Below are 53,573 nucleotides of genomic sequence, written 5' to 3' on the forward strand. Positions count from 1 at the left end.
ATCCATATGTTTGTAGTAATTAAAATCAATCTTGTTTGCACCATGTTTAAAAACAACGCAACTACATTCTACATTCCACTTTTTTCTTTCTACTTACATAAATAGCCACTTTTGCTCGGCCTAAAACAAAATTATATAAAATATTTTCTCCATTACATACTTAAACCCAAAAAATAAATAGCACCATAGAAAAAGATTCATTACAACTCCTAAAATGCTACCTAAAAACAAAAGTAAAGGTACCAACCTAGCACAATTCGCAAATGCATGAAAAATAGTTTCTCTCTGCGTGCAAAAAGGAAATAGAGAGAGCGAGAGAGAGAGAGAGAGAGAGAGAGAGAGAGAGAGAGAGAGACATGCTCATAGACGGACGGTGACGACAGCGTTTGATGCAAGAGCGAAAGACGGTAGGCGGACCGTTCAGATAGGTCTGTTCGGGATAGGATACTAACTGCCACTTCACTTCACCTTGGCAAGAGCCAACACACCCGCCCGAAGCAGTAAAGTCAAGGTAAGTGCTGATCAAGACTGACTGCACTCTTTATGTAACCACATAAAAGCGATGGAATTAGCTCATGAATATTAGACGTTCTGAGATGCATGAAGAATCAATTCTATATTAAGATTTTTGTAAATTAATATTATATAATTTTCATATAAGCAAAACACAGAAAATGGAAGTCAAACTGTCTTTTAGTGCATTGATATTAGTGTTCCGTCCATTAAGGCATCGAATGCACATGCAACTGTATTTCTGGTACATGTTTTCAGATCGATATATATTGCCACGTACATGCAGTGTCGTTGTTTTTTTATTTATTTTTATATATTTTTTTATAAACCATAAGAAATAAAATCATAGATTAAAAAACAACCACGAGTGAATTTTAAATAGTGATAATAATGGTAAACACACACCGTTAGAAAGAAATGTGGCGCTGCTAAATTTGAGTCTGATGCTTTTATCAGAGTCGATGTGCAAACATTTAATTAACTAACAATTAAGTTCGTGTCTACTTCTTCCCAGAGGGAGATGGGAAGCGACACGTAAAGGCTCGTTTGACAAGAGTTCTTTGGAAATCCCAGCAGTGACGCCCAGCTGAGTCAAACACAAAACCGCTCTGGGGTAGAATATCTGCTTTAAATGAATGGCGCCTTTCATCAGCATCTCCACAAGCGGCTCGTCGTCAGGGATGCGGGACTCGCGAACAGCGGAGGATCAGCGCGCCTGAAGCGGGAATCACAGAGAGCTGTCCAGGGTCCTGAAGACGCGCTGCGCCATGGGTATACGCCACTTTCTGCTGCTGCTCATTTATCTGGACCCTCTCAACGTGTTTGGGACGCTGACTGCCAAACGACCCAAACCTCCTCCCAAAAGGAATCAGAAGACGAAGGAACTGAACGGCACCACCGTCGCGCCTTCCGCGTCCACGCAGCGGATCACGCAGGTCCGTCCGGCGGCCACGCACGACACCTGCCTGGGCTACTACGACGTGAGCGGCCAGTTCGACAAGGAGTTCGAGTGCAACAACACCGACCACCGCTACTGCTGTGGCTCGTGTTACTTGCGATTCTGTTGCCAGTTTAAAGGCAACCGGTTGGAGCAGAGAACATGCAAGAACTACCACAAGCCCGACTGGGTGAAAACTGTGCCCCCGTCTCCTGTTCCAACAGGTGACGCTTACGATCCGAGCATGGACCAAACGAACACCGCGGTCTACATCACCTGCGGTGTCATTGCTTTTATTATAGTCCTTGGGGTTTCCACTAAAGTCGCGTATGACAAAGCAACGCAACCACCTCAGGAAATGAACATTCACAGGTGAGCGCCACGCATTCATTCTCCTACAACTCTAGAGCTTCTAAACTCTCCCTAACGAGATCAAATTCTCATTTGCATATTATTAGCGCTTCGGAGTGATTGATAACGTTGCAAGTGGACTGGATAGAAGAGCTCTTACCATCTGCAGTATCTGCAGCTCTTTTGTTTCTCCATATGGAATATCTCACATGCTAACAGGGCTGTGATCAAAATTCCAAGCAGAGTTTTAATATGCGCTGGTAGCGCTATAGAGCCAAGCACACACCCTTCATTTTTTTGTGTTTGTGTGAGAGGGTTTATGCTTCATTACAGACATTACATTTTCCCCCTCATTTGGTGGCCACAAGAGATTCATCACAGTGTCTGCCTCTCTGGACACAGAACCACACACCATTCACGCAGGACACAACAATATTTCCAGTTTGTCTATTAAACTGGATTGGCAGCTCTGAGGCTGAGGGGTTCAGAACATTTTAATTGTGCTGTGAGAAAACACTTCACCCAATCACCAGTTTGGGATTTGGTTATGTTATATACAGATGTGCAATCAATTTCCCTAGGGGAGGGGAAAAAAAAACTGAAAAATGTTATAATATAGAATTGCTGCAGTCTTCTTGCAGCCTATATGAATGTGTCTGAGCTTCACGCTCAAATCCACTGGTACAGACTGCAAACTGTCTGCCCTTTTCCATTTTACATGAATGGGTGAATGTATAAAATAAAATATAATTTCCTTTAGTCAGACGTCTTGCTCAGGTGGTAGAAATGATGTCTGCTAGGACATTAAACTGGCCTGTATTATATAGTCTACGCACAAATAAACACCTAGAAGCAAACCATCAAACTGAGAATGCATGTAATAGGAAGGAGTGCTGTTGACTCTTCTGTCAGTTCAGCTACTGCAGGGTAACAAATGCAAAACTAATACAGTTTCTCTGGTAAGAGTAAATATTTACAGAGCTAACAGTGGCTTTCATAATGCAGCTCTGAATTCACATCCTCTGGGCTTCCCATATATACCAGGTGCAACTATGATTGAAATGTGGCTCACTGGTGATTAAACACTTATTAATAGATGTTCTTTCTTTATTTCTGTACAAATCTAATGGAATTAGAGTAGAGAGTAGCCGGAGGTGATCTTTCACCCAAACATTTTAAAGGTGTTGTTGTTGTTGACTTCATATCGTATAGTTCTCAATTTTTCTCCACAGAGCCCTAGCAGATATTCTTAGACAACAAGGACCCATTCCTTTATCTCAATACGACTGTGAGAACTTTGCGGCGATGAACAGCTCATCCAAAGATAACACTCCGCAGCGCGCGGGCTCCAAAAACCACTACACCCCAGTCCACAGCTCCAAATCCAATCACGGTAAGTGGCCTGACTGTGTTCAAATGTTTGTGGAAACACCAAACTGAATGAGTTACTTTCATGAAATATATGATTGATTTATGTGAGCTCTGTTACAAATTCTGGTCCTTTTAATGTATTCAAACCATCACAGGACCTCATAAGTGACCAATAAGGGAACAATCTTCATAGGAAGAAACTACACATGCCACAACTGATTGGTGTTAACATCTTTCTAAGCTAACAGCGTTACACTCTAAAACTCATAAAAACACATTGCACGAACAAATATTGGATAAAAAAGTTTTCAAATACAGTTTTTAATAGATATTTCTTTGGTTGTTTTTTTTTTTTTTTTTTTTGGTGTGATTATTTATTCATTTATTTTATGAAGCATTTGCCTCACCCACCCTCTTTTTTCCCCTCTAAGTTTGAATGCATGCATTCTTGGGTTACTGCCTTAGCATTTTGGAAAAACGAGCCATCAGAGTTGGCAGCATAATTAAAGCAGATACCTTTTGGAACAGCATTTGCAGCCACAGCCCTCCTGTGATGCCTTAAATGTTGTCATTGTAGGCTGCTCAGTAGGCTTTGGAACAGAGCACTGGACAACCTTCAGTCACAGTTGTGATATTGGCATACAGGAGAATACGTTTCGGGGGCTTGTTGTTGGATTGCGTATGTTGCGCTTGAGACCATGTGCTAGATGCCTGTCAGTCAGATGGTTTATATTTCATGCTGTTCTCATTGCAGCATGTGTTTCAGCCCTGTCACATATAATCTGCCATGTTAACCCTTGGTAAACGTCTGACTTCTACACGCCATATTTAAATGGGAGTCAACTATAGACAAGCCATAAAGATCCGCCTCCTCTCAGTTGTGTTTGGATTGAAGGCTGTGCTGTATTTCATTATGTTCAAGGTCAGGAGGGACTTCAGAGCATTGTTGGACGTTCTCATGAGTTATCATCGCACAAACGGCAGTTTTGACTTGAGGGAGATAAATGTCAGTCATATGGCAACAACAGCAAACCGAAGGCAGTTTATATTTAAGGCCTATCCCTCTAGAAGATCTACAGCTCTTGAAACCCCTTATAATGCGCTTTAAGCAAGATTTATGCTGCATGTTTTCCATATCCTCATTACAAAGTGACCTTGCAGTGCAGGATGACGTAAATGATGTCACTTGACTCCTGACCTGGGATCAGAGTCGATATGAGGCTGTAAAAAATGCACTGCAGCTCATTAGCTTAAGATCTTTAGGATTCTTTCTCCATTTGTTGCCTTTATAGAAATATTCCTGGTTCGATACAAGTTTAACAGCATTTGTGGCATGATGATGATTACCTCAAAACAAAATTGATTTCGACTGTCAACAAACAGATTTCACTGAAGAAATCTGGGCTGCATTGAGGCCAATTTAGGAGGATTTAAAAGCAAAACTGTGAATCTTATAATTATATAAAAGCACTTGCATCATTCTTCTGTTAAATTATCTGTATTATTTGCACTGTAATGTGGTTTAAACTCATGTTTAGGTTTAAACACTATGTTTTCAAGCAAGTGAAGTTGTATTTGCATTTGACTTTAGACAGGTAACTGATTTTTTATTTATTTTTTACTCTTTTCACACAAAATCATGGTAAAAGGTATATTGTGGTAATATCTGTTTACCTATAAGTATACCTATATCTCTTTATGTGTTATACTGTTTAAACTATTACAAACTATTAAAACTATGAAACAAAAAAATAATAAACAATTTAAACTATCTTAACAAAAAAAAAAAAAAAAAAAAAAAAAAAAAATATATATATATATATATATATATATACGCCTTATATATACACTAAGGCGAAGTGGAGTGCACGTTTGAATAGTCTTCTGTTTGATGTGGTCTTAAACATATTCTGCCTCTAAATGCAATTATTTAAAGAGAGAGAGAGAGATAGAGAGAGAGAGAGAGAGATAGAGAGAGAGAGAGAGAGACAGAAGCAGTAGTTGTAAGTTGGGAGGCCAACCCTTTAGCTCTGCCCCTGCCTTAAAGATTTTTAATAATGTAAAACTGGATATATATAATTTAACAAACATATCCATTTATTTAACAAACTGACCCATTCCGTTCTATTTTAAGTGCATCAGTGTAACCTAAAGCTTTGCATGTTCTGATTTTTATTAAAAAGTATTATTATTATAATTGTTGTATTAATATTTTTTATTTTTTTGGTAATCAATGTTATGCAACGAGTGCTGATGGTATTTGTATTTGTTGATGTATTTCTGCACACACTGCTGCAGCTGTGTGTTCATGTAGGACACTGTGAGCTGGGGCTATGCTGGGTGACTTTGTGTTGTCAGCCATGACACAGCCTAACAACATCTCGTTCCAAGGGAGTGGAGCCAGTATTTTCACTAGAGACCCCCAGTCCTGTCGATGTTAAGGGACAGCGACGGCCTCTACAGAAGCGTGTGTAATTGGCATACAAATTGGAGTGCAATGTACTGATAGCATCTACTGAATCAACTGAAAGAGAAAATGCATATTCACATGCCCTGATGCACAAGAGCGTTTTCTGGAGGGAAAGTAAAAATTATTGTTACAACATGATCTGAGGGAATAATCCGGGTTTCGACTGTGAATAATTAGTGTTTGCATCTCTCTTCATCGAATCATACAGGATATTATAAAATGGCAGCTGTGGGAAAGTGTAAAAATGCTTGGCATGGAGCAGGATGCACTGAATGTTTGCAGTCAGGCGATTAAAGAACGATTTGACATTGGGAAACATGCATGCATAAAATATTTGATTAGAAGTATACCCAAAGAACACCTAATAACAGAGCCTCATTTTTTTCCTGAGTTGCCGAAGGAAAGTAGCGCTGCGGCAGCTCAGTGAATGTGCTTCTGTGTGTGTTTGCTCAAATATTTCTTTAAGAGAACAGCATTGCATGTATAAAATGTGTCTAGCTTATTAAACTCTGATGTAATTAGGTGAATTAAGATGTGGAGCGCCAAAGGGCAATTTCATAATGATACGGCTCTACACAGTTTTGAACTTATTGCCTCCTCGTCTCTACACTTAGCAATTAATATCAAAGTTGGACGGGCCATAAAAACTTAGTGGAGTAGCATCTGTGATTACCTGCTTCCCACGTGAGCGCATGAAAGCTGGAGGCACTGACGTGTTTCTCCTCTGGCACATGTGCGTCAAGGACTCTCGCTAATGGTTTCCGGCTCTGAAGTCGTTATCATTTAGACGGCGTTGGATTCTTGCCCCTGTGGCAAGGTTGAGCACACTTTTAGGAATTTCCTTAGGGGGGCAATATAACAGCCTGTTAAATTCAGCTACATAGTCATGTAACGGCACAGCGTAATGAATTCTCTGCAAGACAGCTCACCTGTGCACGGGATGCTTTGGGCTTCTCGGGGTTTAGTGTGAAAGAAGTTTTTTGTGGCTTTATTGCATTCTCTACCCCCTGCCTCATGTTCATTTATTTGATTCAGAGGACTGTGTCAGATCTTTCCCTTACCTGAGTGCTATGCTGTTGTTTTTTTCTGTTTGTCCAACTGTTTCTAGTGATCCAAAGCCAAAGGCTGAACATGCAGGCTCTCAGTATGAGAATCTGTCCGTCTCTGAAGCCTCTGTAAACAACATTTATCATAACGTTTCCTGCTGCTCAACCTTTTGATTCTTCGGCCTTGCACATCCTGTTGTGCTTGTTATTTAGCTATTAAAAGCACACGTTCTTGATGGATTCAATAGCCATTAACCATATAACTTCTAGGCTTCTAAATGATCAACAGGATCTAAACGTTGTTAATCTTGTCATACACAAACTACTACATGTTTTCTGTCAACTGATTGATAGTTTGACTTTTAATCAAGTCAAATGTATTAGGTTTCAGTTGTACAAATGTCCACCTTCAGCTTGCACTCAACTTGTCTTTTGCTGTCAAATCTAGTAAACATAAGAATAACTTTGATATAGTTAATTATATTTCCAGATGAACAATCTAGATTGGAAATTATTTATTAGAATTATTTCGAAAAATTGAGTCTTTAATATGATTATCAGGATTTTGAGGAACACATGTTTCCAGAAGCTTCTCTTTCCTTGTTCACATATCACATTGGACGAATCATCTTCATAAGTCTCCAAAACCTCTTACATCTTTTGAGGAATGTTTATTTGTTCATCACTCAATCATCATTGGATTGCATTGCATTTAATGTTTTCATCATTTAATTATCATCTAACTGAGACATCTTATTGGAAATATGATGAGTGGTGAGTATCTGCTCTACTGTTATAAAGATCTCATTGATTTATATTACAACCATAAGAATTTCATTTTATAAATGCACCGAATGGCATATTGTTGCTTGGTTTGAGTCTCACAATAAAATTGAGCTGTTTTTTTATACCGAGTATATCAGAGCCATAAAAGCCTGATGGAGCAAATATGATACAAAAACACTAAAGGATATGCAAACCTTTTTTAAGATTTGTTTTTCAATTTTGTGTAATGGTTCAATAATGTTCTATTTATAAAACAATTTCAGACTATTATCTATTGTTTCAGTCTTTATATGACTGAACATGCATTAATAAAAGTATACAATAGTATTATAATATCTCTTTTCAGAAATTTTTAACAAATAAATCTTCTTTTGTGTTTGGTCCCTCTTTATATTAGGTGGCCTTAAATATTATGTACTTATATGCAAATTAATGCACTTGGGTGCATACATGTTTTACACCACGTCCCTAACTTTACCCTTATCCCACCTCAACAGCAGCAAAAGAGTTTTGCAATACTGTGTGAACACAATAAAAGCATTGTACTTATCTGTGATGTAAGTACATAGAAGTTGTGGCCACGTAATATAAAGTGGGACCCTGTAATTTATAAGTGGATATTGTGTACAGTTTTAGGAATGAAAAACATTAGATTCTGTGTACACTAAAGCCCAGAAACACTTAGATTTGAGCGACCGCGACTGCACTGAACTCCCAGATGGTGCTCAAGGTTATTGTCCGACTTTTCTGACTCCTCCATGTACATGCTGGTATTTCATTGATAATTAGAATGTCAAGAATAAATATAACACCTCAGACGGAGCCAGCATCTAATATTCTCATGACAGAGCAGTGTGTTGTTGGGTGGACAAGGTGACTTTACCTATGAATTATGGAAAGTCATAAGTCTTGAAATGCACTGGGAATTATGCTTGTTATGCTGTTGACGGCTGTTTATCTGGAAGCAAAGTGTGAGAGTGATCTTCTATTAATGTTTTGGTGTCCATTTACAGGAGCACATTACTCGAAGGAAAGCACTCGAGGTGGCGGCCATGACCTTCACAACTTCATATCGTCAGGCTTTGTGACGCTTGGCCGGAGCCAAGTAAAAGGTAACAGGATTCTATATCGCCGCTTAATGACACCGAAATCATTCATCCATAACAAAGGTGTAAAAAAATGTCAATTTAACATTTATTTCTCAACATGTTGGCTAGGAATTCACAGCGCTGGTTGCTAGCACTGAATCCGGCTTGATCTGAGACCCTAGTTTTTAGGGTTTTTTGGTATATTCGTAATTTGAAGCACACTTCCACTCTTGCAAAGCAAAAAAAAAAAAAAAAATTCAGTTCATGACTCCTTTAACGTTGAGTAATTAGTTGTATGAGCTTTGCATGTTGCCAAGAAACAAACTGACTGGATCACAGTATGTGAGTGAAGCTACAGACATTTCCTCTTCTTGCTCAAAGCTTTCTGTAATCAGTTCACTCCACTCCGCGTTTTTAAATTTTCCACTCCGCACTTACTCTACAGAGACTGGTGAGAGAAACCCACTCTGTCCAGCTCTTCACTGAAGCCAAACGTTGCTTCGACTCTCCACATATTAGAGCTGCTTAATTTTCTGTTCGTTTTATGGGATCTGCAAGTTTTGCAACACTGTTATCAAAGTGTACATGTATAAAAACACTTTAAACCCTTATATGTTGTGATTTAATTTTTTTTTTCTAGCAATAATCTTTGGCAACACTTTAGTATAGGGACCAATTCTTACTAGTTGCTTGTTGGCTAATATTAACATATTGGCTGTTAATTAGTGTTTATAAAGAACATATGCTCCATGACCACATTCTACATCCCTAATCCTTCCCAATAGCTAAATTGGTTACACTTTATTTCGATAGTCCACTTTAGACATTCTACTGACTGTAAGTAACTTTGTAACTACATGTCGACTACATATCAACTAAATCTCAGAAATTTGCAACTACATGTTTACTAACTCTCAGAGTAGACTGTAGGTTTAGGGTTAGTGTTAGGGGTAGGTTTAGGCTTAGTATAAGTTGACAATAAGTTGACAAAGAAAGTGTTAAAAGATATTAAACAGACAGTCTACTAACACTCTACTAACTGCTAGCTGACATGTAGTTGCAAAGTTACTTACTGCTAGTAGAATGTCTAAAGTGGACTATCAAAATAAAGTGTTACCCCTAAATTTAACAACTACCTGTACCTTACTAACTATTAATAAGCAGCAAATTGGGAGTTTATTGAGGCAAAAGTCACAGCTAATGATTTGTTAATGGCGAGAATTGGACCTTAAAATAAAGTGTGACTAGAGATATTTTAAATAAAATATTTGATTATCAATTGAGTATAAACAAAGGCAGGTGGATTGACACAAACTATAAAAAAGTCTCATGTTAGCTCTCTATGTAGGAATTTACTACGATCCTATAAACAACATATTCTCCAAAAAGACTTAAAAAATAAATAAATATAAACTTAAACAGTTTTTTATTTTGTTTTAAAGATTTTTACACTAAATCCTTCTGTATCTGACGTACCTCTGTTAAAAAGTGTTTTTCGTTTTTCTTTATTTTTATGTCTGTTGTCATCTCCACATCTTTAGTGTAACATTAGTAATCTGCGTCAGAATGTTCTATAAGCAGAACATGGAGTGTTTGCACCAGCTGCGTGATTTTTAACACGTACATAAAACATTAAGCTTCATCTAATAGCCAGCGGTAAGTTGACTGACGTGGCAGAGCTTCTTCATCCCACATGCAGGGTCGCTCATTTGCAAATCTTCCACATGTGTCAATTCTCACTTGTGATGCAGCAATTAATATTCATGTGCTCTCTGCTGACTCAGACTGCTAACAATGAATCTACTCTGTGCAAAAGAATAGCATTTCTGTAACTCCTTTAAAGGACAAAGGAAAAGAGGTAAGAAATAAGAGGTAATGGCGTCTTTTGGTGTACGTGATCCTTATCACCATTGAAATGTTGAGCTTACATGAAAAATGTGTCATCGATTAGTATCTGACCAGTAAAATAAACACCATAGTATTCCACGGCCCAGGCCAAAATAACTATGAGAGGACTAGACAATCTCCATTAGGCCTGCATTTTTTTTTTCTCTTTCCAAATTTCATTTCCTCCGGTGAAATGCATTGACCTAAAATCCATTTATTTTTCCGTGTCTGTCTGCCTCCACCCTGCTCAAGACATTTGTTTTTTTGGGGGGGTTATGTGTCTTTAGTGCCCTTTTCACAATGGTCTATTCAGCCATCTAGTCTTGGTGGAAGGAATGGCTATTTTTGTTAGTCGTGAAATATGAGCAGAAAGGATATGGACGCTGCTGCGGGGTGAATGCTTTCCAGACTGCTGCGTTTGAACATGACAAAAACACCTTTCATTTCTTAGACGGGTGCTGCAATATGAACGGCCGTGATTGCAATAGTTTGTTATTGGTGTTTTTTTGGTTTTACTCATTTAAAGGGACCTTATTTACATGAATGTTTGATCTTTTTCTTGGGTAGTTAGAATTGGTAGTTCACCCAAAAATATGAAAATTCTGTCAGAAATCATACCCAGATGTCGTTCCAAAACTGTAAGATCTTCATTAATCTTTAGAAAACAAATATTGTGTAATGTTGAAATATATAAATGAACATTACACAACTAGCATTTCCCGTGTGTATATTGTTTATGTGCTCTGAAATAAACTAAATGATAAACTACATTATTAACATTACTTTAATGGTCACTGATACTAGTACTACAGTAGAACATTTAGATTATGTGAATGAAACTTCATAATGTTTCCCTTGATTATACATTTAGTCAGGATTTATAGTTTGGAAAAAGTCTAACTAGTAAAATGTTTACACGTTATGTGAAAACTAGTACAAGTATATAAATAAATAAAAAGAGACTTACTCTTATGTTTATGATCTCTGCTGGATAAAGCGCTTCTTTTTTTTCTGAGGAAATCTAAAACTCAAATCCTAAGGTAATCCTCGTCACATCTTCTTGGGGTGAATTATGTCTTATTTCTCACAGTAAAATAAAATAAAAATGATGAACAGTCTCGCTGCTTTGTTTTCTGTTGTATGGGCATTTACACGCAGCGAGCTTCACTTGTAACATTAGAATCTGAATAGAGCGTTCAGCGCGGGGGCGTGGTCGCATTAGAGATAATGAAGGGAGACGTAAAAAACGAACATTGCTTTGTTTTCATATGGATTACTTTATCACAGAATATTTGTTTTTCGGCAGCACTTGTTTACTTTAAAAGTAGATATGTCTTGTTTTCTATAGATATCTCTGTCATGTCTCTTCGTTGAGTATTCATTGACTTACATTTCATTTTAATGATGCGTTTCTAAATGAAGATCACCGCAGACCAAGGCTGCAGACAGCACACCTTGTTTGTTTTCTTAATTTTGTAAATGCACAAAGTTTTATTGTTATTATGCATGTATAAAAATAAAAGTTGACCCTTTACAGATTCGACTGATGTATTGCTCTGGTCTGTACGGTCAAAACTGAAAGCGTAATTTAAGTTATTTTCGGTGCTATCAGGAGAAAATGCCACAAAACGCAAATCGAAGATCCACGTTAATCGACTCCAAAGGGTTAAGATATTTTTTATGAAATCTGAGAGCTTTCTGACCCTGCATAGACAGCAATGTAACTACCAAGTTTGAGAAAGCTAGTAAGGACATTAAAATAATCCATGTGACATCAGTGGTGCAACCATAATGTTATGTAGCTTACTTTTTGTGCGCAATGAAAACTAAATAATAATTTCATTCAACAATTTCTTATCTGTCCTGTCAGTCTTTGATGCATTTACACAAAAGTACCATGAGGCATGCCACTGATGTCACATTGACTGTTTTATTGATGTCTTTATACCTTTCTGGACCTTGAATGTGGCAGTTGCACTGTGGTCTGTGCAGGTTCAGAAAGCTCTCGGATTTCATCAAAAATATCTTAATTTGTGTTCTGAAATTGAATGAAGGACTTACAGGTTTGGAATGACATGAGGGTGAGTAATTAAGGACATATTTTTTATTTTGGGTGAACTTTTCCCTTTCAGACTTTTTTGGCAAGACATATTTTCAATTTTCATTGAATTAACAATCAATACAGGTTGTGCACAGCAGTATAACTCGTTGAGCAGACTGTACATCATTTTCTGTGTGTTAAATTTTACATGCCTTCTAGCCTGAAGTCCATTGATGACAGTGATCACGTTTGATTCATTCCAGCCAGACCATTGCCTCATCAGAGCGAGGCCGAGAGCAGTGAACACATCTCTCCTCTTGATAATGATGCAGTAAGATCAATGGTTTTCTTTGATTCTCCCGCTGTCACGATCAGACCGAGACCAGCGGTGCTTATTGGATGGGCTCACGGCCCTCTCGATAACATAAGCAGACTTGTCATGGAATGTTATCCTCCTTGATAAATTGCTCTATTTTTGCTCCGGGCTTTCTCTCTCAGTCTTTTCCTCTGATTGTTGCCATGCTACCAATTCTCATCCTGTGTATCGTCCTCACCGCTTTTGCCTCATGTTCCAAAATAGTCCAGGTTTTGAGATTCACCATGGTGATTAAAAGGGTCACTGCAGAGGAAAACTCTCTAGCTGTGATAAAACCTGTGTGCGGGCAGACGCTGAGTGATCGTCCACCCAGGTTCATAATTATGAAGAGACTGCTCAAATAGCATGTTGGTCGCTGTAGGGTGAGTTACAGAGGTCACAACAAACATTGCTTCACATACATCTGATCAAGAAAATAACCTCTTGTTAAAAGTTCAGTCATGCTTGTGTGTCATCATGCCATGTATCTTAACCCAGCTCTCAAAGTCTCTGAGCTCTACAGTCAGTCAAAGAATGTGAACTTGAGTTATGAAATGAGATTTTTCAGTGTACTCATGTTCCAGTTGTGTAGGCTGTTTGTTTATTTCATGGAACACAAAAGGAGAAAAGGATTTTTAAGATCTTTTTAAAAAACAGCCACTTGTGCTCTATACTCTGAGTCCAAATTCCGATTTTTTCCTAAGGAAAAATATACTAAAATGTTGTGAAATATATATATATTTTTCATGCTAAGTATAGTACAAATACATTTACATATCTGTGGACTTAATAAAAATACCCTGCATTTGCTAAATTGGAGCAACTAATTTTGTCCTTAATGGACTTTGTTTGTGCTGAAGTTGTGCTGAAGTCCAACTAAAGATGTTCTGAAGTATATTTCATTGTGCTATTTCAGTTACACTTCAGTAGTACTCCAAATAAAGTTTAATTCAATTTTTTAAAATCACGAATCAGTGTTGCAAGTCTCGAGCGATGTCAGTAAACATAATAATAGATTTTAACTATACTAAATGTATTTTAAATATGTTCTTTTTTATTTTATTTTTATATTTTATTAGGGATGATGCTGTAGCTGTGTTTTAGAAACAGACCAAACTGTATGCCATTATTCACTGATAACCTTTCTCTTCAGTGACCTGCTAATGCAACCAGTGTCAGTGAGTTACAAGAGGATCAAATCAGTGATTAAATGTGATTGAATCAATTGATTTATTACACAAATTTAATTTTTTTTCCCCCACAAATCAGAGACTCCAAGATTTATTTGCAGTGTTTCTTGTGTTCACTTATATTTCTATTGGTGTTATGGACCACATGCAAGTTTTTGGTTGTTTTGTTCCACATAAATGAACTCAGTAAATAATGGCTGAATTTACAGAATTTTCAACAGTTCTCACTCTACAGTCAAAAAGTTTTACAGAGTTTGCTAAACAAACTGTGCAGTGCTAATGATTATTAAAATATGTATGTAACGGAGTAATATCCTGAGTGACCCAAAGTGGCTGTTCATTCACACATCTCATTCCTGGAGAGGTTTGCACAAACTGCTCTAAGAGGGAGGAAAGACAGCTGTATATGATTGGTTTTCAAGGCTCTGACCTTTGGTTCGGCTCGGCTTGAATATAGAGCAGTTTCCCTAAGAGATCCAGACAGTCCTTTCACATAAACTTGTTAATATGCTAGTCCTCATGTCATCTTTCAATAGAGCCTCCGTGAGTTGGGGAAAAAGAAAAAAATTGTTGCATACTGACCCAATAGCATTGGGAATTCAGCAATTTTCAATTGTACTGTAGGTTTGACATTTATCCAGTTTGTTTAGCAAAAATGATATAGGTATGAAAGCCTGTTTCCACCTCAGAGTAAAATTTTTAATATATTATTTTTATTATTTTTCTAATGTCCCTCTCTGAGTAAGATGGCATCACATTTTAACCATTCATAAATGTTTAAGCAATCTTCAATCTCAGTCCCTTCTCTCTCTGTTTTTAAAAACAATCTCTTGAAATATCCATTCCAATAATAAAAGTCAGTCGGACTGATATTAAAATGGTTAGAAATTCTCTTATTATTCTCGAGCTGAGAACTCATTGGCATTTCTCCCCTGATATGTTAAATATGGATCATTTGCATATCAGTTTTGAAATATATTTGTTTAGAAGAACAATCAGGCCGAACGCTTTGATTGACGCATTGAAGTGAGATGGAATTTTCAAACAGGCCATTTTATTACGATTTGAGCTCAGTCCAAAGACAGTGACTGGTTTAGTCTCATCTAGCTCCACCAGGATTGATCATTTCCTACAATCCTTGATTATTTGAATACACACTTCGGTTTGATTGACATGACGGCATAACAACCGGTGGGTGGAAGGATTGGAGTTTAAGTGATTTATCTGTGGCTGAAAAGTTATTAACACGCACCTCCGTGCTCATATAAGCTACATCAAATCAACCTGACGGGTGCCTGATTGCAGTTTATTATGTTATGGAAATTCAAACCAAGGCTGTGAATGACTCAGCACCACCCTAGTGGGTTTTATAGCCTCTGGACATAAATGTTTCCCCCCAAATGGAGTAGATTTGTAATGCATTTTCATTGTGTTTGGAAACTGATTGAGACTGTGCAAACACCACTGCAAACCTGAATGCAGATTGTTTTTTAACAGCAATGAGGAATGTGCAATTATGCAAACAGAAGTAAACACATTAACTGGGAAAATAAAAAGAAGAGAAACAAGATCCTGCTGATTGCTTAGATTCTATTTCTGAAGCTTTATGCTTGAAGGCACCGCATGAAACCACATGAAAGCTGATTGGTCCATTTCCTCGAAACAAACTTCTGATTGGCTGTGATCAAGTCAAAGGAGGTTTGCCTTCAGCGTGGACAGACATGTGATTTGTCGTATGGTGACTGGTTAGGGCACATTGTCAGCTTCTAACATATAAGTCTGAAAGCAATGATTAAAATCTGTGTCCAGGTGACCTGTCTGAGCTGTCAGAATCCTAAGCAGTGAATTCATTAGTGTGACAACAAACAGGAAGAGCCTCCCACTGTGTCCATAAACAGCAAAGTCTCTAAATGTCATCGCAGTCGTCTTCTGCTCTGCTGGTCCAGCTGTCTCACACCATATTCCCTGAGTGAAGCAGAATGTCCATAGAAAGTCAGTTTTTATATTCTTCCAGCTCGGTTTTGTTCCTCATAGAGTTTTTTTTCACAGAGAAGAGATTCCACAAACTGAGAGGTAAAAAAAAAAAGTTTATAGAATTTAACAAGCATATAAATAAGAGATTCTGAATGGATAGCTTTCATCACGTGCGCTTCGGTCTCTAGAAACTGAAATAGTGTAATTTGACAGGGCAAATATGATTTAAATACTTCAATATCCTATCCATTTGATCCATTTCTCTTTATTTTGAGATGTTTATGTTTTTGCAGCTTTTATCTTGATTTGTATTTGCTGATTTGCTGCCGAAGCTGGCATTGAAAGCTGAGCCTAGTGTCTCACAAGGGGAAAAAGATAAAAGTTTCCAATAAAAATTAAGGTTTATACGTTGCATGTCGTGGGACAGTGTGAGAATGGCTAGACTTTATTTGGAAGAAGAAAAAAAAAGTAGTAGAGGAGAATGGGGACATTCGTGCAAATCCATTTTCTTTTAAATGCTAAAGGACATTTATGCTAATTTACAGGTCTTTCAAGAGAGTTGAAGTGTCTTGAAAGGTTCGTTTATTATGCAAGAGAAACTCTTATCATGCACTTTTACACAAAGTTTGAGGTTAAACTGCATAAGAGATGATGTTTCTTTAAATATTTTTGTGTGGTTATTTTGTTCTTTTCCATCTTCTCTTGTTACATGAATGCTTTTTTTTTCATATAGATGTGAAATACTCATACCCAGATATGTAAGAGAAACCAAAAATAAATAAATCCTGCTAGACCCATATGAAATTTCAAGCATATTCCAGCTGTTAAAAAGAACAAAAACTCTTGCCTTTCCAAATAATTTAAGATTTAAAATTATATTTTTCACCAGTGTATTTCCCCACCTTAAACTTATAGGTTTTGTTCAGACTAGTGTTGCTTTCGTCAACGAAATTTATGACTAAATATCGTCGTCAATGAACCTTTATCAAGTGATGAAAATGAGACGAGATGCAATGTAAATGCTGGTCATGTGACGATGACTATAATTAAATGTATAATGCAATATTGTTGACAAATAAAAACAAGTATAATTGTGGTTTACAAAATAAAAAACATGCTAAAATGTCTTTTCATTTTCGCTGACCAAAAAAACAGATGAAACACAATGTTATAACGTTATTCCGTCTCGTTTAGTCATGTTATTATTATTTTGCATTATTTCTGTTTCGTGTGTCTCACACAACAAACAAAGTTAAGTGGGATTTATACTTTTGCCTGGCTCCGCTGACTGCGAGCGCACCTTCCAAAAATAACATAAAATAAAAATAGTTTTCCGTAAAAAAACATGATGGAGTTTGAACTTAACATTAAATTGCTTCTGATTCACACAAATGCCGGCACAGACTGTTTGGCTAGAATCACCCTGAACGGAACGTTACAAAAAATGCCTTCACTTCGCCACATGAAATGAGTTTGTGCGCACTCAAAGTGAACTTCCGCCAACACCCCGATGACATCATATTTTCTGCGCTTACCCAAGCGAACTTGCAGACGCGTCATGTATAAATAAGCCTTGACACAGAGAAAGGGACCGATGGCTGGCCAGCCGGGGTTCGTCTTTAAGAGAAAAAATTGCTGATTTTTTATTTACTCATTTTATTTTATTTATATAAATTAAAGAGAGTCTTCCGTGTCTGGAATGGAATGGAATCTTGAGTCTATAAGGTAACAATATAATATAATAATGGCACTTTTCCACTGCATGGTACAGCATGGTACGGTTCGGTACGGTTCACTTCTGGAGGGTTTTCCACTGGGTACAGTACCTGGTATCTGGTATTATTTTAGGACCACTTTGGTTGAGATTTCAAGCGAACAGTACTGTTTCCAAAACATGACGTGTAAACTCTGATTGACAGGAGAGTATCTTCACTACCTGCCTCACTGACCTTGGGACACAAAAACAAAAGAACCACTAGATTTAAATCAGCAAAGTCAGCGAAGGATCGAATGCAATGAGTTTTAAGCGAGCACACCTTTTTTAACAAACCCAAAAATGTCTGTTTCTTTGTCTGTTGAGAAAGTACAGGCGTTCCTCTCGTTGATAGCAGAGGAGCGGATCCAGCTATAGCTTAATGGGCGACGTGGAATAAAACACAAATTTAATGAGTAACGACAGTAGAGGCGGCGCAATAATAACGATATGTGAATAATCCCGCCCACTCTAAAGTGGTACTAAACTGCAGTGGAAATGCAAACCGAGCCGAGTCGAGTCATGTCGTACCGTACTGAGCTGTACCGAGACGTACCGAGACGAGTCATATCACACAGTGGAAAAGCGCCGTAATATAACCTTGTTTGAAATGGGTTTGGCCAAAAGAAAATTTTGGTTTTATCTATATTACTAGGTACTTGTACTATGTTGACTGGGTTAAATAGAATAGCATTACTAACAATAAACTAAAATACAATTTTCATTGACTAAAACTAGTCTAAATGTCATCAGTTTTCATCGACTAAAACTAAACTAGACTAAAAATAGTATGAACGTGAATAGGTGATTTGTTTAGGTTAGTTCGGATTAGGGTTGAGTAGGTTTGGCTTGGTTGGGTATTTTAGATTAGTGCTGGGTATATTTGGGTTGGGTTGATTTGGGTTGGGTTTGGTGGGCTCCTCACTTATCTACAGTATCAATCAGGACTCCAACAGTTTGTTATCAGAGCTTCTTACAGTAAGTGCTGATGTTTTATGCATCACTTGGAATGCAGAGAGTTTTTCATGCAAATGCTTTCATCTTCAAAATTTATTATGTTTGAGGAATCCGTACGTCATTTGGGAGAAAAAGAAACCATTTCAGAAGCAGCATGTTGGTATTGAGACGAAGCCACTTGGCATGTCATTGAACTCCAGCCAGATACTTCATAGAAGCAGATTATTCACACGTAATGAAATGAATATGTCACACTGTGCCTCACTGATTAATTTCTCTATTTTATAAGATGCTTCCTTGTACTCAGTAAACAGCATATAATGAAGCTGTTTGATTGTGTCTTCTTTATTGTTTATGCATGGTAGGATGCATAAGCCATTTACATTAGTGTTCCTAAAAGTGGCTTTTTGTCTCTTTTTATGTGGTATATCAAGTGGCGACCTCACACAGTAGCAAAATTGGCCTTAAAAATTGGTTGAAGTTAAACTGCTTCAACATATTATATGACATGACCTTGGCTGAATAGTAACATTTACAGTTTTGTACTGAACCATTACCAGTCCAAAACATTATGGATGTGTTTCTGAAAGCATTGAGTTTTGCGCTATATATGAATGTAGTGATGGCTTAAGCAGTTGCAGGCATTCAGTTGCGTGTCGTGCCTAACAGCGCTCCTTAGCCATGACCGTATTGACGACATTGCACAACCACAAGTGCCTTGGTGCTTAAATATGATATTCGTTGCTGATTCATGTACTGTAGCTGTAGGATCCTCAATGGCAGACTATAAAGCAACTTATGCTATTTGAAAAAGCAGTGCATTCAATATGACAGACAATAAAATATGGCTTTATCATTCGTCTCTTTTATTTTATTATGGTAATGTGCTAATACTGCCCTCACTTCCCCATGCTACAAATTGAATTATAAATTGTGTCAGTTCACATTGAAAGATTACTTTCTTTTTCTCTCTCCTTCTGACGTAAATAGCATTGATTGAAGTTGAAATGGACAGTAATCTGATTGTGGATGTATGTCGGATATGCTGGACTGCATAGCTGCTTCTCAGAGCATTAATCTCAGCACGAAACAGACACTGGCACGCTGCTAATCTCAGATGTGCATGAGGAGGAAAAATAATTTACAAACCCCCTACCAACAATGCTTCATGAATACATTAGCCGATGAAAGGCAAAGCAAACAAGGAGACATGAATTACAATACTGTTTGGAAATGGCAGGTTTTGTGTGTGAATGAATATGTTTGTGATCGCGCCAGGTCAGTCTTGTTTCCGAATCGTTGACTTTTATATAAAACACCACCACAAAGGACCTCACATAAAGAAACTCCTATACATGGATTAATGTGGATAACATACCATGAAAATTTCATGAGCTCCTTCCAGACTGAATAAGCAGCCACCACGCAAGGTGACCTATTTATGGTCGGAGACACTAACCTCTTCACAAAATTTCACACTTAATGGCTCAAAGAAGCGAGCATATCATATCTGGGAAGTGAAATAGACATAATATCCTTCCCAGCACACTTTCTTGACCTTATGAGCATAGTGCTTGACACCTGCAAGGCAAACGCTGGTTTTGGTTTGTAATCTATTATTCATATGGAAGCTGCAGGAATGAAGACTGTGGAAGGCAGAGCTCATCCCTCCCGATCCATTCTCACTCGCAGTGGAAAACCACATAAATGCAATGACAACAGAAAGTGCCTGGAATCAGAGTTAGACTAATCGCTCTCAGCTCAATTCTGTATGTTTTGGTGCTTGGGATCCAGTTAGCCCTTTCACAGATTTCTGTGGTCCCTGTAGTCACTGTAATAATGCTGGTTGTCTCTTTATAAGCCTATATCAGGGTAAATGACATGACACTACACCAACATGACACCGATGCAGAAAAGAAATACATGAATCAGAAATGACATCATATTCAGGAGTTATGTAGACTCTCATGAATGTGTGTCAAGACTAATGCAGAAGAATATAATATTCTATACACAGAAATGTTTTAATAATTGATGTGTAGTAAAATAAAATAAAAATCTGTCAATTATAGAAAATAATTAGTGAAAGTGAATTTGCTCACCTGTCACTTAAAAATGCATTGAGCATAATGTTAATGCAAAGAAGAACATGATGAATAGGAATACGCATTTGTCCACTGGCCCAAAGCTAAAACAGAAAAAGCAGTGATGTATTATTTTGGTGCTTCAAAAAACAGAATAAACAAATTATTTGTTGATTTCATTTGGGTGGCAGACAATTAATTAATTAATTCTATAGTTTATTTTAGTGCTTTCTGGCATGCTATAACACAAAAACATCACAGAATCAGTGGCAAATTCTAATGTACAGTATATGTGTCTGTATGAGTGTGTGTGAGAGAGAGCAGTAAAGTGTTTCCATGAGGCTTTTCCGTGCCAGCTGTGTGTGGATAATTGCCTCATTACGGTTTTCATTGGTGCCCATTTTGAAATTGCACAAAATGTGTGAAAGACCTGAGAAGGACATTGTGCTCCCTCAAAAAAAAAAAAAAAATCACTTTCATGCCTCCTCTTTGGTAAACAGGGCAGCTAGTTTTCAAATCGATGATTCTCATGTTGCACAGCTTTCTCTTCCGGTTAAGGCATTAATATAGGTGTTGCAGTAGATTTTGATAAGTTTTGTGAGTGTGACCTGTGAAATGGGCAGGTCTGTCACTCTGAACATCCCTGAAGTGCTCGTTGCATAACTCTCATGCTCTCTGAGCACTAATGAACACAGGCCTAGCAGGAGCTCATGAGTTCAGTCCGACTCCCACTGAGACTCTGAGTGCTGGATATGTAGGCTAATGGATGGAGGGTCCTTTATGTCATTCTCCAGCACAATGAATGCTTCAGACGGGACACTTACAATAGCCTAGATTTGGAGAAGTTGAGTGCAATTTGATGGATCAGCACAATCACTCCTCGGGGGAAGGGTTGAGAAAATCTGTTTTAATGGTTTTCACTTCTGATAATCTTATACGTGCAAACAATTATACACAAGTGGGTTACACTTTATTTCCATGATCTACTTTAGACTTTCCTCTAACTAGAAGTAACTTTGCATTTATATCTCAGCTTTCTCTGATTAGAGTATGAAAGGTACGGGTTGTAGGAACTGCCACTAGAGGGCGCACTACCAAAACAATAACAATCGCGTGGTTTGATGACGTTAAGGAGCATGAAATGATGGGATTTGTTGTCTTCTAACACAATAATTGGGCATACATAGCGATTTGCGTGAGTAGATTACATACAAAGTAAATACAAAGACGCGATCAGACTATGGATCAGACGCGCTTGCGGGGGGTCTACAGACGTGATGCCCCGCGTTTGGCGTGTATGCCCCATAATACTAATCTTGTTGATTGTTATAATAGCATAAGTTTTCTGTAAAGATTTGAATCAAAACAACTCACCTGTTGAGTAAAACACAAGCGAGATCGAAATCTCTTTCTAGTTGAAGTTTGTCGCAAAGCTTCTTCCGCATTTGTCCACGACACTGTTGTCATGTTGTTTCTACATCAGTAAAGGCGGTAACAAAGGGTAACGAACGTCATTGACTGCAGGTGACTGCACTGCCCCGTGTCACTGTTTAGAATGGGAATTTTCTCATGATTTACAAGTAGTTGAAAACATTAGAGATATTGTTAGTAATCAGCTGGACAAAATATATAACAGTAGCCTAGTGGTTTGGGATATTTTCCTGCAAATATCTTTTAATACACTGTTTAGGGTTCAGGTTATTAGAATAAGTTACATTAACTTTTATACATTTAGCAGACGTTTTTATCAAAAGTGACTTATAATTAGGGAATGCATCAGCCATTCATCTTAAAGAGGCAAATAGATACAGGAAGTGCTCTTTATACCAAGTTTCAAGCATTGTTCAAATAAGTACAAGCTAGACAGAAAAAGATGAAAGAAAAGATACATTGTTTGATTGACATGTACTTGCAAAATTCCTTATAGTGAGTCAAATATACATCAGAATAAACTGTTATCAGATATTAGACAATCTACTGATACTGAGAGAATGTCTAAAGTGGACTACTGAAATAAAAACATGTTCTCACTCCCGTCACATATTGATGCTTGGTCAGGACCACTTGATGTCACTTTTTGACACACAAGGTACCCCTTTAGCGTAATTTTGCAGGGTGCAGGATTGTCTTAATTGAATGTTTTGCATGCATTTGTAAAAAAACTGAAATAATCTTATATAAAATTTATACTTTCACTGCAGCATGTAACCCCACCCCTACCCTAAACCTACCCACTTGGCAACATTATTACCCAATATATAATTGAAATTCCCATTTTGCGTCGGCATATTGATGTCAAGGGTTTCTTATTTAAAGCAACGGAGGACCCTGCATGTCGAAAAATGAGGCTAAACCTATGACCTGTGCATTTAAAAGTGACACCAAGGGGTCCTGACCAGGCGTCAATAAGTGACAAATTGGGAGTGAGAATGTAGAAATAAAGGGCAACCTTTGAAAGTAAGTTTGATTTTATATGCTTCAATACAAAATTAAAATAACTTACATTTTCGACAAGTTAATTTGTACAAATTTCTCTACACCAGCAATAATATTTCCTAAACAAAGCTATGTGTTGTAAGTGAAACATGACTATCCCCGCTCCAAGTGATCAGTGCAGTCCAGTTCCAGGTTTTCATTATCATTTCATTTCATTCTCACATATTCTGTTTTAGATGTTTGGAAACACAGATAAGAAAAGTGCTTTTAATATTAAATGTAAGCAACCTGACAAAATATATTTGTATAATACAAAAGTGAACCATGAAAGCTCTCAGTTCAATTTGAATTCTCTCAGCAGAGCCATACAATATTTATCTAAAAAATGAAGATGTGCAATATTAACGCTGAGGTGATGGCACAGGATAAAAAACCTCAGAAAGCAGATCCGAGGTGACATCGGGAAGCGCACAGGGCAGTCAGTAATGGAGGATGAGAGAAAAGAGGAAATCCAGACAGACTTCACAGTATGACTGAGAAAGCTGGATGTATGTCATGTCTTCTCTCATGTCGTTGCAAACCTCTACGACATTCTTTTATCTTTCAAACAAATGAGGATATCTTGAATGGGCTTGGAGTAAATGATGACAGAATGATGAATTCTGATCTCACACAAGTACATTGATTTTTCTGATTATTAATGAATCACTTTTACATGCCTAAAATATCACAGAGGCATTATTACAGCACACATTTCTAATGCTGAACGTGTATTGCAATCTTCTGAACAAAATGGAGTGCAGACATCTCAGATCTGTCTGTGGGAGGATGTTTGATGTCAGATTGCGTCCCTCGAGTGCTCTCCTCCGCTCCTCTCTGAGTCGAGGTGACCTCAGGAGTCGAGAGCAGCAGAGAAACAGAGACAGATCTACATCGGAGCCACATCTACTCAATATCTGCCACAGCCACCGCTGAACACCTGACAAACAGATATGAAAATGCTTGCAAAGATAAAAACATATTAACTGATGTCAGGTACTGAGCATGTAAGGTGGATTGTATATGAATGGCTAATATAGACAAAGCAGATTCCATTTGCATCTTCCATCATTTGATGTGTTGTATTTATCCTTTTCTTACATCATGAAGAAGTTTTTTAGGCCTGCTTCCACCCTGTGTTTCCAGACTGTCCTCATTAGCAGATTAACGCATTCTGAGAAAAGCAAAATATACGATAATAAAAACTAGAATTTTGTATTTATTATCTCTTTATTATTAGATTTTACTTTGCATAATGGATTATTAAGTAATATTGAAGAGTAATATAGCACCGATAACTGAAAAGTGGCTATTTTTCTAAAATACCCACCCTAATTAAAATAGATATATAATATAAATACATTAGTAATGTTAAATTAAATATTGAACTGGTTTAAAACATACAGTTCATTTATAAATAATGGGTTTCAGAGATCAACACATCCACAGCAGTTCTTTGTATTCTCAGTAACTTTCTCTCATACCGGTATATTAAAACGTGTTTAATGCTTACTTAATGCATCACGTCTCAGGCAACTGATCGGCTTCCTGTGAGTGCTGCGCCGCTGCGCTATTATTAATATTGTGTCTGGCTCCTTTAAAATCCTCTGGAACGGATCCTGCCTCCCTCTGAGAGCGGTAACAGCACACCCAATGTGTGTAATCACAGGTACAGACATCAAAATGTTGTGAAACCATTTTTTTATCCTGCTTTTCACTTCACTAGAGACACAACTTTGAAGCAATGTGCCACAATAGTATAATAGTAAGGGGAATCGGTAAAACACAATTAAGGGGCTCATGATACATTTTCAGTGAGTCAGAAGAATATTAACCTATGGAAATGTAACCCATGCAATGTCAGTTTCATCATATGCACATTAGGCATAATGCATGGTTTGGTTTCAGGTCCTAACAGCTCATGCTAAGTTAGTGTGGATGCCGAACACGTATCTCGAACTCATCTCCTGGAGACGGAACAGTACAAGTGCAATTATCATTTAATGTAATTACATTAACCTTCTGATGAACGGCTCAAAGTGCGGAATCCTGCCGGCTAACGGTGCATTGAGATCTCTTTGTCAGCTCGCGAGAAAAATCCTATCTGCGCCGCGAGAGTTTCACCAAGCTAGATTTCTGTAAGAGATACAGCAGTGAAGGCAAGCATGAAAACATTTCATTAAAGCCGGTGAAGTCAGTCACGCATCAGTTATCAGGAGCCCAAGGGAGAGGTGAACGCTGGATGAGAGCTGGGGCCCGTTTGTCACTTCTGTTTGAGGCCAGAAGATCCACATTATTACGAAAGAAGTTTGTTCTGGAAATACATGCACTTGTGCTTTCAATTCCCTGTTTAGTATGAAGAATTTGTGTACGGCATAGCAAGAAATGTGTCAAATTTTACCCAATACATTAATAGAGTGCAGTAATAAGTGTGATATTTAATTGAGATCTATAGACTCTAGATGTAAAATTAATATTCATTTTAATGGAAGTCATACAGTACTGCACAATGAATCATATTTAAATCATAATCATGGTTTCTGCTTCTCCCGAATAATTAAGCATAATCATCTACAATATTTCCTTTATTGTTATTTATTTGTGGAAAAAAGTGTTCATGAATTGAAAACACAGTCAAACGTGTATGTTTCAGTTTAGCGATCTCTGCTGGGATGTTCTCCTCTAATAAAGGTCAATAAAATTACATCAAATTGTTTCGCAAATCACGTGCTGGGGAAAGTTACATTTAAAAGTAATGCATTACAATAAAAAAGTATGCATTATGTTACTTTCTTATCCAACCGGGGCTTCCTGGTTTGTTTTTAATATGAAAAAGTTCTGTTTTTGGCAAATGTTAAAGCCCCCTCACACCAAAAGTGAAATGAATAAGCCTCAGGCCGAAGGAAATGTAAATCCAAAAAGCTGAAACAAACCTTCAGTGCAGGAAAAATAAGACAGAGGAGAAGAAAGTACAACATTTTCTTCTCAATCACAAAAAAGAAAGAAAGAAACACAAATGTTATATTTATCTAAAATAATTTGTGCTTATTAGTATGGTTTAATTGGATCAACGAAGGTCAGCAGCAACGACGTTGGTAATGAAATGGGATTAAATACATAAAGGATTTTTCTGTTATTTGGCAGGAATACTGAATCTACTACTGTACATCTACAGTTTACACAGCGCACACAACTCAACATCTCTCAATGTGCTGTCAGTCAGTAAATGGGAAAACAAAGTAACTGGCATTACTTGCTTGAAAAAGTAACTCAGATATTTTCTGAGAAACGTAGTACTTTACTAGTTACTTCTGATTATGTAACTCATGTTCCTTGTAATGCGTAACCCCCAACACTGGTCTTCATTTGTGTTTATGTGAAAGTGCAATTCTGACAAAATTTGAAAAAAATATTGAAATGGCAATAATTGTAATTAATAATTAGGATTAAATTTTTGTGCAGCCCAAAGCTGGCAGGAGCTAAATGTATTTATGAAATGATGGCAATAGCATCATGCATTCTCTGCCAAAATGTCCAGTTAGACAAACATATTTTCTGAATATACAAGTTATTTATCTTTCATTTTTATTTTTACTCATTGTTTTAAATGGACTTTCTCTCCGCTTCTCACTGCTGGTTGGTTTATGTAAGATTTTTCTTGAGCAGCAATTTGAGTTTCTAGCATCTCTCCTCTCATCTTTAGCTTCACATTCGTGTGCTTGTCCAGATGTGTGTATTTATAATATATCAGTCTGTATCAGAATGTTATTATTCATCATGATCCACTCACTGAGTTAGATTGCGCCTTTCAAAACAAATTACCTCCAGTGTCTTGAAGATTCATTTCATAGATTTTCCCAGTTGCTCTTGGCCTTTGAGCTCATTATAATTACAATTTCGCTTTTCTCTCCCCCCGTCTCAATGTGTGAAGATAATGAAATTATGAAAGTATCCTGCCGTTCAGGTCTTTCCATGATATCTGCGGTGTAAACGTGCCACCCTCGCCAAAAACACTAATTGGCGAATCTCTGTCTGTGTGTTGACCTAGATGGCAAACCATTGGTTTCCATGGAGCCCGTATGGATGTTTTCAGCGACCATATTGATTGACATGCTTCCTGTCCATTACCAAGCATGAAAAAATAATGACTATCAGATCATTGCAATCGTGACACTGATCAATAAGAGGCATAGAGTCTTAAAATACATGCAAATTTGCTAAACAGTTGCAGGTTTTTGTGTTGAAAAGTGCTTCAGTGCATCTTACTCACCAACCACCCACTCAACTGTTTCACTTAAAAAGCCTTGTTCATAGCATTTGTTTACTCTATAATTCTTCATATGCGTATTCACTGGATATACAGTACACATTTTTCAATCTTCTGAGTTAAAGAAGCAAAGATATGCAGATATGAAATGCAGTCTTGACAAACTGTCTTCAAGTACATGGTGCAAGATTATATGTGAACGCACTGAATATAACCCTGATGATAACCATTATTAAGTCACATTTCTATAGTGCCTTATACAATACAGGTTGTTTCAAGGCAGCTTTACAGTGTTAAACAAGAAAAAACTCAATTCAATTCTTAAAAGCTCTGAAAAGACAATAGTCAACAGTCATTATTCAGCTGAAATCAGTTCATTGTTGATTGAGTTCAGTTGTTAATATACTAGAACAAAAGTAGTACACTTATTTTTTTCAATAATCCACTTCAGATATTCTTCTTACTGTAATTAAAATCTGCAACTACACATCAACTAACTCTCATTAGAGAATTAGTCTACTTTTAGGTTAGGGTTTGGGTTAGTAGAATAAGTTGACACGTACTGTAAAGTCAGTTGAGCGTCCATCAAAATAAAGTGTTAGCAGATATTAAGCAGACAATTTACTAATACTCTAAAAACTGATAGTTGACATGGAGTCAACAAAGTTACTTAGAGTTATTAGGATTTCTAAAGTTGACTGTCTTAATGAAGTGTTACCAAAATGTAATGCACAGCAGCAGTATTTGAATATGTCGAAGGTCACTGGTGGTCAGGAATTATATATTATTACAGCCGTATGTGATGGACTGGTTTATTTGATTCCATCACTAAAAGCTGTCGTTACAACACCAAGTCTAACCTGCATATATCCAGATGCACAGTATGTTCAATTTAGGGATTCAGCTGACTGGAGATCCCAGTGGTACTCTTCATCAGTCCCAGATCAGTCACTAAAAAGCATATTAGACATGCCATCTGGTACTGACGCTCATTTTGGGTAAGTTACACTTATTGACATTTACGTGCAGCAGATTTTGATCAGTTTTGCCGTGGCATTTGTGAACACAATGTCTGTCCCCCAGACACTCCAGTGTTGGGAGCATGTTTTGAGTGGCTTCAGAAAGCCTCTGTGTGACCATTGTAAGTGTGTTTTAGCCTTAGGGACTGATCGAGATGCAGGACAAATATCAGAGGTGGGGGCTGCATTATCTGCATGATGGATCTGAAGGACCTGCTGTGAGCGGTGCAGTGCTGAAGAACCAAATCAATGTTTGGAATTCAGAACGACTTGCCATTCATTCTTAAACACCTCCTTCTGTGCGACTCACATTCTTCATGAACAATACATTAGAGAAAGCCTGTTTATATATTTAACTTTATAAGTCCTGATTACAGTTAAAGAGTCCAAATATTGTGCAATTTATTTTTTAATTTCCCTCCCAGACTAGCTGATCTATTCATGGCTGCTTAAGTCGATAATTTAGCCTTTGCTCCATTGTTCTGCATTAGTTGTTTTTATTGTTTTCATTATCTAAATTATTGCTTTGACTTCCACTTCCTCTGCTGCTGTGAGCTTCCTGTCTCATGGTTTTGTCTGATTTCAGAGCAGCATTGTCTATTAGGCTCTTACATAATGGTTTGCACAAGCTGTGTGTGTGTGTGTGTGTGTGTGTGTGTGTGTGCAGACACTGTGTTGTTTACAGGAACGTAAGGGTGTGTATAAAAGTGTTCTTTCACATTTTCTGTTGTCTTAGCAGTTGATAATGTGCTAAAGCCTATTTCCCAGTGAAGCAGCAGTGCCACTGAACACTTCATTTCCCACAATGTGTAGACTTTAGTCCATTCCTTTTCCTGTAATTCCAATTCATACACCATTTCCACTTCCTGTGGCATTTCTTCAGTTCTATAAGGTTGCAAAATCACCCATATGTGTGCAACAAGCAAACAAAACCAAATATTTGACAAAGAAACTTTGAAGAAAGCTAATGAAAAAAGGTGCAGAGCAACAACAAAACTCAACTCACAGCAGTCATAAATGAAAATATGTAACCCTGCATTATAATATTTTTTCTCTTTTGTTCATGAAAAGTCCATCTGAGAAGGGAAAATCCCATCTTCTGGTTTTAATTTGATTTTCTCTTTTATTATGCAAACAAATTCTTATTCGTGAACTCATTCTTCTCAAGACACGACATGTCATGCCTACATTTTTTTATTTGAGCTCCAGACAGACCATAATTAATTTGACTTCTTTGGGTGCCGTTTGAATTTGGTACATAGGCCTACTCAATATCAAGTGAAGAAAGCAAGATCTTTGATAATGCCGGGGAAGTGATGCATGGGAATGTGTCTGGTGATTTTGCACTGTGACTATGAGAGTTTTGTTTAGCATTGCAACAGATCTCTGATCGGAGCAAAGGAGAGATGTTAAAACATTTTCCAAACCCTTCAGCAAAGACATGCATGCATTAGAGCGCCTTTTATTTGGGTGGCTCTCAGATTTCATTGAAATGCTCAAATCATAAATGATGATGTATTTGGAGAGGTCAGACTTGTGCTTGTTTATTTGGCACGATCAGGTTTTCTGATCTTGAACAGCAGTTTAGTGAAGTCCAGCAAGTATAAATCTTATATAAGACTTCCACGATCAGTAGTATCATTTCATCCCGTCTCCCATGGCATTTTTCCCTCTATGGTGAGCTTTTCAACCACCTTTGTATATTTGATCATGTAGCTCTGCTGATGTCACTGCACACCATATAAAATAATGGAATCAGATAGAATGACATGGTTATGTACTGTACATGGTAATTAAGCGCACTTTAGGGAATCATATTACCATGGTACATTTAAAAACATAATAACACACTTTTTTTTTTTAAAGATAGCTTCCATAGTTATTGTTATTTATGGTTTATTATTATTAGTAATAGTTTTAGTATTGTAATAATAATATTAATTAGTTTTTATTTTTCAAAACATTTTTTTTATCTTTCATATTTTTATTATTTTTATTATGAAATTTAAGGTCACATTTAGATTTTGGAACAAAATTCCCAGGAATTTGAACCTCTGTTAAAAAAAAAAAAAAGAAAAGCAAAAAGAAATCTTAATTTTGAAAGATTTCCCAGCCCTATTTTGTTCCATATTCATTGAAATTGTCTTCTGTAATCAAAGATTTTTATTCAGAACACACTGATTAATGATATCAGTTTTCCGCTATAGTCGCTGTAGCATGTCATGTGTCTTTCTTTCAGATGAGCTTCAGATTGTCACACTTTGCTGTCAGGATTTATATACATGCACATATTCATTACAGATGAAAACAGTTCTGCATACAAAATCGACATAGTTAATATATCAGATCTGCACAAACGTACCCAATTAAACCACTGGTGTTTATTATGCAGAAGGATTAGGCAAGATTCACGCTGTGCTTTCCTGACTACAATGAATCATCACAACCCTGAACCTATTGAAATTCCTGCAGGCCTGACCACTGACTCTCTCTGCTGTCTGGAAACAGCATCTAGTTCTCTATTGGAGCCGGATACTAGCTTATCTAACAAATAACTGAAAAGTCAATGAATGAACAGAAATGGCTAATGCTAATATCGCACGGACAAATATAAGAGATATACAGTAACTGGCATACAGTATGTACAGCTTCTCCTCGGTTATGCAGGATTTGATTTGTTAATATGTTAATGGAAGTGAGCCTCTGTGCTCGGGAACAAAAGGCCTCCTCTGAAGTGAACTGCTGCCCGGGATGTTTAATTAATGTGAGTTATTACTCCACCCGAGTGCTTTTCACAGCAAGTGTTGATTTTAGATGCTTACGATGGTGATGCAGAGACAAAGAAAGCTTGTAAATAACAAGCTGCATTTCTGTAACTGACTGCAGTGAGACTGGCATGGCATTGGTTACTGATGCGTTCGTTCACAACAGCGCAGTGCTGGGAATACACACACCAATGGTTATGCTGTGCCTCTGCTGTGTTTGCATTCTCAGAGCCAGTTATATCTTTAAATTATTTATTTGTGCAGGTTTTATTTCGATTTAATGGCCATAAAGTCCCTCTGTGTGGATAAAATATCAATGTTTTTGATATGTTGATGCATATTACTCTTCAGCACTTTTGCCCTTCAGGTTAAATGGGCATTTTACACCAATCTATTTTCTCGTGTGTTGGATTCTTGTGGATGTGGATTCTTACAGCCTTTCTCAGTATCCAGATTCAGAAATGATCAGAATCTGTGTCTGTAGTATTAGTGTGGTCATTCAAATACTGTAAAATAACCGGGTTTAAAATAGTGATTATCAGGCTTGGCAATGGCTTGGAAAATAATAACTCTGATGAAACTCTGTAATCAAGTTGTTTAGGAAGATTATTTAACTTTACCCGAGGGTACACTTAAATGTAAAAAAAAAAAAGAAAAAAAAAAAAAAAAAAAAAAGAGGAAAATGAAATTAAATAATAATAATAATAATAATAATAATAATAATAATAAAGTAAATACAATGAAAAGTAATGGAAAAAATGAAATGAAAATAATACTGTATATAACTGTATAGTATATATATATATATAGTTAGCATTCTCAAAGTATTCTCTACCCATTCAAATGATTAGCACTCAACAAACAAATTGTGGTAAATCATTATCCATTAAAGCCTATGAAATCATTGGCTGAGATGTGAGAATCCTTCTTCGTCCTATTTGACCTCACTGATTCCATTCGAAATACTCCAGCATGCTGTGACCTGTTCATATGAAAAGCAAACAACTCCTGCAGTGCTCTTGTAGAACTGTTTACTCTCGGTCACAATCTAAATGAAAATCTCTGTGAACATCGACTGCTGTCGTTGAGAAAGAATGAGTTCGCTGTTCAGTTGGAGTGACTCTGTTCTGTCAGCACCTCGGTGACATGTTTGTGGAGCTTGTCTCATTGGCGGTCTGACTGCAGCTGTTACTGACAGTGTCTTGAATCCAGTCTGTTACTGACAGCGTCTTAATCCAGATCCATTCAGACAGTGTATGTTACTAACAGCATCTGAATCCATTTCAGTATTTTTTTTTTTATATAAAGAGAGGGCAGCGGGATCGGCAAAGGACCTTGACATCGAGTATCAAATTTGGGTCGCCATGAGCACAGTTGCACTATGTGTCTGTTCACTAACCACAAGGCTGGAGGCACTGAATTAACAAGTCAGTTTCTCACAGTGTATGTTATTGACAACTTCTGAATCTAATCTGATACTAAGTGCGTCTGTATCCAGTCTGATACTAACAGTGTCTGAATCCAGTCCGTTACGGACAGCGTCTGAACCTGCTCTGTTTCTGACAGTGTCTGAATCCAATCTGTTACTGACAGCAACTGGTTCCAATCCATTACTGACAGTGTTTGAATCCAGTCTGATTCTAACAGTATCTGAATCCAGTCTGATACTGACAACGTTACTGACAGCATCCGAATTAAATCTGTTACTGACAGTGACTGAATCCTGTCCATTACTGATAGCGTCTGAATCCATTCTGTTACTGACAGCATCTGAATCCAATCCGATACTGACAACATCTGAATTCAATCCGTTACTGACAGCGTCTGAATCCTGTCCATTACTGATAGCGTCTGAATCCATTCTGTTACTGACAGCATCTGAATCCAATCCGATACTGACAACATCTGAATTCAATCCGTTACTGACAGCATCTGAATCCAATCCGATACTGACAACATCTGAATTCAATCCGTTACTGACATCGTCTGAATCCTCTCTGTTACTGACAGTGACTGAATCCAATCCGATACTGACCGCATCTGAATCCGTCCTGTTACTGACAGCGTCTGAATCCATTCTGTTACTGATAGCGTCTGAATTCAATCCGTTACTGACATCGTCTGAATCCTCTCTGTTACTGACAGTGACTGAATCCAATCCGATACTGACCGCATCTGAATCCGTCCTGTTACTGACAGCGTCTGAATCCATTCTGTTACTGATAGCGTCTGAATTCAATCTGTTACTGACAGCGTCTGAATCCAGTGTTATTGACAGCAACTGAATCCAATCCATTATTGACAGCATCTGACTCCAGTCCATACTGACAGTGTCTGAATCCTGTCTGTTACTGATGGCATCTAAATCCAGTCAGATACTGACAGAGTCTGAATCCTGTCCGTTACTGACGGCATCTAAATCCAGTCAGATACTGACAGAGTCTGAATCCTGTCCGTTACTGACGGCATCTAAATCCAGTCAGATACTGACAGAGTCTGAATCCTGTCCGTTACTGACGGCATCTAAATCCAGTCAGATACTGACAGAGTCTGAATTCAGTCTGCTATTTACAGCATCTGAATCCTGTCCAGTACTGACAGCATCTAGATCCAATCTGTTACTGACAGCATCTGAATCCTCTCTGTTACTGACAATGTCTGAATCCAGTCTGTACTGACAGCATCTAAATCCAGTCCAATAATGATACCATCTAAACCCAATCCGTTACTGACACCTTCTGAATCCAGTCCATACTGACAGCATTTCAATCCAATCCGTTTCTGACAGCCGTCCAGTCCATCATTCAATCCAGTCTGTTGGCTGTTGTGCCAGAGATGCAGTCTAGTCACTAATACACACTCATACAACTCATAAAAGATCAATTCATATTCATTGAACATACATTGGTCTTTACACTGTTATTGATCTGAATTGAACCAGCACTGAACTGTATCTGAATCTGTTCAGAACCAAAAATCTGTTAGAATCTGAACCGTCGCCATAGTTGAGTTTCTATAATTGATTCTACTATTTTCCTGGTATCACTGTAAAGCTGCTTTGACAGTATGTATTGTTTAAAATGTTATAGAAATAAAGGTGTTTAGACTTGATACACACATTTGAGTTTAGCTCACATTTCCCCCATTGTTTCCTGTTTTGCACCATTTATACAGCAATGAAATGCTGAAGTCATTAAGTATTCTTACACAAAAAATTGGCTTGAAAAATGGTTTGAAAATGGCTGTTTCCATTCTTTTTTTTTCCCCGTTCTTTTTTTAACTATAAGGTAGATTGAGATTGTGGTTTGGTGTTTATTGTACATGCTTTAAGACAGGTTACCAATTCTCCCCATTCCTTGTCCTTTTTATACAGCTACATCAATAAAAATGAACAAAAAGGCTCAAATATGATTTGTAAGCAATTAAAACAGCAGAATTTGTCATTATTAATTATTGTGCTAAGATCACATCAGATCAGAAGAGCTTTATTACCAAGTATGTTTACACACACAAGGAATTTGACTTGAGGACAGGAGCTTCCAGTGTAGAAGAAAGTACAACATAGTGCAGACATACATAGGAAAAACACAGTAGGGATGTAATATAACACTAATATATAAAAAAAGGAAGCAAAAAATAATAATGTAATGTATATACAGAAATAAGAAGTATAGGGGAAAAAAGGATAATTGTTTAGATAAATGTACAGGTCATTAATATGCAGATATGTATTTACAAAGTGCACAGTATGACAAAAAAAGAAAGACAAATAATATTTTTTTAATTTTTTTTATCTCTTTCTTTCCCCTCAGTGACAATTAATCCCATGAGTTGCTTTTGCATTATTCCCAATATTAACCTAGTATGTCATAAAGTCATAGTGCACAGTGGTCTTAGGTACCGAGGATGATTGGTAAAAAAAAGCAGATATGTAATCAATAATGATGGATCAAAGCACTACACCTCTACTAGCCTGCGGTCAGTTTTCTACTTCATAGCATCTTTTCATCTCCATCTCCTGGTGGTGCTTCTCTCTCATTATTAATCTCTAGAAGGGACGATGTTAGACGAGCTCAAAGCTCTGAAAGAACTCACAAGGTCTTTAGAGAGATCTAGCCGGATGAAGGCTTTACTTGGATTTGATATGTAATCAGTTACATTGTATGTATTGCTGGGCGGATGTGGATAACAGAATGCAACGGGCTTTGAATTCATCAGAAATTGAATTTTGCTGCCTCCTCAGATTCGATGCGTCTCCCAGTGAATACTGAAGTCAACTATTATCCTGCCACGAGCAGATTACAGGTCTCTCAGAAATGGGAACTGTACAAAGAGACAGCGAACAATACTCAAACATGTTTGAGAGAAAAATAAGAAAAACACTTTAGGTGGGAGGCTTCACTCATCAATGACCTGCTGTGTGTTTGTCGGTTTTGGGTGAAAATGTGCATCCAGAGTATGAAAAGGCAACAATGTTTTTTTGCGAATGCACAGTTATTTTGGTCCACCCCACCCCCTCCCCACCCCCCAAAAGTTACTCAAATGCTCACAGCAATAATTGCAGCGTATTTGAAAACGCATTCATCCCGAGTGACACATTTCTTTCAGTTCCATTCTCTCTTGCAAAACAGCACGATGATTCACTCCGTCCTAATTAATGCCATGGTTTGCCAAGCGGAAGGAGAACTTGGACACGAGTGTCATTATTTTTGGTGATGAGCACTAGCCTCCCTTTGCTTTGCTGGAAATGATGCTGGTGTTAAAGGTCTGTGATGTGTTGACTCACCTTGACTCTGCCTGGTTGTGTCTTCCAGGGGAGAAGCACTGGACGGTTCGGTCTCAGAGTCATCATGGTAGGAACGCTGCTTCTGTGTAGTTGAGTGTGTTTCTCCCCTTGGCCTCTGCCTCTGCCCTGTGTCTGTGTTTGTGGTGGATGTGTAAGTCTGTGTAACCTCACTCCTCACCATGTAGCTCTGATTAGATCATTCTTCTCCTGCTTAATCTGCACCCCTGTAGTGTCTTTGTTCCTCTGGATTCTCTGTTCCTCCATTGCTTCGGATTCAGAGTGCCTCCGACAGACAGAGGAGCACACATGCTAGCGCAGGGATAAAGACAGTTTTGAATGATGTTACTTCTTATTAATTAAAGAAGACATCAGAAAAATCTGTGCTTATCTCTGTGGGCGACGTGATGATGCTCCTCACCAGAAGATCTTCTGCCGGAGTCCTCCAACCTGGTATGTGCAAGTCGAAGGGTCTTTTTATGTGTTTGTACATGTTTTCTTCTTCTTGTTTTTTTTTGTGAGTCAAACTGTCATTATTACATTTATGAGAAGTAAATGAATAAAAACACATTGGAAATGCTCTGCATGTACGTTGATTTGATGTCCTGTTTAGTATGGGACCAACGTGTCTGGGTCAATGTCCATGAAATTGCTGAAATATCTATGATATTGCTAAATGATCCAGCACAGCTTTCCATCTTATCCCGAGAGAGAAGCAGTATCGTGACTCAATCAGTATGTGTTTGTCAGTGCAGCACAGCTTTAAAAGCAAATACACAAGCTTTATTTACCCATCAACCTACTGCTTCAAGAGCCAAAGGTTACTATGTCTCCAAATCCACAAGTTAATGATAAGAAAACTCTCTGGTAAAGAGGATACACTGCAAAAAAAATATTTTCTTGCACAGTATTTTTGTCTTGTTTCACAGTACAAATATCTGAACATTCTTAAATCAAGATACATTTACTTGAGTAGCAAAATGACTTCAGATATTTTTTCTTGTTTTCTGCAAAAATTCTAAAAATGTATGAAAGTTTTGCTTTGAACATGGTAAGAATAATCAAATAAAAAAAGAAAACTACTATTTTTCTGACCCCATTGGCATTTTTTTCTTCTTGTTTTAAGCACTCACTTATTTTTTATACATTTTTAAGTAAAGACAACTTCTTATCTAATGTCATTTCACTTCTGTAAAAAAAAATAAGTCTCTTGAATTTAAAGGAAGAGTTCACCCAAGAATGAAAATTCTGTCACTATTACTCACCCTCATGTGGTTCAGAACCCGTAAGAAAATATGTTTTGAAATCAGTGTTTTCTGATCCTGCATAGACAGCAATGCAACTACCACATTCAAGGCCCCAAAAAGGTAAGTACATCGTTAAAATAGTCCCTGTGAGATCAGTGTTTAAACCATAATTATGAAGCTATGACAATACTTTTTGTGTGCACAGAGCACCAAAAATAGGGACTTTATTCAACAATTTCTTCTCTTCAAGAGAGAATCACAACGCATGCATGTGATGCTGCTGGTGCAGGAGCCTGTGTTCTGACATAGACCCTGGATGCACCGCCCCTTGCATGCAAGCAGAGAATGCACATTACTGTCATGAACATGTGGCAGAATCTGACATGGAAGAGAAGAAACTGTTGAATAGAGGCATTATTTTTTTCTTTGCACACAAAAAAGTGTTCTCGTAGCTTTGTGAAATTAAGATTTAACCACTGATGTCACATGGACTATTTTAACAACAACCTTACTACCTTTCTGCCCCTTGGAATGTTCTAGTTGCTTTGCTGTCTATGCAGGGTCAGAAAGCGCTTTAGTTTCAGCTCTTACAGATTTGGAACAAAATGAGGGTGAGCAATTAAAGGGTTAGATTTTGTCAGAGAGCTTTCTGTCCCTCCATTGAAACTGTGTGTACGGTATACTGTCCATGTCCAGAAAGGTAAGAACATCATCAAAGTAGTCCATGTGACATCAGAGGGTCAGTTAGAATTTTTTGAAGCATCGGAAATACCTGTAGGACCTCAGTTTATCTTCGGAACACAGTTACACAGATATTTTTCGATTTTGGTCAAAAAAAAAAAACCAAGAACTACGACTTTATTTATCATTGTCTTCTCTTCCGTGTCTGTTGTGAGAGAGTTCAAAACACAGCAGTTTGTGATATACGGTTCGCGAACGAATCATTCGATGTAACCGGATCTTTTTGAAGCAGTTCACCAAATTGAAATGAATCGTTTTAAACGGTTCGTGTCTCCAATACGCATTAATGCACAAATGACTTACCATATTTTCTGCATTTATAAACCGGAGCGCCTTATAGTGCGGAAAATATGGTAAGCTGTTAACTTTTTTAATGTGGCTGACACTCCCTCTGAGTTCAAACAAACCAATATCCCGGAGTAATGCATGCACTCAAACAGTACACTGACTGAACTGCTGTGAAGAGAGAACTGAAGATGGACACCGAGCCGAGCCAGATAACGAATAATAGACTGACTCGTTCACGAGTCAAGAACCGGTTGCATCGGTGTTCGGATCACCAGTAGTTCTTTCAGACAGTTAGATTCAATAAACCGGCTGAAGAAAACGGTTCACCGGTTCTTTTGCGCTCTACGTAATGGCGTCATTTGCGATGCCTTCGGTTTACCCGCGTTCATAACACTAGCACAGAATCAGTTCAGAATCAACCACCAAGAGAATCAGTTCGGTTCAGACGCTCTGTGTGTCGGTCTGCTTCACGCTGAATCACACATGTGCAGTATCATCAGCTCCTCGGTTCTCGAATCGGACGCGTCTGACAGAAACGGTTCTTGATTCGTGAACTTTCGTTCGTTATCTGGCTCGGCTCTGTGTTCATCTTCAGTTCTCTCTTCACAGCAGTTCAGTCAGTGTACTGTTTGAGTAAATTAATTACTCCGGGATATTGGTTTGTTTAAAAAAAGTTAACAGCTTAAGTCATTTGTGGATTAATGCGTATTGGAGACGCAAACCATTTAAAACGATTCAGTTCGATTTGGTGAACTGGTTCAAAAAGATCTGGTTACATCGAATGATTCGTTCTCGAACCGGATTTCACAAACTGCTTTTTTTTTTTAACTCTCTCTCACAACAGACACGGAAGAGAAGACAATGATGAATAAGGTCATAGTTTTTGCTATTTTTGGACCAAAATGTATTTTCGATGGTTCAAAATATTCTAACTGACCCTCTGATGTCACATGGACTACTTTGATGATGTTTTTCTTACCTTTCTGGACATAGACAGTATACCTTACAAACAGTTTAGATGGAGGGACTGAGAGCGCTCGGACTAAATCTAAAATATCTTAAACTCTGTTCGGAAGATGAACGGAGGTCTCATGGGTTTGGAATGACATCAGGTTGAGTTATTAATGACATAATTTAGATTTTTGGGTGAACTAACCTTCAATGACAGGATTTCCGTTTTTGGGGTAAACTATCCCTTTAAGAATATTTAGATATTTGTACTGAAAGACAAGAAAAAAAACAACTGAGGAAGAGCAGTGTATGTGCTGTTATTAGGGGTCATATGGTGCTCACAGAGAACTCGATTGCAGCTCAATTACAGCATTATTTATTGCAGGATGGGTCGAACTGTGCACTTCAGTGGGGAATTGCATTTTCATACATGTAAGACTACTATGACATTTCGCAATTAAATGTTAACCGTTTTTGTCAGTGGTTAAATGCCAAACCCCAGTGGCTTTCCGGCTCCGCGTACGTCAAAAACACCGGAGAAGGGCAAGCGAACTGGTTTCAAACTGTCAGTGAGGACCATCGGGCCAAACCTCGCCCCCCAGAAGACTTTATCATTAGAGCCTCTATCTAAAGCAGAGTCATAGCCTTGCGTTTTGAACAGGTGCATAAACACACCCAACTTCTGGAAGGAAATGTGACGTTCTCGTACTCGCCCTCCCTCCCACTCATGTCTCAATCCCTTCCGGCCCCTCATTAGTCTGAGCATCATCACCTCTGGAGAGCAGCAGGCTCGAGTGGGTTTTCCAGAATATACGCCGCTCCCGTCAGGTTTTTATCAGGGACGATTGGGTTTCCTGTCATACGAATCCAGATAATTTAACAAAGGAACTCAAACAGACAGATGTATTTGGCTGTACTATATGATGTGCTTGGCATGCCGGAAGCTTACTGACCTAAGATTTTGGCACGATGTATTCATCAAGGAGGCAGAAGAATGTTGTTAATTCTCGTCAACACAGGGCTGGACCGGATGAGACAGAAGGGAACGAGCACTAGAGGCTACACAGCTGTTCATGCAAAAATTCTCGCATGACCTTGTTTACTTGCTACTTCTTGTTTTGTTTAGTTTTTTTGCAATAAATGTTTGATTTGATTTGAACTTCATTTCCACAATCAGGGGAAATGTTAATCATGCCATCATCATAAATGAACTTTTAACTTTTTTTCTATTCCAGGTATTGTTTAATATCATGATTCACGAGATGTATTATATGACTGCTGTAATTGTTCCAATGATTAAGACTGCCTATTGTGAGATTTATTATAAAGCACGCCAACCTCTTGTGTGCTCCTTTTGCGCTAATCATGGACTTTCTTATGATAGTGTGAAATGAAATGCACCCACAAAGATCTCATGTAAATGCGATGACAAACAGCAACCCCTTCTGATGATGTCGATGCATTTCATTCTCTGGAGGAAAAGCAAGAGAAATGTCAAATGACTGAATCATTGCTTGGCCATCTGGACATTACTATTCAAACTGGAACGAGTGTGTTGTTGTCAGGTTATATTAGATGTGAAACAGGAGTATGTGCAAAGTGACGATTCATCAGCTGTAGGCTCTGGCGACGCCATCGTTTCGCTTTCAAAAGGCCAAATCAACAACATTCGTGGCGTCTGAATCATACAAAGTAAATTTCATTGCAAAACGAGCCGGATATTAAAAATGACGCGCGGCTTATGACTTCTAAAAGCAACTACACTGCTGTTAATGTCAGCGAGTCGCTCCAAACAGCTCAAGGTAACAATAATTCTTCATGCGTTCTCTAAAATCATCAGCTTTTAAGCTATTAAAGGTAGTAAGTGTTCTTTTATGCTGTCATAAACTAGGCAAAACAAACATTACAACCTGCTGTCTGCTTCAGAAACATAACCCGGCAGAAGTACTGGAATAAAGATACCGCTTCACCTAATTGAGTTTGATATCAGACGGTGTTGGGCAGGCTTTCCTTGAGCTGGTGAGAAACTCTTCATTAACCTCGCGACACATTACGAGCAGTCGGCTCGAGCCCCTTCTTGTTGACTAAATGACCTGAGAGACTGGGGCCGAGTGAGCCTAAATTGGCACGTATGCTGAGAGAGAGAGAGAGAGATCGCAGACCTCCGGCCCACAGCCAGACTTCAACTAACCGCCTTCTCAAAAGCAACTAATTGGTCCCCAGATTAAAGCAGGATCACTGAACTGGACGAGGCTTCCTATTAATTAGAACTCAAGACTGCGCTTTGAGCTCTGGCTTTTTTATCAGCTGCTGTGAATGTAGTGGACCTGAGATGTTTCGGGACGTGTGTGCCTCCTAAGCGCTCCTTAACTTTTAGTTGTCAGTTTTAATATAAGCTGCTTTAGACAGTGCAGAGGAGAACTTCAGACTAATTCAGTATTTCTCATCTCAGACCCTGTGATTGCTGCTGCTGCTGCTGGTGGAAGAGAAACACGTTCACTATAAAACAATACAATCGTGATTTTATTCCCTTTTGACTTGTATTATTACAGAAACAAGATTTACAGCCAGAGTTCTGCATGGGGGTCAATAAACAACACATTGTAATTTTAGCATGGATTCTTTAAATTGATAAAAAGTGACAATCAATAAAAAAAAGATTATGTTATAAAAATTTAGTTTGAAATAAATGATGTTCTTTGAACTTTCTTTTCATCAAGTATCCTCAAAGAATAAAATGTCACAAATATTTGGCAGAACTACTGTTTTCAACATAAGAATCAGAAATTATTCTTGAGTAACAAATCAGCATATTTTCATGATTTCTGAAGATCATGTGACACTGAAGACTGGAGGAATGATGCTGAAAATACAGCTGTGCATCACAGAAATAAATTACATTTGACTATATATTCACATAGAAAACAGTTATTTTAAATAGTAATAATATTGCTGTATTTACTGTATTATATATATATATATATATATATATATATATATATATATATATATATATATATATATATATATATATATATATATATTTTTTTTTTTTTTTTTTTTTTTTTTTTTTTTTTGTAGATACATGCTGCCTTATTAATCAAAAGAGACTTATTTCATTAAAGTTAACTTATTGACCTCACATTTTTTATTGATATTATCAAAGTTTATTTGAGAATATTAAATATTTTGGTAACACTTTATAATAACTGCACACTATTAATCATTAATTAAGCTTTAGTAAACAGATAATTCATAATTTATAAAGCATTAATAGACAGTAATAATCAGTTTATAAATACAGATATAAATGCTTATTCTTGATTTAAAAGCATATCTATAATGTGTAATTTCATACTTTATTCATGATCAATTTATCATTTATTAAAGAAGTACAGCATTATTTACAAACCAGTTATTTCTACATATAATATTTTATTTTTTATCCAAATATGCTTTTTAAATGTCATAATTGAATATCATTGTAAAGTATATTGGGATGTCCTAAAGTAGTTTGGTTGAGAGTCTTGGTCGCCTGTGAAGGTGGAAGAAGCCTGTGACACAAACATTTAGAACTATTGTACTAAATCTATATTGTATACACAGTAAACACACTACAGGGAACCATAGCTATGGGGTAAAAACATCCCTATCTCATCGAATAACTGCAATGATTGACTCCATTCTATCGAAACAGGGGTCTTCACTCATCTGAGCTCCATGACAGATGTAAACGGATGTTAAACTAGTCACTCTAATGCATTTTTAAACAGGCACAACAGCAGATATCCAGACGAGCATGACGCTGTGCTCCCTCTAGTATTCATCCATTTATCACGGGCGCTTCATGAGCCCATCTTTGCCAGCTCAGAATAGCTGCCATTCATCACTGCTCAGCACACCGTGGTCCTCACGCGCGGATGCTGCGGTCCATCTCAGCCCATCACAGAGCCGTCGCACCAACTGCATCAGCCTCCCACCGCGCTGAACACACGCACGCACAGACTTCGTGATAGATGACAGAGCAACTTTAGTCCTGTAATAGAGCTCCTGAAAGCAGGGAAAATAGAAATGTCAACACTTTTCAATGATGATGATGGTTCCTGAACTAATGCATATCGTCATGTGCGGCACGTCCATTATTGCTGCAACTTATGACTGCAACCGCCAATTTAGTAAATGACGGGTTTTGCTTTTCTGCAGCTGTTGGTGAGTGATAGGGCATTGTATCCCTGAGATTATGGCCATCATTCAATAACTGTGTGAGCAATTAACAAAAGTGGCTAATTTGAAAATATACAGTTTGCTGTCAATGGATTACACATAATTAGCATTTTCAAGTATCAGCGATTTCGTGCAAACGTTGTGCAATTGAGTTCATTTGATATTTTAGAGTGATAACAGTAAGCATTTGACTTTTATTAACTAATTAAATAAATATTTGTAAAAAGCCGGTCCACTCGTGTTGATTGTACATGTGTTGTTTGTTGCTGATGCTTTTTTGGTTATATGCTTTATGTGCACTATATAGCCAAATGTATGTGGACAGGTTTGGATATTTTAGGCACACACACGCTTAAGCAGGTTTGATCTATTTCAGCATGATAAAGTTTTGATGATTCTGGTGTGTACAGGATCCACTCAGCAAACTAGGATTAACTTCCTATTTAAAGCCTGGGATGCTGTAATCAAACTTGAAACAAGCCCATATTGCTGGTCCACACGCTTTCGGCCATGTAGTGCATGTGACACTGCTTTTCTAGCTATTAATGTGCTTCCCTTTATGCTAAAGGCCATTTTTCCCTTTGGAGCGATCGCGCTCTGGATTACAATCGATCATGCTTGCCTTTACTTTGCAACCAAATCAGACTTGTCATTGCTTTTTCTGCAGGAGCCCATCAACATAATTACAACCATCTTGGTCTCGGTAGCCCAACTCGAACTCCTAAAAATGGTAAGAACCACATTGCTCATTTAACAGCACCATTTCACCAGAGTAGTCTTACAGTCGAGGGCTTTTCACTGATTATTTGTGTTCGCATGCCTACAAGATCAGCTGGTGCTTTGAACAGGTCAATGGCGTTGTCCATTTTCATCATCATCACTACCATGAAACAAACCGAGGATCTTGATTCGAGTCAATGGTCTGGAGAGGACGCAATTTAAAGCCAGACATGCAGTGAATTACTGTGCTTTCCTGAGCCTCTCTAACATGCTAAAGCTTATAAGTCTGACACCTGGAGCTCACGTTATATTTTTGTGAACTGAAATGAGAGACCTTTAGCGCACTCTGTGCTCAATTCTTCAAAGCGCTATGCCGTCTGCGTTCAGAGGACAGCATCCATTCAAAGTCATGCCTCAAAACTATCATCATCTTGCTCCAGAATGTATTATTGAAGGTATGAGAGCAGGGATCGGGCTGTTGTTAAAGCTTCCAGCTGATGTTGCTGTAATGTGAGGCTGGAAAGCTTCACACTAGTGAGCAGAAACGCTCAGCTTGTTAGCGCTGATTAAATCCCTGCCGTTGGTGAAGCACTCGAGTCTGGCTTGGGTTGGTGGAGGATGGGTGTCTAAAGATGGAACGCTTTCCCACCCAACAAGCTTCAAAGGCTCCCCAATGGATCCCTGTTTTTATGACAAAGCCTGTTACTGCATGCACACAGAGCAGCTAATTCACTGCATGAAAAGAGATATTCTTCCCACATTGCTGTGATTTATAATGTCTTATGCTTATACAGTCGTCTCTCTGAAGCTTCGGTCAGCTCAGCCTGCAGTCGGCTTCTGTCAAACCTTTTAGCGTCCGAGCAGAGATCAGTCTCTTAAGAGCCTGTACATTTTTTGTCTAGCAACATATGCTATTAAAAAGAAAGAATATTTAATGAAACAACAAATAAATACAGAACCATGTATCTGCTTCAGAGTAAAACTATTTCAGTGTGAAAAAGATGTGAGAAAGGTCCCAATTAACTCTTAATAATCAAGCCTCCATTGTATAGTATCATTACATATAGTTCAATAACAATACAATACTGTTTAAAAGTGTGTGTGTTTTGTATTTTTGTTCATCAAGGATGCATTAAATTGACCTAAAGTGACACTAAAGACATTTCTAATGTTAAAGTAGATTTCTTAAAGTAAATGCTGTTCCTTTAAACCTTCTATTCGACAGAGATTGCTGAAAAATAAAATGCATCACAGTTTCCACAAAAATATTGGGCGGCACAATAGTTGATAATATAATATCATAATTGATAATAATCATAAATGTTTCTTGAGCAGCAAATCAGCATATTAGAATGATTTCTGAAGATCATGTGACACTGAAGACTGAAAATTCAGCTTTGATCACTGCAATAAATAATATTTTAACATGCAATATATTCACAGTTATTTTAGGTAATCATACTTTATCACAATATTACTGTTTTTACTGCATCTTGATCAAATACATGCATCCTTGCAAGAGATTTCTTTCAAAACTTAAACAAGAAGAAAAAACGGTCACACTTTTATTTTAGAGTCCAATTCTCACTATTAACTAACCATTAACTATGACTTTTGCCTCAATTAACTTCATATTTGCTGCTTATTAATAGTTTATAAGGTAGTTGTTAAGTTTAGGGTATTGGGTAGGATTATGGATGTCATGCATTACATGCACTTTATAAGCACTAATAAACAGCCGATATGTTAATAATAGACTTGCTAATAAGCAACTAGTTATTAGTGTGAATTGGACCCTATACTAAAGTGCTACCGAAAAATCTTATGAATTGTAGAGTATCTGTTTTAATATATACACTTCTTAAATATACAGTGCAGTTTGTAAATGCTGTAGGAAAGGTGGGCTCTTGGACAATACATAAAGCCTTGTAATTTTTTTTTATGACTTTACATTGCAGGACAAACTGAACTCTAAAAATGGCCATGTTACTGCAACTACCAGTATATAATAAACTTGTTTTTTTTTTTGTGGTAATTGCCCAAAAGCCCACTCTTGATCCAAGAGTGTTTCTAGTGGAGAGAAAATGAAGTGGGTTTAGCTGTGAAAGGCAGTACTGCACACATGCTCCACACGTCTCCACCATCCTCATCACATGTTCTCGTAGTTTGTCTGGTTTCACCACACTGTTGCTGTGAGACCCGTCACATTGTGTGGACACTGTTCTCTACAGCCAGTGCAAATAGTCACTCTGATATAAAAGCCCGATTAAAACTGCCATTTCACGAAGCACGATCATGACAAGAGCACGGGGAAACCAAGCAGCCCGTCCCCAAATCTATTTCATCTGCTCTCTCCACATAGTGCTGTTATTGAACTGCGTTCTTTTTCCCTTGAATTGACCAGCTCACAGATCTCTAAGGCATGGTAAGTTATCTTCAACATCATTGATTCTCAATCTTCCCTCTTTTTCCTCCTCCCTCCAATGAAGATGAATGTTTTCCACTTCACACACCACAAACAGCTGAACCCCATGGCATGAACTGAACATTGAGTGCAAAATGCTGTTGTGTAAACATTGCTTGTCTTTCGTATCTCCCCTACCCGTCCCGTCCCGTCCCGTCCACCCACTGTGCGAGCGTCCCACCGGCTCCCTGGAGTGTTGTCGCCTCCCGCCCCGTTCTGCTGCGCTAGTCGCTGCCCTATTTTTAACCAGGGCTTGATCCTCAGCCTGCCCAGACTCAGACTGGCGTGACGGGCACGCAGGGGCCGCCGCACACATCACATCACATCAGTCACCCAAACCGCTCCTCCGTTTTCAATGAGATGGCCGATCGAATGCCATTGGTCACCGTGGCACTGCGACTCTGGTCTTTTTATAGCCACCTAAACCCAGTACAGACGTTCCCCACCATCCCTCTTCACAGTAACATGTCAAATGTGTGCAGAAAACCTAAAAACAGAGCTTCCATTTGATAATGGAGATGTTTGCATTTGTGATTTTGACTTTGCCCAGTTAAAGATTGGATGGTTTGTTTTGTCTTGCCCGCAGAGAGCACCCGGATGAACAGTATCCTCACCTCACAGACCGAGCCATACGATCTGTCCTTCTCGCGCTCCTTCCAGAGCCTCTCCCACCTCCCCCCGTCCTACGAATCTGCCGTGAAAGCTGACCTCAACAAATACTCCTCGCTCAAGAGACTAAGTATGTCCTCAGCTCTGCTAAGCATGATCTTTCTTTAGGGTTTCGGGGCCGGTGACGCAGCGCAGAACCGGGATCTCATGTACACGTGACTACTGACAGTTTAGCCTTAGCAAATATTGTTCTGTTTGATTTATTTTTAGCTAAACTTAAAAAAAAAGTGACATTAGTCACATAGAAAAACAAAGTCTCAGTTGTGAGATGTAGAGTTGGCATTACAAAAAAGTGCTGATGTAAGAAATGCATGTTCTATATTTTGTTAATATTAATTAAGAATATTATGAAATAAGGTCTCAATTAAAGTTGCAATTGTGAGATACAGAGTATCAAGTAATTTTCGCTTCATTATATTTATTGTAACACTTTAAAGTTAAAGCATCAGTGCACAACTCTTTCACAGCATTTATTAATTTTAGCTCCGTTCATTTCTACATACAGTATACTAATAATGTATCATGAACGAACATAAATTAAAAATCATAAAAAGCATATAATTTAGCATTAGTACATTATGAATTCAGTTATTGCATATCATATTTCCTGTGGGTTTTTCTAAGTGTAGAAAACTCAGAAAGGGTCAATCTGGCCTGCAACTGGTTCTTAATGTGGGAGATTTGGCAATTTAGCGATGCACATTTGATGGTGGCAACTGAAAAGCAATTGAAGAACGAGGATCCTTCAGATCCCAGGAAGCAGTCGGACTGACTAAAGCTGCTCCTGCGGTGTCTTCGCCACTCCATCACATCAATCAGCGAGTCGTATTTTCTGTCCGCTGTGCAAGCTAATCAGCAATCAGCATTTTAGCAAGATGCATTGTTTCCCGCGATTGTGACGACTGTGTAAATGCATTCATGCAGCTGTCTTTGTAAACACACTGTATATTTGGTTCTATATGTGGAGTACAATCACTGTAATGTGTGACGTTTGTGTCTCTGCGTGGGTGTCTCGTAGGCCAGCGCTCGCAGCTCACCGCTGGGATCAGAGCCTTCATTTTATCTCATCAGGACTGTTAGTATGCTTCCTCAACAGGCGGCCATTACCCGCTACCACGGATTCGATCTGAATCTGATATCACTGAGTAAAGCTTTCTCGTGGCCTTAGCCCTATCGCATTGATTCAGTTAGTGGCAGGTTCTTTTGCTGTGTAATAAGGTCTCAGCTCATTATATTCCCTAAGTGAAGAGTAAATTCCCTTGAGGCTTGTGTAATTGCATAAAGAACGCCTCAGATCACTCCTGGCCCTGAATCCAGCCGAGGCTGGGGAAACTGACAGCCCCACTCATCTGCAATTCTTCCGCGTCCGCCGAGCCTCCACCGGTGAAAACATGCAATCATACACTAAACTATTCATGGCAGCAGACCCTCTTTAAAACTGTCCCGCAGCAGCGCCTCCACCAAATCTCAGATATGCCTCTGAAGCAAGTTATTTGTTGTGGGGTGTAGCCGAAAGGCTTAGCTGTTTCTTTTGGAGCTTCAGCAGTGTTTTGCAGTGACAGATCGTGTTGGATGCAGCCAGCAGGCAAGAGCTGAGCACTGTGTCGTTTCCATGCGGCAGACTCCTGTTAATAATAACATCACCAGCATCCTCCTCCTTCTCCTGATGTTTATTTTGCTAATATCCACAAACCTTCAAAAGGAGACTGCTTTATGAAGAAAGATGAATTTAATCTGTAATCACCATAAACCGATTATGCGCCATTAATTTCCCCATATAACACAGTGTTCATCCTTTCGCGGAGCGAGAGATAAATGGTTTTATTTTACTCTTTTATCTCCAAACAAACTGAATCTAATCCCCTAAAGAGATGCTGCTTCAGATGTCCCACAAAAATGACTGCCACTACCTCGAGCTGTGAATTACTGTGCGTTTTTTATTTTATTTTTTTATTTTTCGCAAAACTCTCATCACAGTTATTCGATTAATTCTCACTTATAGAAAGATTTGTGGCTGTAATTTTGTTTGATACACTCCTTTATTGCATTCACTTCCATATTACTGGGCTCTAAATGTGTGAAGAAATCTATCAAGTGTAACAGAGATCTCAAGGACATCAGCTCCCCCAGAATGTATTCATTACACCTCCAAGCAGAGGATAATTTCATTATTTCCAGTTCCAATCATGCAGTTCGTTACAGTACAGTTGCTGGCGGTCCGGACTGTCCTGAACGTATTTGTGTCCTGAAGCTCTCAAGCTGTGATCAATCTTGTAGACAAAAGCAAGTCTCTGTGATTTAAAGTATCTTCTAAGTCTGTAATCTGATGCAGTCCCAAGCAAAATGTATATATATATATATATATATATATATATATATATATATATATATATATATATATATATATATATATATATATATATATATATATATTCACAAGAGAAATGTTTACAGTTTATTTCAGTAGTCCACTTTAGACATTCTACTAACTCTACATAGCTTTGCAATTACATGTTACATAATAAAGAGTTCAAACTGCATGACTTTCAAAGTCCTTGAATCACCATTGTTTTTATACTGCATGACTATCTGGAGTAGCATTCAGTTGCTGCTGTGGTCACATTGCATGATGGATTGGCGACAGGAGGTTACACACTGCATGACTTTACAATAGAAAGAATCACTGACAATTCTGTCTTTCCACTGCCCTGTATCTTGCTCTTTCTTTATACAATAAGCTATATGTCGAACATCACGAAAACAACTCTCATCTGCTTTAAGAGCAATATGAACTGATGCCATTTTCCATGGATTCTTTTAAAGGTCCCGTTATTTGCGCTTTTTTTGAAGCTTTGATTGTGTTAACAGTGTGCAAAATAACATGTGTTCATGTTTCGCGTGTAAAAAAACTGTATTTTTCACACAATTCACCTATCTGGCTGATGACTTCCTTATTCTATAAAGTCCCTCCTTCAGAAATACGTAACGAGTTCTGATTGGGCAAGCGGTTCCTGTGTTGTGATTCGACAGCAGCTTAGAGCAGGCTGACCTCCTGCTAATGTGATTGGGCTAGAACGCACGTGCTGGAGATCTACTTATAATCACAGGAGCGTTTTTACTGACGAGATGCACATGAAAATCGCATTCGTTTTTTTGCACAGCCCTAACATTGGCTGTAGGTCGTTGCCAATGTATTTATCAGTCAGAACTCATTTTACACAGCAGGAATTTGAATGGACCATAGGTCCAGATTTTTAGCATGCCAAATATTATCGTTGGTGACGTGTTGCGATTCTCTCTTTGATAATTCAAAATTTGACTTGCATGAACGAGAACCGATTTGCAATTTCAAAAAACCTGTCTGCGAGTGAAAATCAAGGCTGAAATTGTGCAGTGTGAACTCTGCATAACTCTTATTAGAGTATTAATCAACTGTTGGTTTAGGGTTTGTAGAATAAGTTGATGTGTGCTTGCGTATTTCCTTCTAGTCAGTAGTACAGTACGTCCATCAAGTGAAAGCAGTTATTGAGCAGACAGACTACCGTCTGCGAGTTGACGTTGTTACAAAGTTACTTATTCAAAGTGCAAAAAAAAAAATCCATTGATGATTTATTGATAAAAGTCTTCATATATCATAACAGACTGGTGGTTAAAAAGTCAGCTAAAAAGGAATGTCATTTGAGAGGCAAAAGCAATTTGACCAGCAACTAACTTTTGATTTCATATTGACCTAAATGCTCTGAAATCTTAACATTGCTTGTGCTTTTACACAGCGGATAAGGACGTTGACGACTACTACACCAGGAAGAGGTATCTTCCAGACCTAGCGGCACGAGGAACCCTTCCCTTGCACATGATCAAGATGAACCAGGAGTCCCAGGGCAGCCAGCAGCAGCAGCAGGCTCAGCAACAGCAGCAGCAGCAGCAAGCGCCTCGCCAGCGTCCCCGCAGAGTTCAGAGGGCCATGTCCCAGGACCGTGTGCTGTCCCCCGAGCGCAGCCATGCAAACGAGTACCCCGTGTCCCCCTACGGCATCTCCCCATACGGTGGACGCATACTCTCTGACGAGCAGCTCCTGTCAGCCGAGCGCCTGCGCTCCCACGAGCGGCTCATTTCGCAGGACCGCCTGCACTCACAGGACCGCCATTACTCCCAGGACCGCATCCACATGCAGGACCGCTTGTTGTCCCAGGAGCGCCTTCACTCTCAGGAACGCCTGCATTCCCAGGATCGCCTCTACTCCCAAGACCGTCTCCTCTCGCAAGACCGTCTTCACTCCCAGGATCCGCTGATCTCTCCTGACAGGATGATGTCCATCAAGCGCTCCGGGTTCCACAGCGATAAGTCCATGTCTAGAGCCATATCCCACACGGACGTGTTCATGCCCACCACGCCCCTTCTGGACCGCTATAAGATGACAAAAATGCACTCCCATCCCAGTGCCTCAAACAACACCCCGCCGCAGAACACTGCAACCATGAATCAGACGGCCTCCAAGAGGCAGGCCTTCGCCTCGCGCCGCACGCAGACGGTGGAGCAGCTACACTACGTCCCGCAACAACAGCAGCAGCAGCAGCATCACCATCACTACCGCACAGGGAGTAAGACTGAAGTGACTGTTTAACCGCTCGCAAACTCTCGTACAGTTAAGCCACATGCCCAAGCTAACAGAGAAGCACGAAAGAGTCAGTCCGGGCCTTTTCAGCAGTTTTTCAGTGACTGACCCAGCACCAGCTAGTCTAGAGTCAATACTGAGACATTACTGTGTGCATATCCAATCATTTATCATGTGTTTGTTAACCACTAATAAGGAAGGACTTACAGATTCTGCGTTCGTAAGGGCTTTGCATGGGGACTCGCAGAGATCGTCAGTAGAAAGAACGTACGATAAAAGGTATGGACATGGAACAGAACTGTATACATTTATATATACATACATATATATATATAAATACAAATACTGTTTGTACTTCCGGTCCTAGTCAATAGCTTTAGACGTTCTTATGATGTTCACGCTCTTCTTTTGGTGCCTCTACGGAAATGCTCCATTTCAACGACGAAGTGGTTTTGTGGGTTAAAAAGCACAATCAAGTAAAAGTTGCGTTTCGTTCTGTTCATTCATTTGGTTGGTGATGACTATCACATATCAGTTTATTTCCATGGATTATATTGCGAAGATGATTGTAAATAAGCTCTTTTAGCCACAGTAAATGGACAAGTCCGTTCTGGTTGGCAGTTGTGTTATTGTAGTTTGATTTTTAGAGATTCAAGACTTCAGAACTATAGACAACCCACTAACCCAGTGTTGGACCATTTAAAGTAATATGATACTGTATGTGTGTCCTTTCAAATGTGTTTGTAGAATGGGAACCGGGCGAATGTTGTTGGGGAAAAAAAGACAACTGTTGATATCTGGCTGTAGACTGTGTTGCAGTGACTCACAAGACAAATGAGTATATTATGCTTGTTGTAGTAGCTTCAAATAAACCTTCCTTATTTTTCTAAACATAAAAATGAATGTGAAAAAAGTTAATGTGCCTCAAAAGAAAAAACTTAAATATATATGATAGAGCTCCGGTCTAATTGTCCATGATATAAAAAAACAGCTTAATTCAGAGAATAAGATAAACCATTTAAGAAAAAAAGAAATGGAAAAGCTGTGCCAATTTAATAAAGAGTTGGTTCACCCCAAAATACAATAAGCTACAGTATATGTTGAACATCACGAAAACAACTCTCATCTGCTTTAAGAGAAATGATGAACTGATGCCAGTTTCCATGGATTATTTTAAAGGTCCCGTTATTTGCGCTTTTTTGAAGCTTTGATTGTGTTAACAGTGTGCAATTTAACGTGTTCATGTTTCGCGTGTAAAAAAAAACAGTATTTTTCACGCAATTCACCTATCTGTATACCGCTGTTTTCACTGTCATAAAAACCGGCTGATGACTTCCTTATTCTATAAAGTCCCTCCTTCAGAAATACGTAACGAGTTCTGATTGGGCAAGCGGTTCCTGTGTTCTGATTCGACAGCAGCTTAGAGCAGGCTGACCTCCTGCTAATGTGATTGGGCTAGAACGCACGTGCTGGAGATGTACTTATAATCACAGGAGCGTTTTTACTGACGAGATGCGCATGAAAATCGCATTCGTTTTTTTT

At 38.3% G+C, this 53,573-nt stretch overlaps 1 protein-coding gene across 5 annotated transcripts; it reads left to right on the plus strand.

The window, feature by feature from the left end:
- The first annotated feature begins 343 nt into the window (after positions 1-343).
- On the plus strand, positions 344-53,208 carry shisa6 (shisa family member 6). Of its 5 annotated transcripts, XM_026277337.1 has the most exons (9): positions 344-511; positions 1,028-1,822; positions 3,034-3,194; positions 8,488-8,586; positions 36,144-36,182; positions 44,231-44,293; positions 46,688-46,708; positions 47,334-47,486; positions 51,190-53,208. In XM_026277337.1, exons 2-9 carry the CDS (start codon positions 1,281-1,283, stop codon positions 52,038-52,040), a joined length of 1,929 nt encoding a protein of 642 aa, XP_026133122.1. In that variant the 5' UTR covers positions 344-511; positions 1,028-1,280; the 3' UTR covers positions 52,041-53,208. The 5 variants fall into 5 exon arrangements, with proteins under 5 accessions (XP_026133122.1, XP_026133124.1, XP_026133123.1 ...); XM_026277339.1 differs by lacking the exon at positions 36,144-36,182; XM_026277338.1 differs by lacking the exon at positions 46,688-46,708 and having other exon boundaries at positions 51,190-53,207.
- Positions 53,209-53,573: the final 365 nt, after the last annotated feature.

The sequence above is a fragment of the Carassius auratus genome, chromosome 12 (assembly GCF_003368295.1).
Source record: "Carassius auratus strain Wakin chromosome 12, ASM336829v1, whole genome shotgun sequence".
Classification (NCBI taxonomy): domain Eukaryota; kingdom Metazoa; phylum Chordata; class Actinopteri; order Cypriniformes; family Cyprinidae; genus Carassius; species Carassius auratus.

What these genes read in the sequence shown, in the direction of transcription:
- shisa6 (XM_026277337.1), top strand. Translation starts at nt 1,281, where the DNA reads ATGGGTATACGCCACTTTCTGCTGCTGCTCATTTATCTGGACCCTCTC. An exon ending in CAGGAAATGAACATTCACAG is followed by an intron (nt 1,823 to 3,033) that starts GTGAGCGCCACG and finishes TTTTCTCCACAG; the next exon opens with AGCCCTAGCAGATATTCTTA. An exon ending in TCGGTCTCAGAGTCATCATG is followed by an intron (nt 36,183 to 44,230) that starts GTAGGAACGCTG and finishes CTTTTTCTGCAG; the next exon opens with GAGCCCATCAACATAATTAC.